At 42.6% G+C, this 60,948-nt stretch overlaps 2 protein-coding genes across 2 annotated transcripts; both read right to left on the reverse strand.

The window, feature by feature from the left end:
• Window positions 1–25,699: 25,699 nt before the first annotated feature.
• On the reverse strand, window positions 25,700–40,673 carry Polr1f (RNA polymerase I subunit F). The gene is made up of 4 exons (XM_075947254.1): window positions 40,382–40,673; window positions 33,676–33,817; window positions 31,098–31,306; window positions 25,700–30,552 (listed from the first exon to the last, which is right to left on the reverse strand). The coding sequence occupies exons 1-4, from the start codon at window positions 40,633–40,635 to the stop codon at window positions 30,183–30,185; spliced, it is 975 nt and encodes a 324-aa protein (XP_075803369.1). The 5' UTR covers window positions 40,636–40,673; the 3' UTR covers window positions 25,700–30,182.
• A 4,868-nt stretch (window positions 40,674–45,541) lies between these two features.
• Efcab10 (EF-hand calcium binding domain 10) lies at window positions 45,542–52,706 on the reverse strand. The gene is made up of 4 exons (XM_075947830.1): window positions 52,567–52,706; window positions 48,043–48,207; window positions 47,862–47,949; window positions 45,542–45,620 (listed from the first exon to the last, which is right to left on the reverse strand). Exons 1-4 carry the CDS (start codon window positions 52,673–52,675, stop codon window positions 45,584–45,586), a joined length of 399 nt encoding a protein of 132 aa, XP_075803945.1. The 5' UTR covers window positions 52,676–52,706; the 3' UTR covers window positions 45,542–45,583.
• Window positions 52,707–60,948: the final 8,242 nt, after the last annotated feature.

Here is a 60,948-nt window from a genome sequence, read left to right on the forward strand (position 1 = left end):
GTTCCCCAAAGCTGACTATCAGGTCTTCTGTCACAGCGAGTGGTAAAGGTAATAGTATAGAAAGTTCTTCCTGGGATAGTTCCTGTTCCTGAAGCAACAGACCATGTGATTCTTAGGCCATTGAAGATGGTTTGCAGGGGAGCGTGGGAGAGCTTGCTGTTAACTAAAGAAGCTGTAGTCTGTAGTAAGAAGAGTTTAATGGCCCATCTGTCTGGGGTTTGGAAGAACAGAATTCCATGAGAAATAGAACCAGTAAAGTCCGCGCTTAGGAATCTTCAGAATGAGACTGAGAACTGTCTCCTTCTGTTTTATATTCCTCTCCAGTGCTGGGATTAAGGATGTGTGTCACCACTGCCTGGTCTGTATGACTGACCACGGTGGCTCTTTTACTCTCTGACCTTCAGGCAAGCTTTATTTATTAAAATACCCTCCTCTAACTCCCCATATCCCCTCCCATCTGAATCCACACACTTCCTGTCTCTCTTTAGAAAATAAATAAGCATCTAAAGAATAATAATATGATATCACGCAAAGATTGAATCATATAATATTATTTCATACAATTGATGTTTTAGTTTTTTCTAAAATATCTGGGTGAAGTTTTTAGTTTAAATGTATCTTTCAGGGTCTCATGACCTCTCTCTCTCTCTCTGTCTCTCTTTCTCTCTCTCTCTCTCTCTCTCTCTCTCTCTCTCTCTCTCTCTCTCTCTGCTCTGTGCTCTCTTTTGAACTCTAAGAGTATTATGGGCCTATAGGTTGAAGATGGATACCCAACATTACAGAAGAACTCTGGGTGACTGTCCAAGCAGCTAGATGTTTCTGTCAATTCTAGAGTTTTGGAAGTTGCTTTCAATGCACTTCGTGTTAACTTAGGTAATATTATATCCTTCTGGGGTCTTTGATTGAGTTGAAGACTATATAGTTATAATTATAGTTTTCCTTAGTTATGATAAAAGATAAATTAGATATAAAACTTTAGACTCACAAAGATAGGAGTATTTTCCTTAATTTGCCAAATGTAAATGGATTAAATATTGTAACTATAATTTTTGCTTGATAACTGTTTTGTATATGTAATTTTACTATGTTAAAGTTAAAACCTTCATTTTTAATTAGACAAAAAAAGGGGAGGTGATGTGGGATGTCCTTCTGTATATGTGTTGCTTTTATTGGTTGATAAATAAAGCTGTTTTGGCCAGTGGCTTACCAGAGTAGAGTCAGGTGGGAAATCTGAACAGAGCTGTAGAGAAAGAGTAGGTGGAGTCAAAGAGATGCCAGCCAGTTGCTGAAGAAACAAGACATGTAGAAAATGAGGTAATACCACAGCCACATGGCTGTACATATACTAATAGAAATAGGTTAATTAAAGATGTAAGAGCTAGGTAGAAATATGCCTGAGCCATCGGCCAAACAGTGTTGTAATTGATATAGTTTCTGTGTGATTATTCAGGTCTGGTCAGTTGGGAACCAAAAGTGCATTCTCCGTTTACAAATGCTGCCTCCTTGTGTTACTTTGGGACTGAATGGTTGCACGACTAGGGGAAACAGAAGCTTCCATCTATAAGTATCTTGTCACTACTGGCTGGTTTATCGCCAAAGACGTCAGATATTATCATGGGAGACCAAACTGAAAATCCAGTTCTGGACAGAACTGTATGAATTTTTGGATTGGGTTACACTGAACTTCAACTTTAGCAGCTCAAAATCAGAGAACCTTATCAATAATGGATTGCTGACTTTCATTCTCTCTGTTGTGGCACCCCATTTTGTGGCACCCCATTTCTATGACTCTCCTCTGTGTGAGCACCGTGGTTGTTGCTTCCTTTCTCCCTATGTGTTAGAATGTGAACTCCCACCTTCGCCAGGCAGGCTTTATCAAGGAATGAACATTCATTTTATTTATGTGAATGTGTGTATATTAACACAGCTCTGAATGTTTTTAAATATTGACTAGAGACTGTCAGGCTGCTATATTTTATCTAAGACTAGAAAGACTAAAACCTGTCTCTAAGAATTGTTTCATCATTAGAAATAATTTAGTTTTATGTCAGCCAGATATAAACTGAAGAGGACACTAAGCCTCTTGTCTAGGTAGATACCTTTCATATCTTATGACTCTAAATAGAATTTCCTTCCATTAATACCACATAATTATTTCATCTAAAATATCTGCTTGAATCAACGGATTAAGAATGAACTGACTATTCTAAGACTCCATGCTTTTATTCACCAGGACTAGATACCTTCCACATCCTGGACCATGAGAGAAGAATGGGTCGGTTGCTCTGAGTTGTCTGGTACATTGCTTGTGGTGTACATGAGAGCAATCACATGCAGTAACACTGCAGTTGAGGAGAGACAGCTCTTAATTTGGAAGGACAAGGTCATGGCACCTGCTACAGACCAAATGATTTGGAGAAAGCTTCCTGGAGTTGGTGGTAGTGGAGATAAATCTGCAGGAAAAGAAGAGGAAAGTGAATCAGCCTAAACTCAAGCAAAAGCAGATGAGGGACTTTGTGGCTTTGGAGACTCGAGGGTGGCTCAGCTAGAAAGAAAGAAAAGGCTTTGTATAAGAATCAATTTGTAAAATAGTGAAAGAGCCCTGTGCTGTATTTTCAATGGACCTACAATAGCAACCTAGTGAGATGGGTTCTTTAAAAGGAGGCGTGGCAATAATATAAAGCCTAAAAGAACAGGACCAATCCCTGCAGGGACAAAATGAGAATGAAAACTTTGAAAATGGCTTGATTTTCGGTTGCTGGGAGACAGATCAAGGTCTCTCTCTGGTCCCATCAGTACGAATCAAGTCAGTCAAGATGCAAGTCACCTGAAGAAACAACCATAAGTCACTGCGTGCATTTATTTTCTCTACCACAGTCCAGAAAGGAGGGCCAAATCAATTCTGAATCCATGGCTTTGCCGCATGAATGATAGCAGGTCGTTTTCAGCGGGTCAAGTCCAGCGTTGCGTTTATTCAGACTGAAATGGAGTTATGCCACAGGGACTTGGTTGACTTCCAGAATTATGGAATCAAACACTCGGCAACAAACGTGTCTTTTGAGGTCTTCCTGTTAATTTGGTTTTGTGTGTGACCAACACTGGGTTATTTTGAGCCTCATCTCACCAGGCATGCTTTCTCCCACACCATAAAAATCATTAATATTAGGAACATATAATTGTGTATTCTGAAATTCATCAGCATCACTAGAAATTGATATCTGGATCATCAAAGGGGAGATTCGCTTTAAACACTGCCGTCCCACCAAGAAAGCCTCTAAGTTCGGTTTTAATCTCCAAATATTAAATCTTAAGGAACTCCCAGGCACTGTTCTCCACTTAAGTCAGATTCATTCATCAGTTTATCCCAAAACAGGCTTCCCCGTTAGACTTTACCGGGTTTTACTCTCTTAGCTCTGGATTTTATTATTCAGTGATGCCTGATAAAATGGAAAGGCCCATGCATTCTGCCACAGTCTCCGAACTGGAGAGGAATACATCAAGCTATTTCCATGGCTTTAGTCTTGCCATCCTGTTATAAATCCTAAAGCACACTTCTAAAATGTGATTTCTGAATAAGAACTATAAATCACCATTTTGTAATAGCAAAAGCATCCTTTAGTTTTAGTATAACAGAAAACTTGGACCAGAAGCCTGAAGTGTATTTCCCAGTTTGGAAGTAACTCCACACTTTATATTAAATCAAGCCTACCTATTCTGCAGGTCTTCCTCCTTGCAGCTTGCATAGAGCAGGTCTCTCCTGCTTCTTTCCTGTGTTTGAGGATGTTTAAGCAAATATGGTGCATTGAAGGGTACTGTGAAGAGAGTAGTTCAGAATGCACCTTCCCATGAAGTCGGGGCACACAAACCTGTGAACACGCTTTGTAAGACCCTTCATCACGGCAGCCACCACGACTGTGACAGAGTGTTTACCCCAGGTCTGTGTATTCTTGTCCCCAGGCTAGACACAGAGATCTATCAAATGAATTAAACAGACACGGTTCTGGCTGAGCTCCCGGTAGCACAATAGATAAAAAGAGAAACTGGTTTTCCCACACGGAACTGTTCCCTCCGAGGAAATATTTATCAGCTTTCCCCTTCAGCGTGATTCATGATTTGTGCTTGTGGATTAAGAAAGAATAACTAAAATAGAACGGACAAATTAAGTCAGTCGGTGCCAACTGCAGTCAGAACAATGACATGAAGCCTGACACTGCTTAATGGGAAAATCACGTAGAAACTCTAACGAAGGAAGTCAGCAAAGATAACGAACACTGTGGACGTATTAGATAGAGTTTCAGGGGAAGCGAAATGAGAATAAAAATAACCAATACCTTTATGTTTTTGTTCTCTAGATAAACGTTGTAGTTATTATTACAAATTTTAATTTCAAAAATCTATTACCGAGGCAGAGGCAGGTGGATCTCTGTGAGTTCGAGACCAGCCTGGTCTACAGAGCTAGTTCCAGGACAGGCTCCAAAGCTACAGAGAAGCCCTGTCTCGAAAAACCAAAAAAAAAAAATCTATTACCTATATTTTTGTTATTTTTTAAATTAGTGTATAAGGCAGTTTCATTATTAAAAGTTGCACACATGTATGCCATATTTGCTGATTTGACCCTTCTCATTGCTCTCCTTTCTCTCTGCCCTCTCTTCTCGCCTCAGTTTTTATTTTACACACGGAGAAACAGAACAATGAACAATGGATACGTGGGTTGGCATTAACTGAGATAATCTATGACCTGAACATAGTCACTGCTGTGATATCTCAGGGATGCCTTGAATAAAAGAAGAATTTGAAAGCAAAATTAAAGTAAGGGTTGCAAACTGATGTATTTACATTGCTTCAGAGATGGCAAAGCACATTCACACCTTGACTTCGTTTTATCTTCAAACGATGACAATAAGGATAATAGTAGGTTCATAATAATAGAAATATAAGTAAAATATTTAAACTCTTAGAGGGGAAAATAATAAGGACAGTGGATGAAAATTATAAAAATGTCACTCACCCCCTGGTCTATGAAAGCTGAGTTAGAAGGGGTTCAGTCATGCCGACTGTTATGGAGAACATGCAGCCACTGTCTCTTAAATGCTAAGTCTTTGCCCTTTTACCTTTTCAGGTAGATACATAGTAATTTCATCTCCTTGTGTATACAAACTAAGAGTTGGTTTTCAAGTGCACCTGCTGTATAATTTGTAACAGCTGAGCATTTTTCTGCCACTGCCTACAATATTTTTCTACATCCTAAGTTTACATGATAATAATTAATAGCACCAATAGATTACTTATTGATAATCGAAATAATTGAAATGATCTTTTGAGCCTTGAAATGGCCCAGTATAACAAAGTGTCCCTGGAACTCTATTTTGGAGAGAGGGCTCCGCTGTGCAGGACAGATGACAGACATCAGCCGTGAAAGGTAACGCCATCACAGGTTTGGGTGGGTCTTGCTTCGCTCAGCCGCCACCAATGTCCTATGCGCCCCACATACTGTGTTTGACAAGGACGTTTATGCTCAAGCTTAAGGCTCTATGATTAAAGTTTTGGAGCCATCTTGAATCGGCATGTTTCCGGTTGCTATGTTCAGCCAGTGTTTGGACTTTATTCATCGTTATTATCATGTCATAGATCAGATGAATTCTCAGAGTTGGTGTCTATCAGGCTTACCCTTTTGAGGGCTGTTTCCCCAGCCTCTTATTTCTTTGGTCCTTAGAAGATCTGATGTACAGTTAGGTACTTTGGTAAGATTTACTAAGTTCATATTGAAATGACCTACATGACACACACCTGTGTTCCTGTCTTTTATTTTCTTCTGTTGATCCTTAACCTAGAAACTGAGTTACGGAGAAAGTGAGAAAATTATCCACAGGAATGGCCATCTTTAATGTTCCTTCTCATTGTCCCTGTGATAAAGTTACTATTGCCTTTCTCAAAGATCCCCAAAACCACATCACTTCTCTGACTTGATATCTGCAGACTTTTTCTAATTACCAAAGCCTCGGTATGTGGGTACAACACACATCTCACACAGCCAAACCTCATTTACTTGACAAAGATTGACTCACCATCCACCCCCTTTTTAACGTATCGGAAAGATTTGCTTCAACCTCAGCTCTGCCTGCTTTCCACACATGTAATTCAGGAACCACCACAGCTGCTCTCCTGATTGGCTTATTAGTGAAAATGGGGAGAGGAATCTCTTTCTTGCTCCAGAATTTATTATGTATGTTCTTTGTACAAAATGATCAGTTTTGTTATGACATTTCTATACATATGGGTGAATATATGTATATGTGCATGTATGTATATGTATATACATATAATTAGTTTCTTTTGCTCATCACTGACAGAAGCAACTTAAGTGAGGTGGGCTTGTGACTGGCTGCCTTGCCTCCGCAGCCAGGAAGCAGAAGAGTGAACAATGAAGTCGGATGTTGGTGAAGAACGGACGGGAGCAGAAGCACAGGTCGATTAGCTCACAAGCAAGAACTGAAGGCAGGTGTGCAAGCCACACTGTTTTCTCCCAGATCTCTTTGCATCTGGGCCTCAGCCAAAATGCAGCACCCACTCTGGGTGAAAATCATCATAGTCAATCTTTCTGAAATCTTCTGCCCAGAGGTATAGTTCTCAGTGACTTCATGTCCAATCAAGTGGAAAACCAAGATTAGCCTTCATGATCCTGCCCTTCCCCACTCCCTTCATTATGATTTCTCCCCCTCCTCTTGTTCCGATCCCCTTTCCCTTCATACACAAGTCCCCTTGCTACTTTCACATGTGCGTGTGAAATGAGAGAAATATGTGACATTCGTATTTCTGTGTCTGGCTTATTTCATCATTTAGCATGACAGTCTCTAGTTCTATCAATTTTTTTTTGCAAATTCTCTAATTTTTATGTTTGAGTTAAGCATCTTCATACATGCATACCATGCTTTCCTTGTTCATTTGCCTGTTGACAGACACCTGAGCTGATTTGATATGTTGAATATGAATAGTGCTACAGGGAGCATGGATGTGGAAGCATACATGTATCGTGATGACATAGATTGCCTTGGGTGTATATCTGGATCAGGTTCTCTTCCTACTATTTAGAGGCCCGCCATCTTGATTTTCACACCAATGGCACCAGCCACATATAAGAATGTCTTTGCTCCTACAGCTCCATCACCAACATTTCCAGAAATTATTTGGGAGTTAAAATGAAATTAAACACAAAATATATTGTGTAAAATATAAGGACATATATATGTATGAATATATAATATATTATATATAAATATATTCCTTAGTTAAATTTTGCTCTCCATAGTGAAACTATGCTCAGTAAAATCTACCAGCATTTTGACACATAATTTTCCTAAGTTTCTCAAAAAGTAGTTATGAAAACAATGTCTTGAGTTCTGGTCCATTCCTCATAATTTATCTCCTTAATACATGAAAAAGACTTTGGCAGGAGAGAAACTTCCTTGGTTCAGAGTCTCTTTCTTTGAGTATCTTTTGTGAAATTTAATTTTCTTTATTATTGTATGTATGAATGCATGCTCGTACATACATAAGACATGTAGGGGTCAGGTATACAACATAGAAGGCAAAAGACACCTTAGCACAGTTAGTTCACTTCCTCTGCTTTTGTATGCTCTGAGGGGCAAAACCATGTCCCCAGGCTTGTATCATCCGATGGTAAGCACCCCCTGAACCCTTCTTACATTTGTCCTGATTAGTTTTTCTGTCAAGTTGATGTAAACTGGAGTCATTTGAGAAGATGGAACCTCAATGAGAAAATATCCCTGCCAGGCTGTCCTGTGGGTAAACCTGCGGGGCATTTTCTTGATTAATGATAGATGTGGGAGGGCTCATCCTACTGCTGGTGGTGCAAACTCTAGGCAGATAGACTTGTGTTGTGTAAGAAAGCAGGATGAGCAAGGCATAAATGAGCAAGTCATTGTAAGCAGCATCCCTCTGTGGCCTCTGCTTCAACTCTTGAGAGTGAGACACATCTGCTTCGGGTCACACCATTTACTTCAAGAGGATGATGGCTTCAAAGAGGCTTCTAATTGAGTTTGCTTTCATTGTGGCAAGGCTAGTCCTTTGGGCAAGAAACTGTTCTTGCCTGGATTGCTTGATGCTATGCTGTATGAACTGGACATGCAGGACCCACAGAGAAGGTGAGACTCCTTCAGCATTTCTGCTTCATGAAAGAGTCTGCTAGACATTCTGAAGGACACAGAAGAAAGTGACTGACAAACTGCCAATATAAGCAAAACAGTTTTTCCAATTTCCTGCCTCATGAAAAAGTCTGATGGATACTATGGACCTATAGGGTGAAGATGGATGCCCCAACGTTACAGGAGAACTTTGTTTGACAGTCCAGACAGTGAGATATCTCTGTCATTTCTAGAACTTTGGAAGCTAATTACAAAGCATTTCATGTTTATGTAGGTAATAGTAAATCCTTCTGGGGTCTTTGACAGGGTTGAAGACAGATACTTTAGACTCACAAAGAAATATTGTAACTGTGATTCTTGCTTGATACCTATTTTGTTATATGTTACTTTACTTTGTCAAAGATAAAACCTTCTTTTTATTTTGACAGAAAATGGGGGACGATGTGAGATCCCCTTCTGCATGCTGTGAATTTGTTTTATAACCATTGGTTAATAAAGAAGCTGCTTTGGCCTATGGTAGTGCAAAATATATCAAGTTGGGAATTCCAAGCAGATAGAGAAGGAGAAAAGAAGGCAGAGTCAGGGAGACACCATGTAGCTGCTGAAGGAGACAGACACTGGAACTTTACTGATAGGCCACAAACTCATGGTAAAATATAAAATAATAGAAATGGGTTAATTTAAGATATAAGAGGTAGTTAATAAAAAGCCTAAGCTATTGGCCAAGAATTGTAATTAATACAGCTTTTGTGTGATTTTTTTTTTTTAGATCAAGGCGACCAAAACAAAAGAGCAGTCTCCATCTAAAGGAGGAAAGGTAGCAGAACCAAGCAGACACCATGTAGCTACTAAAGGAGAAAGATACCAGAAACTTGCCGGTAGGTCACAGCCTCATGGCAATATACAGATTAATAAAAATGGGTTAATTTAAAATATAAGAGCTAGCTAGTAATACACCTAAGCCATTGGTCAAACAGTGTTGTAATTAATATAGTTATGTGTGATCATTTGAGTCTGGGTGGCCAGGAACCAAAGTGCCATCTGCTTGTATCCTACTTCTTTGACTCTGCCCTTTCTTCCATGGTGGACTGTCAGGTGGAAGCATACATGAAATAAACCTCTTCTTCCCGGAGTCACTTTTGGTCATGGTGTTCTGTCACAGCAATAGAAACCCTGAGGCACCAAAGCTCTGTTCATAAAAGCATTATTCTAGTTTACAGTTCTAGTATATTGCTATAAAAATATTTGATGACATTTGGAGGCCTCCACCAACTGTGATTACTAGGAGTTAAAATGTCTTTTCCCCTTTACATTCTGCATATATTTCTTTTTTAAATATGTATTTATTTTTGCAGGAGTATTTGTAGGCACACCTGTGCCATGGCATGTCCAAGGGTATCAGAGGCCTTCCAAGATTTTCTTCCCTGACACTTTGTGTGACTAGAGTTTTAATTGACAAAAGTATTTGTTAGTGATGCTAAATCAATAATATTAACCTTAACTAGGGTTTCTGTGGCTGTAGTAAACTACCATGACCAAAAGCAATTTGGGAAATAGGAGTTGATTTCATGTTACAACTCTTAGGACATATTCTACCACTGACGGAAGTCACGGCAGGGACTTAAAGCAGGAACCTATTAGAATCAGGAACTGAGGCAGAGACCATGGAGGAACGCTGCTCACTGTCTTGCTCCTCAGGGCTTTCTCAACCACCTTTTTTACACATACCAGGACCCCTGCCCAGGAATGGCACCAACCACCATAAGCTGGGCCATTCCGTATCAATAATCAGTTTCAAAACTGCCTGCAGGTTTGTCAATGGACCAACGTGAATGGTTTCCCTCTTTTCAGATAACTCTAACTTGTGCCCATTTAACAACAAAAAAAAGTTAATATCTTCCAAACAGTATCAGAGCAAAATGCGTTCACCAGTGTGAACTCTACCAAACATTCAAAAGAAAGCACACCAGTTCATTACAACCTCGTTCAGTAGACAGAAATAGAGGGGCTGCCTCCTAACTGATATACAAGGACAACATCGCTCTATCACAAAAATAAGTCAGGGATGTTGCAAGAAAAATGAATCACGTACAACAACCAGGTGCAATGTATCCTGTATGTGCAGGGCTACGTTGCCATTTCAAACTCAGTTTCCCCCAGCACGCTGATGATCTGAAGAACAAAAACCTCACAATCATCCCACTCGATGTGGAAAAGTCATTCTGTACAAATTTTCTCTCAGTTCATAATAAACACTCTTAGTAAAACAGGAATAGCGGGGAAGAGCCTCCCTTGATAATGAGCACCTACAACTATGTAGGTTGCAGCATCCATAATAGCTAAACTTGAATTGTTCCTATGGAAACAAGGTAACAGTGTTCCAACTCCCTGGTTTTTTGCAATATTGCACTAGAAATTCTAGGTAATGTAATAAGACAAGGGGAAATAAAAGGCATAAAATCTTAGATAAACTAAATTTAAAATGTCCTCTATGACATGATCAAATGATTTCAGAATACAGCAAACTGTCATATGGAATCGGATGGTGTAGTTCTACTGATTCTCTATAATGGCTTTAAAATTAGTTTCTTCTCATAAAACAATGTGATAGCACTGTATTTAAGTAACCATACATGTCAAATGCGGAATAACTGACCTGCTCTTTGGAAACAGCCACATTTGGAACAAATGAGAGATTATAGCAGGAGACAAAGTTCATTTCAAAAAGCCAACCACTTCCTCATATGTCAACAAGAAAGAAGAAAATTTGAAATTAGAAACATATACTAGTACAAGTAGCCAAATCCCAAAATTACAAAAAAATATAAATCTGTCAAGAGATATATACAACTTATAAGGGCAACTCCATAAAATACTGACGACATAAATCAAAGAACTAAATAAGGTATAGATATAATATTCTCATAAAATTGAAAGACAATATTATCAACAATCAATTACCCATATGGTAAATATTGGTCATTGCAATCAAATCCTACCATGTTGTTTATTTGCATAAACTAATTTTAAAGGTAATATAGAGAAGTGGTAGACCTAGAACATCCGATTCCATGACACAGAAAGTCTGTCTGGGTCATCAGTGAGGTCTTAGTAAATATTAGAACAGAATGGTGGACAAATCATGCACCAGAAATTGATATATATATATATATTATATATAATTTATATTATATATATATTACCGTGTAATATATATATATATTACAATGAAAGGTAAAGAAAAGATTCCTATGAGATAAGATAGGAGAAAGCTTTTGATAAAAGATTGTGATGCTTTAGATGCACCAGAGGCATGATTAATGAAAAAAAATAATTGATAATGTGGATTTCATTTATATAAAAAGCTTATGCTCCCTAAAAAGGAATGCTAAAATAACATGAATACCATTTGCAAACTGCTTACAGAGACCCTATCTGTATTAGTAAGACTTCTCATCACTGGAAATGCTTGAAAAGGTTAAAGAAGGCAAGTTGTAATTTGGCTCATGAATTCACAGGTTTCAATCCACAGCCTCCTGACTCCATTGTTGTGAGCCTGTGGTAGGGTTGAGCATTATGGCAGGGAGCATGGCAGAGCAGGGAGCGGTACGGTAGAGAAATGCAGCTCACCACATGGTTTAAAGAGAGCAGGGAGGGAGAAGGACCAGGAAAACAACATTCTATTTCTTGAAGTTGTCTCTGACTTTTTGCGTTTCTGAAAAACAAACAAAGAAAGTGCCACCAGACAGCCTTCAATGCATGAGTCTGAGGGATTATTTTATATCCAACCCAGTGTCTACCAAAGAACATTTTTCTATCATATAAGAGAAAGTGTTAAAATCAACAAGAAAACAACCAGATTAAAAAATGCTATAAACTAAAGCACCCTTTAGTAGATAGAAATTGCAATGTACCCAAACCAAAGTATAAAATTAAACAACAACAACAGAAGAGTCGAGTCACAGGGACATGGAAGGAACTCAAATGCTACTCTGACATGAGAAAAGACATGGTTGAAAATTCTACATAGGATACAATTCTAAGTACAGGTCTTTGTGGAAAATAAAAACCATAGAAACTTTAAAATAAACCTAACTATTATTGAGTAGGAAAAGATCAGTAGTGTAATGGTTAATTGTGAGAGTCAACTTGACCGCGGTGAGGAACACCTAGGAGCTCATCATAGCATGTCATGGGGTGTGTCTGGGAGGGCTCGGCCAGAGAGAGTTAACTAGTGATGGAAAGTTTTACATCCAGATCCACAGGAAACAGGAAAAGAGAGAGCCACTGGGCCTGACTTGGGCTTCTGAAACCCTAAAGCCCACCCCCAGTGACATACTTCCTCCAACAAGGCCACATCTAATGTCCCTCCCTAAGCATTCAAATATGAGTCTATGGAACCATTCTTATTCAAACCACGAGTAGAAGCAATCTAAGTAACCGGGCAGATGAATGGATAAGCAACAGATGTATATACATAGAGTGAGATATTGCTCAGCTTTAAGAAGGAATGAAATTCAGGTGCGTGCTACAACATGCAAAGGCCCTGGAAACATACTAATGAAGACTCCAGGTACAAAAGGTCCCATATTTCTTAATGTCGTAGCAAAGGAAGCATCTGTTCTAGACAAATCTCTAAGTCCAGAAGGCTCAAGAGCAGAGGGAAGAAAACAGAGGAGCGGAACATAGAGAGTTATAACCTGATGACCACCAAACATTCCTGGAGGTTGATACAAACTTTAAACTCAAAGGCAGTGGCTGCACAACACTGTGGCTGTGTTAAAGGCCACTACAGTATAGACTTTGAAAACATTATGTTTATGTGATATAAATTTTGTACTAAACACTTACATATTTAGTTTATTTTGACTCCATAATTATAGCAATGGTGGAGCTATGACTACTGGTCCGAGCTCCTGGAGCTCATAGAGAGGTTCCAGGTTTGGTTCCCAGCACCCAACAGGCAGCTCTCTTCAGACCTCCCTGGGCACTCTGGACAGGATGCTGTGGGAAATGATCAAACAACATGCTTCCCCCGGGGCTCACAGGTGGAAGGTGCTGACAGGCTGGTGTATCTAGACACATCTGAAGTAGACTGGGTCAAGTCACATACACATAGCATTTCACATGCTTCAGGGTTCTGTCCTAAAAGTATGGTGTGGATCACTGGAGGCTAAATGTGCATTCTTTCGTCTCCATGATTAGTGAGAGTTTGAGTTATACCCATATTGTTGTCCAATCATAACCCCTGCCTCTGTTCTTCTGAGCAACAAGGAGGGACAGGCAGAGATCTCATAGATATATAGAATTATGAATATCAGTCCATAAAGAATGTCTCTCAAACCCTTAGGTTCTGGGAAGATGATCTGTACCTGCTCTAAATTAGAAGCTTAACAGGGGCTACGTTTACTTCCCAGTGACAGAGTGCATGGCTTGATTTTCTGCTTGGCAGACTCTAGAACCAGCAGAGACAACCTCTGCTGTGTCTGTAAGGCAGTTGCAAACTAGGCTTCATAGAGATGCAAAGGGTTAATAGAGATGCGTCTAAGTTTGATTCCTGCACCAGCATGGTGGCTCGCAATCATCCTAAACTCCAGTTCCAGGGGAGCCAATGCCCTCTTCTGGTCTTCTTGGGCACCAAGCACACACGTGGAACACAAACATACATGCAGGCAAACACCCATATACAAAAATAAAAACAAATTTATCTAAATAATAAAACAATTCAAGGGAAAGATCATATTCTCAAAATATGAAATTCAGAATTTTTCAATGCATTGTACATTATCATAATTAAGATATGTGCAAAATACAGGTAATTAAAATCATAATTATATGGTGACTCCTGTCTTTGGAAAGAGAATATATGAAGGCACGGACCCCAGTGCTGCTTCATACGTCTGAGCCATACAGTCCTCCCATGAGCTATAGCAGTCTGATTTCCTTCTGTTGCAGGTCACTGACGAAAACGTGTGTTTACTATCCTTAGTTAGCCCAAGTAATAGTTCCGTTCAGCCCTGTAGTGATTGAAATTTCAATACTTATCCAACCATTCACCAGGACTTTGATTATTCACTTGCATAATAGAATTAATCTAGCTATTCATGCAGGGTAGAATAAAGCCCATATTTAAAGCAATACTCCACCCTGTGGTGATAAATGAGAAATGCATACAAATTCTTTGGAATAAAAGACTGTTGTTACAAATCCACTAATGCTGAAATACATTGCTTTTCTTGCTGAAGAAAAAAGCTAGAAAATGTATTTTTAAATAATGACCCCCTGAAAAACAAATGCCCATCCAATTCATAGAAAACAAACCTTCAAGAATTAGATTCCAGGTATGATGATTAATTCTGATACTCATATTTTGATACAAAGTACGCTTTAACTTTAATATAGAATGGCTGGGTTAGTTTTCTCTAAAATAGAAGCAAGGCAGACACTTCCTTAAACTTAGAAGAGTCAAAATAACAGGTAAAATACATATAAGTGGTTTCCTATGCTATCAAGTCAAACACTCTTGATAACAAAAACATTTTACAGTGAAAAGAAATCTAGGGATTTAAATTTAAAATATGATTTTAATCCTTTGAAATTTTAGTTATAGATGCATTTTTATTTTGAGTTTTCAGGAGCATTGACTTAGCTGATTTTCCTGACGCTGTGATAAATCCTGACGGAGCACCTGAAGGGTTTGTTGTGTTCACCTGACCGAGGAACAGTCGCTCTAGGTGAGGAATCCTGACTCGGGAGCTTGAGGTGACTGTGGTGGTATTTCGTTTGTGCTGTAACAAATAAAGCTTGATGAAGATCAGAGTGTGCAGAGAACCACTAGCTAGTCATAGAGGCCAGGCCGTGGTGGCGCTCACCTTTGATCCCAGCACTAGGGAGGCAGAGGCAGATGGATCTCTGTGAGTCCAAGGCCACCCTGGGGCTACACAAGATTGTTCCAGTCTCAAAGAGAAACAGAGCCAGGCAGTGGTGGCTCACACCTTTAATCCCAGCACTAGGGAGGCAGAGGCAGGTGGATCTCTGTGAGTCCAAGGCCACCCTGGGGCTACACAAGATTGTTCCAGTCTCAAAGAGAAACAGAGCCAGGCAGTGGTGGCTCACACCTTTAATCCCAGCACTAGGGAGGCAGAGGCAGGTGGGTCTCTGTGAGTCCAAGGACACCCTGGGGCTACACAAGATTGTTCCAGTCTCAAGGAGAAACAGAGCCAGGCAGTGGTGGCTCACACCTTTAATCCCAGTACTTGAGAATCACACACCTTTAATCCCAGCACTAGGGAGGTGGGGACAGGAAGGGATATGGCTGGGCAGAGAGAGGAATATAAGGCAGAAGGAGACAGGAGCTCATGGTCTTTAGTCTGAGGACTTGTCAAGACAAGATACCCCATTTGGTCTGAGGATTTCGTAGAGGTAAGAACTAGTGGCTGGCTGCTCTGCTTCTCTGACCTTTCAGTCTTCACTCCCTACTATCTGACACCAGGTTTTTGTTATTAAGACTGATTAGAATTCACACCACAGGTAACTGATGCTGCTGTATCACAAACAAAGATGAGTGCTCCAGCTCAGCCTTCTTTGTAGTCTCTCCATCTTCCAGCTCACAGAACCCACCCTAGGCAGGTCTCTCGATCTCTATAGACATGCGTAAAACTATATACATTCAACCTACTGGGTCTGTTCAGTGTTTAGTGTTGCTTGCTTGTTTCTGATTTCAGGGATAACAACTTTGTATTGTGACCACTTAGGAGAGCTCATCCTTGGGAGAGGCTAATTCTCCCTCTCAGCAATCGTTAATTGTCTGTAGTTCTTGGTCTAGGGATGGGACCCAGTAATATTTCCTCTTCTGCACTAGTGTGTCTACTGGTATCATAGATGATCGGGTCTTGTTTAGACATCTATGCCATAGAACTATTATAGCTGTGGTTTCCTCTTGACTCACACTCTCACAGTAGACGTTGTGAGCCTTTGGCTCGCACAATCCTTGTGTCCCCTTTTCTGTGATGTTCCCTGAATCTTAGGTGCAGGAATTGCTCTGCAGATGCAACTGCTGGGGCCGGGCTCTCCATGAAGAGTCAATCTCTGCATTTTGACCAGTATGGTTTCCTGCAATGGTCTGCATTTGTTGCAAAGTATTCACTGATAAGGGGTGAGAGCTGCAGTCCTCTGTGGGTATAAGGATGAGTATTTAGAATGCAGTCAGGAATTCTGCTGGACTAGTTCAGTGGCCTGCAAGAGCCATGGCTTCACTAACCCCAGTAGTTAGCGGGGTGTCTATTACCTGGCATGATTTCCCTCCATTTGAGCATGCCTTAGGTTCAATTAGACACTTGCTGGTTACTCCCTAGATATAAGTGACACTGTTGCACTTTTAGGGAACATCTTGCCATGTCAATATTGTGTTTTTACTTTTTAAGGAAACTTTTTAGTGTATGTGTATTACTCATTTTACTATCACTGTAACAAAGAAACTTATAAAAAAGATTTATTTTGCTTAGTTTTGAAGATCATAACTTAGGCATGACCAGGATTTGTATTTCTTTTGATCTGTTGTAGCCTGAGATGAAGGGTACCCAGCAAAGCAAAAACATTCATCTTATAGAAAAGTAAAAAAAAAAAGAACGGAACATAGGAGTGAGGGAAACAAAGAAAGAAAGGCCAAGGGAAGGAAATGGGCAGTCAGCTCCAGTCCATGCTCTCACTGCCTAGAACAGCCCAGTCTGCTCCAGTCCATGCTCTCACTGCCTAGAACAGCCCAGTCTGCTCCAGGCCATACTCTCACTGCCTAGAACAGCCCAGTCTGCTCCAGGCCATGCTCTCACTGCCTAGAACAGCCCAGCCTGCTCCAGTCCATGCTCTCACTACCTACAACAGCCCAGTCTGCTCCAGTCCATGCTCTCAGTACCTACAACAGCCCAGTCTGCTCCAGTCCATGCTCTCAGTACCTACAACAGCCCAGTCTGCTCCAGTCCATGCTCTCAGTACCTACAACAGCCCAGCCTGCTCCAGTCCATGCTCTCACTACCTAGAACAGCCCAGTCTGCTCCAGTCCATGCTCTCAGTACCTACAACAGCCCAGCCTGCTCCAGTCCATGCTCTCACTACCTAGAACAGCCCAGTCTGCTCCAGTCCATGCTCTCAGTACCTAGAACAGCCCAGTCTGCTCCAGTCCATGCTCTCAGTACCTAGAACAGCCCAGTCTGCTCCAGTCCATGCTCTCACTACCTAGAACAGCCCAGTCTGCTCCAGGCCATGCTATCACTACCTACAACAGCCCAGTCTGCTCCAGGCCATGCTCTCACTACCTACAACAGCCCAGCCTGCTCCAGTCCATGCTCTCACTACCTAGAACAGCCCAGTCTGCTCCAGTCCATGCTCTCACTACCTACAACAGCCCAGTCTGCTCCAGTCCATGCTCTCACTGCCTAGAACAGCCCAGCCTGCTCCAGTCCATGCTCTCACTACCTAGAACAGCCCAGTCTGCTCCAGGCCATGCTCTCACTACCTACAACAGCCCAGTCTGCTCCAGTCCATGCTCTCACTACCTACAACAGCCCAGTCTGCTCCAGTCCATGCTCTCACTACCTAGAACAGCCCAGTCTGCTCCAGTCCATGCTCTCACTACCTAGAACAGCCCAGTCTGCTCCAGGCCATGCTCTCACTGCCTAGAACAGCCCAGTCTGCTCCAGTCCATGCTCTCACTACCTAGAACAGCCCAGTCTGCTCCAGTCCATGCTCTCACTACCTACAACAGCCCAGCCTGCTCCAGTCCATGCTCTCAGTACCTAGAACAGCCCAGTCTGCTCCAGTCCATGCTCTCACTACCTAGAACAACACAGTCAGCTCTCAGATCCTAGAACAGCCCACTAACTCCACACATTAATGACCCTGCCACGACCCAAGAGTGGCATGCTACGGACTGAGACTGTAACGCATAATCACCTGGGAGGTGGCTCTGAATCAACAGTATGTACGTATGTAGATACACAAGCACCAAAAAGGGGAGAGGGGGCTCTTAGATGTTAACACAAAGCTATGTTAAAAGAAGGGTCCTCCAACCAGTCCTTGGTTCCAGGCATTCTCACCATTTGGGACATTGCCATTTGTTATTGGCTACTGACCAATTCCTTTTCTTACACTTGCTACAACTTCCTCTAAGACAAGCCATATTATCCCTCCTAAAGAGAGAAGGAAGTGGGATCAGAATTAATTGCCCCAAAGACTGAAGCTTAATCCTGTGGTATCCATACCTCTGCATTGCTTTGTATAGTTTTTCTGTTTTCATAGTGGTGGCAAATGGCTCATATAAGTAACAAAGCAAACTGTAAAGCGTGATGGTTGGTATTGCCAATGGAATCACCAAGGAGACAAGCCTCTGTGGGGTGCTGTTCTGATTACCTTACATGGTAGGGGAGGACTCATCTTAGTTGTGGGGAGGACCATGTTTGGGCATGTCCTCCTGGAATGGGTCAGATGAGAGAAACAAGCTGAGCACTGGCATGCATGACTTGACTGCTCTCCTGGTTGAGGACATGTGACCAGCTGTTCAAGGCCCTGGTGCCCTGGCCTTTCACCATGACGCATGATATTCCAAACTACGAGCTAAAATACCCCTGCCTCCCCTGAGCTGTTTTTTGCCATGATATTTAACAGAACAAAAGTAAAGGAAGCAAAGCAGGAGGGTAAACATATTTTTACACATTGTAAACAGTATTAAATTTGTGTAACGTAAGTAGCTAGTCATATTTTGTTAATTTTAAAGAATGTTTGCAAAGCTTGGGATGTGTACATACATGTACAAATATGAGGAGGGGACTGGAGAAATGGCTCAGCTGTCTTCTGAAGGAAACAAGTTTGGTTCCCTGTACCCTACATCGCATGGCTCATAGCACCTGTAACTCTGTCTCCAGGCTATCGGATGTCTTCTTCAGGTCTCAAGTTCACATGGCCACACAGAGGTACACACATAAACATAGTTAAAAGTTGTGAAGTAAATAATTTAAAAAATAAATATATGAGTCGAACATTATGAGCCTAGTGATGCCAAAGATAGAAGTTTAATCTTAATTTAAAATAAATTGGCTTTTTAAAAGACTCAGGCCTAGGCCTATGTGATAATTCAGTGGGCCAAGTTGTCTGCCACTAAGCCTGATGACTTAGGGGTTTGATATTTTATAAACACTTTAACCTGTGATCCTTTAATTCTATGCAAGAGCTTATATTATATGCTTACTACTTGTGTGTATCATTACATATTAAGAATCTGACTTGTTCAATTGTAGACAATTACTTAAGGAACTTCACTGATTTTTAACCTTAAATATGGAACTTATAAACTTGGCTGGGATGTGTAAGAATTGGCTGTTTGGTGTATGTATTTACTCACCCATGCATTTAAAGCTAACATATTCCCTAAAAACATTTTATTGTTTTGTCATTTTTGTTGATGTAGTTTACAGTGAAATAATCACTCTTGGAATCAACAGAAACTTTGAAAAGAAAAGCAAGTTTTTGCTTAAGCCAGCCAAGCCCATTAAAGAATGCTACAAATTCTAAAAACAAAAGAAAATAGACAGATTAATTTGGTGAAAATTTACATTGCAAACACTAGAGAAAATGCTATTCTTATTTTATTTTTTAAACAATATATTTTGATCATATTCTTTCCACTCTCCCTGTTTCTACAAGTTCCCTTCCCCTCTCTACCCACTTAGCTACACATTCTCTCTCTTTAAAAAAGAAATTGCATGCGCCCTAAACAAACAACCAGAAAAACAAAGCAAAATGAAGTCTGTTTTGTGTTGGCAGCTGCCCTGGAGAGTGGTTGATAAACTTGGTGTTACTCCGTTTGAGGTAACTGATTTTCCTTGTCCCAGCATCTATCAATTACAAATTGCTTCTTGGCTGCAGCTGAGACATTGTGCTCACTTCTTTTTTTCATACTAGGGTTTTGTCTGGCTAGAACTTGTGTGGGTCTCGTGTGTGCTGTCACATTCTCTGTGTGTTCATGTGTTCAGGCACCCTGTTGCCTCTGAAAAATGCTGGGTTTTTGGAGCCATTCACCACCTCTGCTCTTACAACCTTTATGCCTCCTCTTCTGCATAGATCCCTGAGCCTAGAGAAGAGGGCTTTGAGGAAGACAAGGTTTCTCATTCTTTGCATATTGTCCAGTTGTGGGTCACTATGTGAAAACACTTTGAAATTATAATTATTACAAAAATAAAAGATAAAGAGTTTTTATCTAAATGATATAATTGAAACCAGAAAAGGGGGAAATAACAAATGTAATGAGTAAATAGACCAAATGAAATACACAAATACAAGGCAGCTATTGTTAGTGTAAGACCCAACTTATGCTGTCTGCAAGAAACTCACTTTAAACATAAAAATGGAGTTAGGAGGAAGGAGATAAGGCATATCGTGTTACCATTTATGCAAAGAAAACTAAAGTAGCTACGTTAATTTAATGCAAAAAATGATTCTAAATAAGAAAGTCTTCCAGGAAAAAGAAGTGGGGAGGATGGATCACATAGTGGTAAAGGAACTGATTTTCTGAGAAATACAACAATCCCAAGCATGTACATTTCAAACAGAAGGCCCTTCAAGTCAACTAAACCTATTGCAAAGACCCATTCAGTGAGCCATTAGACAAAGCATTTCTGAATGCTTGATGTATTCCAAGAAGTGACAAAAGACACAGAAAACAATTAATTTGAATTAATGGAAGTAGAAGGCCACCTTCAAAATATGTTGGTTACCATCCACACAGTTTTAGAGAAAATTTATAATGTAGAATACTACATTAAACAGAAATATCAAAAATCAGTAACAAAATTTTCCACCTTGGAAAACTAAAGTAAAATTAAGCCTAATATAAAAATAATAAAAAAATTAGAGCTGAAACCAGTGTCATTTATAAATAATATAAAACAAAGTAAAAGTAAACTTTTTATTTTGAAAACGGTAATAAAATCCATAGACCACTAAGAAGAGAAGTCACAGATAACCAACTTCAGAAGTCAGAGACACCCCATCACCACAGATTGCAGCATCACAAGAATAAATTCAAGTTGGGAAGAATCATAATCCACAGCTTAGAACTAAGAAACTAAAAAACTCACTCAAGAGGTACAGATAATTGAAAAATCTTGATGTACCTAAGAATATAACTAATGATGGTCTAAAAGATAACACCAGGTGTGCGCGTTTTCCTGGTGGAATTCAGCAAATATTGAAGTAAGGGACGGTGATAATGTTCTAAAGGAGCCAGAATCAACTCTCCGTAGTTTCTTGTGAAGTCAATACTACTCTAATTTTACAATCAGGTAAAATGCATTTTGTTTATAATACAAAATCTATAAAAAACATCTCTCATGAACATGGCCACATAACTCTACAGTTAAATATGTGTAGCCCTTGCATCTCTGTCTGCCCACAGTGCACAGTCCTAATGGGCTCAGTCTCATTATAGGTCTTAATCAGAAATGGGAAACTACTTACTCCTACCATATTCACTTCTAGTGTCCTTTCTCTATGCATTTGCTGACAAAAATCAGAATCACTAATACACCTACATTTTTAAAATACTTTTTATGCATGAAAATGTTTTTACTTTTACATGATTATCTGTAAACCAATCCTGCCATGGTAACAAGTTATTGAATTTTATTATCTAGTATTTTTGGTTATGGTAAAATGACCAAAATTAACAGCATCTCACTGGGTGGCGGTGGCACATGCCTTTAATCCCAGCACTCAGGAAGCAGAGGCAGGTGAATCTCTGTGAGTTTGAGGCCAGCCTGGTCTACAAGAGCTAGTTCCAGGACAGACTCTGGTGTAGGGGGTCCTTCTGTCTATGTATTGCTTTCATTAGTTAATGAATAAAGAAACTGCCTTGGCCTTTTGATAGGGCAGAATTTAGGTAGGCGGGGAATACAGAACTGAATGGTGGGAAGAAGAAAGGTGGAGTAGGAGAAAGATACTATGGATCTGCTGCCAAAGACAGACATGATAGACTTTATGCAGCTATAAGGTGTTTCTCAGACTCCGCCTACTTTCTCTATAGCTCTGTTAGGATTTCCCGCCTGGCTTTACTCTACTAAACCATTGGGTGAAACAGGTTCATCAATAACCAATAGTAATAAAACATATTCCTAGCATACAGAGGGAAGTCCCACATCAATAAAAGAAATTCAGAGATACCTTGTATGTTAATTTCCAAATAAAATACAGAGCAGGGAAATCTCATCAAATGTGTTAACACTAGTGGTTATGGGTTTTTTTAGTTACATCTATTATTTTTACTTCTCATAATTTAAGTAGTTTTAGGAGAAATGTTAAACTAATGGACAGAATATTGGGAAATAAGGAACTTAGGATATGTAAAAGAATTATCTAGTATAAGTGTTATAATTGGGGTCTTAAATGTCCCTCAAAGGAGGTATTAAGAAATGCTAGAATATTAGCAGTTAGGGCATTGGGCCTTGAAGAAATTATTGAGATCTGTTCATCCCCACCAGAAAAGGTAAGGAGATCTCTTGGTCTTCTCTCTACAGGTACAGTCTTCCCACGATGGAGTCCTCTTACCCACAGACTGAAACCCATGAATCTATAAACCTAGTGAGATTTTTCTTGGGTGTTTTGTCACAGTGACAGAAAGCTATCGATAATTGATAATGAGAAATTAATTACTTTCTGTAGTTATATCTGATAATATGGTTCATAAGCCTTTGGAAGTTGGCTGGGAAATTTTGAAACATTTGGAGAAGTAGGCAGAATGCCTAACCTGCGAGTCTACTGGAGGACAGTACCAGAATGTTGGCAGGAATGTGGACAGGAGAGACTGAATGTTCAATTTTCTATGAAGGCAAATTGGAATTTAAAAAAAAAAACAAGAGAATGCATTTTCTTGTTGATGTTTTCTTGTCTGTACTCATTTAGTGCTGTTAAGTCCTAATATATTTCTTCTTTCCATGGCTATAGTCAAATCACAGAAAACCTTTTAGGATTTGTCTCCTGGATTCTTTCAGAAAAATCATTAAGCTTATTCACTTTTAGAAAGGATTGAGATGCACTTGCCTTCAAAATCATTTGTTATGGGAGATAAGTTCAATCCAATTAAGTCATCATCATGTCTTACTGCTATTCCATCTCAATTTCTCCAATTTCAAATGATTATAATTTGTTTTACTTCTGCCTTCATTTTTACATGTTCAAGCAGTGATTGCTTTTTCATCTCCTTAACAGTGATTAACCACTATTATTGAGTCATTAAATTATTTTTATCTTGCTTAAAATCCTTAAGTATTTCTCTTCTTCTCAAAATAACTTACAACCCAGCAGCTGAATCTGAATCTTTGATAGGTGTATGTTTGGCATGATCCATGTTACCACAATAGTATGGCTTTCTCTGTTACTTATAAAAGATTTTTTTAATACTTTTCAAGTATGTGTGTGCATTCTAGCATAAGTGTGCAAGTGTTTGTGTATGCATGTGTGAGAGTGTGTGTGTGCATTCCTGCATGAGTGTACACGTTTGTGTATGCATGTGAATGTGTTAGTGTGTGTGTATGTCTGTGTGTGTGCGTGCATGTTTGCGTGTGTGCATGAGTATGTGCATGTGTGTATGTATGTGCGTGCATGTGTGCATTAGTGCGTGTGCGTGTCTGTGTGTATGCGTGTCTGTGCGTATGTAAACGCTGGTGTGGTGTTCTATTTGGCAAGTATGGAAGTCAAAGACTGACAAGGAGATGCTTTCTTCAATCACTTCTTATGTGACAGGGCCTCTCCACCTAGCTATTCTGGCTACTCTGTGCTGTACTCACAGATGTCCCTGTGTCCCCAGTAAGCACTCAGCTCACTGTCATCTGTCACCTTAGCCCTAGATCTTTTTTCTTTTCAAGTTTCAGAGTTGGCCAGGGTTTACATTATAAAATACACACAGAGCAAAACAAAATGTTAACCAATACGTATGTCATAAATTTAGATACTGGATGTTAGTGCTTATCTCTGTTAGGGTTTCAATTGCTGGGAGAAGACACTATAACCATTACTACTCTTATAAAAAGAAACATTTCATTGGGGTAGCTTATAGTTCCCACCATTATCATGGTGGGAAGCATGGTGGCATGCAGGCAGGTATGGCGCTGGAGACGTAGCTGAGCATTCTACATCTGGATTGGCAGGCATCTGAGAAACACACTGAGACTGCCTTGAGCCACCATCAGTGACACACCTACTCCATCAAGGCCACACCTCCTCATAGTGCTGCTCCCTGAGTCTGAGGTGACCATTTTCACTCAAACCACCACAGTACTGAAATATAATCAGTATTGGGATAGACTTTTCACCATCCTGCTACAATTTAAGACACTAACGTATGCTAATGTCTTAATGTACAAGGTGATGAATAGAAGTATAGCTTCACTGACTCTTCAGATAATATAGCATATATCATTTCTTTAATACTATTTACTAACACTGTTGTTGATTACATTTAAGCCACTGTTCTCCCCCATCCATGTAAACAGGGGCCCATCGATTAGGTCAGAAGTCTCATCATTCAGTCACTCTTTCAACACAAGAGGTTTAGGAGAGAAAATTCAACTTACAAAATACATCACTCAGGATGTTTGAAGTCCGCTATAAATAGTGTTTCCTGTGGTTTGGGACCACCAAGGCCTGCCCACCAGTTCAAGGTAGTACTGGATAAAGTCTGTAAGAAGTGGTCTCTAAGGAGAGACAGTCAAGTCACTGGGGTGTGCCCTTGAGAGGATGTTGGGAGTCCCCCTCCCTCTCACTTCCCAGGCAGTGGGACAAGTAGCCACGGCTGGAAATTCCCAAACTGGGTCAAATCAACTTTTCCTTTTTTTAAGTTGATTTTCTTCATTAACTAGCTATAAGAACAGAAAGTTGGCAAGCATGAAGTTCATGAGTCACATGTTTCTCAACTGTGACAAAATAGGCGTCATGTGCAGTACACTTTGCTCCTGTGAGACTCAGAGCAAGGAGTCTACAAAAAAGCAAAGACCATGCTGTGGGATGGTCAGTAATAATCAAATTCTTTGTCTTTGACCTGAACATTTAATCTCTCATTTAACACATCTACAAAACTTGTTAATTTCACAGTTCTCAGCGGACATGAAATTAGGTGAAATAAGATTCCAAGAACATAATAAACTCCATATCATAGTCAACAGTACCCACAACTTCCAGGATTTTGCAACTGAAAGTAACATTTATATTACCTAGTTCCCAAAGAAAGCTTCTCGTTGTACAGGCAAAGAAAAAACACTAACTAGGCAAATAATAGTAACTCTACCTGTGGGGCTTCTCCTACCACAACTTGATATGCCATGTTTTGTGGATAATCATGGGAGACCTGCTCCTTTCTGAACAGTGGATGAGAAAGAGAAGGGAGGGGGCAATGGGAGAGAAGGAAAACTTTGGTTGGGACACTAAATACATACATACATACATACATACATACATACATACATACATACATAAATAAAGCACTAGCATTGAAACCGTTTACACTTTGAAATTCAAATTCTTTATTTAAGATGTCCTTGTTCATAAGCACAAATTTCTTTACACAAAATATGGTGAGGTTTTTAAATTATTGCTTTAAGATCCTCTTCAACTAGTGATCTTGCTTACGGACAAGAACTTCTTTTCTGTATTAGACCCATCTATTTATCTTCACTTTCTTGCTCCTACCATTAGTACATTCCAACTTTATTTTCTAGACTATGCTCTTCTTTGATAGCTCACTTGCCTTCTATTTCATCCACAAAGATAAAACCTGGCAAGGAATTTAACTTGTGCTAATCATTCTTCAAGTCAGTGGATACTGAGCATTTTCTAATTACATCCAATCAATGCGGGACTAATTATAACTATGCAGACTAAAACTTATTTGATACTGAAATTCTCGTGTCAATTTTGTTGTTGTTGATTCTGTTTCCATTCTTTGACTTGGTAACATTACGTTTTTTTTATTTTCTAAGTTCTCACATAAATATATTCAAAGACAATTATTCAATGAGTATACTAAGAACAGGGTTGGCATTCTAGTGTCTGAGAAAAGAGGGCTGGGTTAAGATGATCCACTGTGTCAAATATTAATTTGAAAGTACAAAAGTACACAGTTTTATGAAATAAATTATTGGTGCAGAGGCAAATGTTTGGGAAACAGTGTAGATCAAACATTTCACCACCTTTGCTTTTCATAAAGGGAACCAATGATATATTAAAGTGAGCTGTAGTTAACTGTGCATCAAAGTTTCAAAGAAATGCCAAGAAAACAATGCCAAACTCAGAATTCCTTATGTTTTAAATTTTGTTCTTACTTTATGGTTTATAGACTATTTTAAGATTCATTTTTACTTCGTAAGATTTGTCTCAGTTTACTATCTGTGAAACAGAAAAATAATGAGCACTCACTTGGGATGAATGCAAAGACAGCTCAAACAAGGACCATACTTAGGGCCAAAGCCACTGCATCTCTGGCCTCCATAACTTTCTTTTTACTTAAAAAAATATTTTAGCTATTTGAGAATTTTGCACTCTGTGTTTTGATTAAATTTAACACCCTTAAATCCATCCTCCTTCCCTACCCAACTGTTAAAGAACAGTTAAAGAACGAACCAAAACAACAAAAATCCAAGTTTAACTTATACTGACCATATAAATTAGACTGTGGAAGACCTACAAGAGGCCACACCCTTAAAGCAAACTGAGTCTGTTTCCTGGAAGCCATCAAGTCCCAACATCTCATCAGTTATAGGTGCGATTTTGAGCACATTTTCCCTCTATATGCTGAGAATCTGTCCGCCTTGTGCTTGCGCAGATCTGTGGCTACTGCCTGAGTTCTATATACAGTGTCCTTGCTTTATCTAGAAAGTATTTCATTGTAGCCATCCACTCCTCCGCTCTTACCCGCGTTCTACCTGCTCTTTCTCAATGATCCCTGGGACTTGGGGGAAGGAGCGTGAAACAGAAGTCCATTTGGGACTCAGCCGTGGCTTCTTGTTCTCTTCATCACGGCCATGAGTCTCTCTGGTAATCAACATCTGTTGCAAAATGTGTCTTTGGTGGGTGATGATAGGTGCATGGATATGTGGGTATAATGATAAATTTTTAGTAGTCAGCTTTATCCATTTACCAGAATAACAGTGGTAAGTTCTCTCCTATGTCTACTGATGATCTTTCTAGCTATAGGTTCTTGGCCCCAATAACAGTGCTAAATACGGGTTTAGTCCTGTGGAGATGACCTTAAACCCAATCAGAAAGGGGTTGATTTCTCTCTTGACATTTATAGCACTATTGTACCAATGAACATGTCTTGCCATATCTGTTGCTGAGTAAGACTGATGATTGCATTTCTCCTCTGGTAATCACATAGCGCCCTCCAGCACTGTGAAAGGAATAAAGCCTCCACGTCAGTGCCAGAATCACTCCTCCATGTTCTACGACTCTAGAATGTGACATCTGTACCAATGTAACAAAGAACATTAGCAATATTCCATAATGTTAAGGAGTCTATGGGACCTCAGTGATAAAAATATGTATTATTTATATTCATATTTATTAATTGGCCTGTGGTACCCATTGTAGGGTAACCCAATTCAAAGTCTCTCCCTCTCCCTCTCTCTCTCTGTGTATTCTATGTGTGTATTCTATGTGTTTATATAATTAAGTATTTATTAGTTGAATCTAAGGGAGCTGAAGCTCAATTATTCTCCACGTAGTTTACACATAGGTAGAACTATGATACCAACGTCCCTTGTGAAAGTGAAGTTTAGGAGGGTGGAAGTTGTACTAGATTATTTAATCACAAAATAAAGGTGTTATCTCAAAAGAAATGCAATTATGAAAGACACTAATAAAAATGTGTACATGAGGTTTGTATGGAAAATTCTAGGTAAGATGATGTCAGCCTACGGTGTCTTGGAGAGCCTAGGGCAGCTATTTCAACTGTTTTATTAAATATATGTGTGTATATATGTTAAGAAGTTTCTACAGTAATTTTCCATATAATTTTTCCAAAAGGCATTAGCGTTAGCTATCCCTCTCCATGTCTTCCCTCTCATCTGGCCTGTCATCTGCCACCACATTATCCCTTCCCATTCCTTACTCCCCTTTAGCCTTCTATCCCACTGGGTTTTACCCAGGGCTGTGATAGCACAGGCAACTGAAAAACAAGACCTTATGAAGCTAAAAAGCCTCTGTGTAGGAGACAATTCCATCTGTCAGGTGAATAGGAAACCACCTTTATTAGCATACATCTGTCAGAGGGATAGGAACTAGAATATACAAGGGGGGAAGAAAATTAAACATTAAGAAACAACCCAAATTTTAAAAATGAGGCATGGAACTAAATAGTGAATTCTCAAAATATGAGATACAAATGTCTAAGAGACATTTTGTTTTCATGTTCAACATCCCAAACATCAGGGAAATGCATGTTAAAACTACTTTGAGATTCCATCTGATATGTTGAGAAAGCCCTTTCCTGAGCCTACAGGTTGAAGCATTTCCCCTGTACTCTATCAGATGCAGTGTATTGGGTTTTATGTTGTATGCCTTGATCCATTCTGAGTGTTACGAAGGGTGAGAGAAAAGGTTTTAGTTTCATTTTTCTATGTGTAGCTACACAATTCTTCTCCCATGTTGCTTAATGGAAGAGCTACATTGCATTTGCATTTTAATAAATAAAGCTTGCCTGACGCTGCAGCATTGATTGAGAAGATTGATTGATAGAGAACAGGTAGCGGTGACACACACCTTTAATCCAAGTAGCCACACTAGTTTGCCATAGAAACCTGGTGGTAGTGGTGCTCGCCTTTAATCCCAGCCCTGGAGAGGAATTTAAAACAGGAGGAGACAGCAGCCACAGTGTCATTCTGAGATTCCTTAAGGCAGGATCACCATTTCGAGCTGAGCTAGAGATGAGAGCCAGTGGCTGGCTGTTTTGCTTTTCTGACTTTCAGGTAATCGTGCTACATTTGACTAACTCTATATACCCTTGCCCCTTAATAAAAACATTACAGATATTAAATGTCTGTAAATGCATGGTTATGGATTGATTATGAGCCTCAGTTTATCCTCTCATGACCATCTTCTGGATAGTCGCAATATATTCCACATTTTTATCAATAAAAGCAATTCTAGTAGCCTAACTCTAATCATTATAAAGTTACTACAAATTTTCAATTAGTAAGAATCGCATTTTTTCTATCTCCATCTTGTTCATGATCCATACACAACAAAATGAAGACCACAGAGACATGAGGTAAAAGTTAACAGCCCTTCCCAGCACAGTCTCAGGGTTAGAGAAGCGTACGCACACCCCTCTCCTGGGAGGAGAGAACGAGTTTCTAATCCACCACACAGTCAACACTGACAGTCACAGGGAGGTAAGAGGTCTAGGTATTCTTTAGCTATACATACTCAGTAAAAGAGAAATACTGAGCTGGGCGGTGGCGGCGCAAACCTTTAATCCCAGCACTTGGGAGGCAGAGGCAGGCGGATCTCTGTGAGTTCGAGGCCAGCCTGGTCTACAAGAGCTAGTTCCAAGACAGGCTCCAAAACCACAGAGAAACCCTGTCTCAAAAAACCAAACAAACAAACAAACAAAAAAATAGAAATATTGTTTAAAGGAAATTTAGAACTAGTAAATGTATTGAGCTTTTAAAAATTTAAAAAAAAAATCATGTTCTGACTAAAGGCAAAATTTATTATCAGAAAAAAACTGAAAGTACTTATAAAGTTCTTTGGCAAATATTGAGAACGTATAATTTATCACAGGAGTGGAAGCAGGTGTTAACATTTTACACTGTACGTAATAAATCATACTTTAACAATACTGCTATTATCTAAAGTTTACAGTCACTCATCGTGTGTCTGTGAACGTCCCGCATATTTCGGCATTTCCGACCTTCCACAGAATCTGTCCATCAGCACTATTGTAAGTCTGTCAACACTGGAGAAGGCAGTCACGGTCTCCTCTTAGGTGACAGAGTCGATTTCTGTGCTCTGCTTCCTTTTCTTCTTCTTTTTCTTATGGTCACTCTGATAGCCACTGGAGTCACTGGCTTGAAGAGCAGAGTCCTGCTCTTCCTGGTGTCTTTTCTTCTTCTTTTTCTTCTTCCTTGGCTCTTCCTCACAGAGGTCATTCACAGAATCTCCACACAGTAGGTCTGTTTCTTCCCTTGGTGTGACATCTGTACAATCTGCTAGCTCCAGGACACCGTTGGCTGCTGCATCTGCTTCTGTGTCTTTCTTCTTCTTCTTTTTCTTCTTTGAAATTTTTTCAGCAACCTCTTCAATGCCAGTTTCTGCTACGTCTTCAGAAACTACAGAGCTCTTAAGCTGCAAACTGTAAATGATCAGATTTTAAAAATATTAACAGCGATAATCAAAAAGACAGGAAAAATGAGGCCAAGATAATTTCAAGAGCCTGTTTTTTGGCATAACAAAGGAACATAAGGTAGTTGGTGTGGCTCTAATTCCAAAAGTCCTGTCTTGATATTACTCAGGCCACTGAGATATCTACGAGTTGTCAATGTCGAGCTCAATGGTAAAATCACCCAGCTCCTTTGTGATCTTTGCTTTCTCCCTAGGGCAGGCTGGCCTCCAACTGAGGATCCTCTGTCCAAGCCTTCAGAACGCTGGGATTACTGGCACATGCTACTACACCTGACCCAAATTTAACAAAAACAAAAATGTTATTTTTTTTTCTTTTACTGAACTTCTACAGAAGCTCAAACACAGCTTCAGATTTTGGGGATGGTTAAGAAAATCCTGGCTATTAAATCCAGGTGAATTAACTAACCCAGGGACATTTGATAAGGAAGTGTGTACTTCTGGTATACACCAAAACAACAGAGTCTGCTGTTTATTGTTTCAATGTCATACACTAACCTTGTGGCATTTAGTTTTCCTCGAATGCAGAAGACTCCAGCAGAATCTGAGTCTAAGCGAAATACATCAAATTCCAGCTCATCGCCTACATTTATCTCCAAGGTCTGCCACTCCTCATAGGACATCTGCTCAGGTTTAGGGATAGAGGCATTAAAACACCCATGCACTAGACAGCCAATGTGACTAGAGGAGACTTTATTAACTGTGCCCTGTAGAGGAGAGAAAAGAAAGAAACAACATCAAGAAGAGAGCAAAGAAGTCAATTGTGTAATTCTGAAACTCACCTTCAGAAGAGAAAATACCAGATTAATGGTATGCTTTCATATCATAAATTTTATTAAAAAATCTAACAACTTATTAAGTCATAGCAGAGCATAATATTAGAAAACTTAGAACTTTAAACTTTATTAAATATAAGCAACGACTAAGCCAGTTCCGCCTTAATCTAAGGCGTGGTGGGGATGGCGATGGACAGAGGAGCCTGAGTTCCCACTGCAGGGTCTCGGAGCAGACGACTCTATGACCACACTGAAGTCAGGAGACTGCACCGTGATGTGCATATGTAATATGTGAAAAGCACAAGGCAAGAAGTTTGCAAGTGGGTACAGATTAGCATTTCTCTACACAGACTGAACTTCAAAGCACTCAATTCCACAGTTTACTAATTCAAACTAACATGATACAAACAGTTTTATTACGTTTATTCTTTATCAACCCGGAACACAGATTCTTGACTAAATCAAAAAAACGTAAGGTACTATATGACTTTAAGACTTAAAAAAGGCAGCTTTCCATGAAATTTAGTATATGAATGAAAACCCTACAATATTTTTTAAAGACGCATTTTCTGAAACACGGAACATAAAATAAGGTGAACGTGCATGCTCGCGTATCTGTCCTGACCAGGTATCTGACAGTCTCTAAACAGAACAAACCACGGCACAGTGACAGAATGGAGTATTTATTTCTCAACATTTAGAGGGAGAGACAAAGGGAGAGGGAGGGGGAGAGAGAACAAGGTATCAAGTTTTAGACACAAAGAAAGGAATCTTATATGCACACAGCTAAATGAGGACGCCAATCTGAAAAGAACACTTGCTTCAGGGGTACATATCTCCTATGGCTGCTAAGACAGTTTAGTCAGCACAGGTTGATGACCTGAATTGGATCCCCATGACCCAAGTGGTGAAAGGAGACAACTGACTCTGCATACGGTGGCAGGTGCACGCATGAACAACAAATAGATATAATTTTAAGTTTCTAGCATCTTCGAAAAAGGAAAACTGGGATAGTAAAAAGATCAATGGCTACCAGGAACTGTTGTGAACAGTGAGGATTAGGAAGGAGGTAGTGAGGAAACTCCAGGCAGGCCAAGTATTCTGTACGGTGTTGAACAGACAGGACAGTAAATCTGTGAAAACCTAGGGGATGTAAGCTTGAAGACTGGACTCTAATATAAGCTGGTAGCCGATTAAGGTTCTCTGGCAATCCTCCCTACAGATGGCTGTCCATCTGTAGGGACCACCAAATGAGAATAAAGGATCAGCGAACTGACTAGTGGGTGAGCTTACTTTAAACCTTGTGCTATGCCTGTCACAGTGAAACTCAGTGCTAGTACCCCCAGAAGTGAGCTGCTGAAACTATGCCCAACAGGCAGCCAAGAGAAAGCTTCAGTACTTCTAATCCAACCACAGCCGGCAAATGAAGAGCAAGACATGAACGCCAGCAGAGCCCTCAGAACCCAGTGACAGGCCTGGGTGTGTCTATGAGATGGTTTCCAAAAAGACTAACAAACCTATGAAAACAGCCCCAAATAGGAGCAGAACCAGGGCCAGGGCCCAGAGAGAACAAAAGGAGAAAAACAGAATCTAGTTAGGTACCAGTGTTCCCTTCTCTGCTTCTTACTTAGCCCAGCAGGATAAAAACTGCCCAGACATCCATGCCAGGAAAAGCAGGAGCCGAACAAAATCTCTCCTCCCTCAAGCTGTTTCTGTCAACTACTTTGTCACAGCAACAAGAAAACAACTCAAAACCCCACCTACAACAGTGAAAAGAGCAAAAATTACATCCTGGAAAGATGTGAGAGAAAGAACCATACAAGGTCCTGGTGTGAATGTAAACGGACAGACACTATGGATGCAGGATGTGCGTTCTTAACAACAAAAGGTAGTGTACCGCCACATGATCACAACAATCCGAGAGAAATAAAATCAACCCAGAGCAGGAAGGCCTGGGCACCTGCGTTTACAAGGCACTGTTCACAACAGCTAAGACACAGATCGAGCTACACGCCTGTCAAGGATGAATGTATAGTTACGGTCTGCCGGCACAGCACAGCACTGTGAAACAAATATCCACACAGAAGGAGGAATTCCTGCAGCGTGAATCACGTTAGAGAAATAAACCAGGCACCCAAAGACCAGTGCAGGTTTTCTTCCCTGGGGACACTAAATTCCATTTTTAAAAGTAACCTGCAAGTAGACTAGTGATTACTAGGGAGTTGGAAGGGCTTAAGGTCAGGGTAGCGGCACAGAGAGAGAAGATCATATCAACAAAGTGAGAACGATGATGTACGTACCATTAACTTCTGCCCTGGCTCAGGGCAGAAAATAACAAAATCTGCTTCAATATTAAGGTGAATGTGTCCTTGGTCATCATAAATATCTCCCAGTTCACCCACAACTCTGATGTTATCATATGCAATAGGGACACCTAAAAGGCTGTTAAAAAAAAAAAAAGATAATGTTAATCCTTCTTAAAGATAATCTTAGCAATGGTGGCACAAAGCTGAGAGGCAGGGGTATCTCTGAGTTCAAGGTCAGCCTGGTTTATAAAGTGAGTTCCAGGACAGCCAGAGCTACACAGAAAAACCCTGTCTCAAAAAAAGAAATTAAGGGCTGGAGAAATGGCTCAGTGGTTAAGAGCATTGCCTGCTCTTCCAAAGGTCCTGAGTTCAATTCCCGGCAACCACATGATGGCTCACAACTATATTCAATGAGGTCTGGTGCCCTCTTCTGGCCTGCAGACATACACACAGACAGAATATTGTATACATAATAAATAAATAGTTAAAAAAAGAAATTAAAAAAAAAGAAAGAAAATGCAACCCAAAACAAAAAATATAATCACACTGATCTGCTATACCTCCCTGATATACCGGCCATTGCCAGAACATAACGGCAATGGCATCACTAATCTTGTAGGGTATAGGCTAACAATAGCAGATCTTTTTTTTTTAAATGGTTCTTCCTCCTGAGGATTTTTTTTTATTTTATTGATTTTTATTGAGCTCTACCTTTTTCTCTGCTCCCCTCCCTGTCTCTCCCCTCCCCTTTTAGTCCTCCCCCAAAGTCCCCATGCTCCCAATTTACTCAGGAGATCTTGTCTTTTTCTACTTCCCATGTAGATTAGATCTATGTAAGTCTCTCTTAGGGTCCTCATTGTTGTCGAAATTCTCTGGGATTGTGGTTTGTAGGCTGGTTTTCTTTGCTTTATGTTTAAAAACCACCTATGAGTGAGTACATGTCTTTCTGGGTCTGGATTACCTCACTCAAAATAATGTTTTCTAACTCCATCCATTTTCCTGCAAAATTCAAGATATTGTTATTTTTTTCTGCTGTGTAGTACTCCATTATATAAATGTACCACATTTTTCTTATCCATTCTTTGGTCGAGAGGCATTTAGGTTGTTTCCAGGTTCTGGTTATGACAAACAAAGCTGCTATGAACATAGTTGAACACATGTCCTTGTGGCACAATCGAGCATCCTTTGGATATATACCCAAAAGTGATGTTGCTGGGTCTTGAGGAAAGTGGTTTCCTAATTTTCTGAGAAATCATCATACTGATATCGAAAGGGGCTGTACCAGCTTGCATTCCCACCAGCAATGCAGAAGTGTTCCCTTTTCCCCACAACCTCTCCAGCATAAGTTGTCATCAATGTTTTTGATCTTGGCCATTCTTACAAGTGTAAGATGAAATCTCAGAGTTGTCTTGATCTGCATTTCTCTGATGACTAAGGATGTTGAACATTTCCTTAAGTATCTTTCAGTCATTTTAGATTCCTCTGTTGAGAGTTCTCTGTTTAGGTCTGTACTCCATATTTTTATTGGATTATGTGATCTTTTGGTGTCCAATTTCTTGAGCTCTTTGTACATTTTGGAGATCAGACCTCTGTCTGATGTGGGGTTAATGACGATCTTTTCCCATTCTGTAGGCTGTCGTTTTGTCTTGTTGACTGTGTCCTTTGCTCTACAGAAGCTTTTCAGTTTCAGAAGGTCCCATTTATTAATTGTTTCTCTCAGTGTCTGTGCTGCTGGAGTTATATTTATGAAGTGGTTCCCTGTGCCAATACGTTCAAGTGTACTTCCCACTTTCTCTTCTATAAGGTTCAGTGTGGCTGGTTTTATGTTGAGGTCTTTGATCCATTTGGACTTGAGTTTTGTGCATGGAGATAGATATGGATCTATTTTCATTCTTCTACATGTTGATATCCAATTATGCCAGTACCACTTGTTAAATATGCTTTCCTTTTTTCCATTTGATATTTTTTACTTCTTTACCAAAGATCAGGTGTTCAAAGATGTGTGATTGATATGTGGATCTTCTATTCGGTTCCATTGGTCCTCCTGTCTGTTCTAATGCCAATACCAGGCTGTTTTCAGTACTGTATCTCTGTAGCAGAGTTTGAAGTCAGGGATTGTGATACCTCCAGAAATTCTTTTATTGCACAGGATTGTTTTGGCTATCCTGGGTTTTTTGCTTTTCCAAATGAAGTTGAGTACCGTTCTTTTGAGGTCTTTGAACAATTTTGATGGGCAACAATAGCAGATCTTACCAATTACACTTTACCAAAAAAATCCCAATGTGTTTGTTAAGTCAAAGCAACTATCAACACGGGTCTTCAGAACTATGCCCTGCAATAAACTGGCACTTTATATGCTATGTGACTCAGTCACACTAGGAGAAACAGGGGGACGAGGTGAAGGAACACCCAGGTACATGTATGAGTGATTATGGGAAATTCTGACATTATCTGCCATTACTGAGTTACTACGCCTCACAGAATATAATAAGGGAAGCATTACTGTTTAGTGTTACACCCTGTCATCACTGGAGTCAATGACTTAGTACAGAAAAATACAAAACTAAAGCCTTCTCTAGCAAAAAGAAACATTAGCGTGCACAACCGTATCACTTGGTAACAGGCCACACTTCACTACTGACCATTTATTATTTACCTCCCACAGCAAACACTTCCTGAAGAAAAGTTCCTGACTCCCAAAGAAACCAACCACTCCTTTGCCATGTGAAAATGAATTACTATTCAAAACCTAGTTTTACTGAATCCATCTCCATTTTTGTTTGGATTTTGTATACGACTTTAGGGTCACAGATGTCGGAAAATGTTTTTTGGCCTCAATTAAGTTTCCAGTACAATCCATCCAGAGTAAGAGAACGGATTCTAACAGATTTCATGTTAGCAAAGCAGCACAACTCATAGGGAAGAAACTGTAATAGATACCTAATTAGGAACCCATAAACTCAGAGATCTTCTCAGGAGAGCACTCTCCAAATTTATAGCTTCTACACGCAGCTTACGTAGGCAGGAGTCATAACATCATTACGGTAATATTAGAGACACTGAAAACGGAACAGAAAGGAAAAGCAAGAAGCAACACCACAAGTGACAGAAAAAGGTTTCTGTGGTTTCCACGAGAAGCCTTCCCTCTACATAACACTCAGAAGTGATTCTCCGTGAAGGGAGCATCACTGTCCCCTAGAAGGCACTTGGGGAAATGTAGCATGTTCGTGTTTATCACAGCCAGGAAAGAACAGTTCTGTTCATGTGCAAGCAGCCTCTATGCATGATTCTTGATTATAATGATGGAGATAGAATTTACATTTAAAAATAAGTATATCAAATGTCATCTGTCAACTTTGCATGCTCTTAACATACTAAAAAATGCTGGGAATGGGTTAATACTTAAATCCAAGAAGACTGCTTTGTGGTACTTTACCAAGAGTAACTATTTCATAAAAGCACTGATAATGTAGATGCAGCATGTGTTACCTGAGCTCTAACTGCAAATGCCTGAGTCAATGCTCACTGTGACTGCATCTCTTACCCAGAAATTCCTATGTGCGCGTGCAGAAGCATCCAACGTCTTCAGTCTGCCCAGGCATTTGCACTTGATGTCATGGATTAAAAGTATATGTGGCTAGAACACCATGTAAAAATTTTAATTATGTAGGTTTTGTTAACTTTTAAATTTCATTTCAGCATAGTGGACAATGTTTTCATAACAGTAAAGAGAAACAGTGGAAATTATTGCTTCTAAGGGGACACTAGGTCCCAAAGGATTCACCATCACTGAGGACAAGGCTAAAACAACTTGTGCAAACCATAAAACCTCTGAGAAACTACTTAGAGTACCTTACCAAAAGTCACACACTCGAAGAAAGACACTCTAACACTATATGACTTTTTCTCTTTTATCTTATTAAAAAAAAAAAAACTCTCAAGTAGCTATCAGGTTCACATGGGAACTTCACATAGGCTATGTGGGGACATCTAAATCACACTGACGGGATATGCAGCTGGAGCACTTCAGACTTCTTTGGAACTACTAGGAGAAAATGCATTTGGTGTCTTTAAATAACACAAGGATGCCAAACGGAAAACAATGGGCTTTGTTTAGTTTTCTTTTTCCCACAACAGGCTTCTTACAAATTCAACTTAGAAGTTATAATCTGATTTAAGAAAACCACTTACTTTCTCTAAGACAACAGTCCAAAGCTGAAATGGGATTACCACTTTAGAAAGACTGTGCCACTGAGAAAGAAAGGAAGTCTGTCAAATAGGAATATTGGAGAGATGACTTAAGCAAACATGGGAGTCTGGACATCTCAATTCCTCTCTATGTATGTATGTGTGTGTATGTATGTATGTGTACATATATATATGTACACATATACACACACATATGTGTGTGTGTGTGTGTGTATATATATATATATATATATATATATATATATGAGGATCCAGACCTACTGATGCTATGGAATTGCCCACTTGCCCCCAAGTCTGAAAACATAAACTATACAGAATAAATGGTTAATTAATATTATAATACAGTTCCCAACACTTTCAATGTTTTGTCTCTTCCTTACTTTATTAATACTCTTAATACTCAGATAACACTGGAATCTAATCTGCACTGAAAAAACTAGGTTTCTTTTAGCATAACTCATGAGTAATAAGGAAGGGAGGTATCCAGATGGATTTAAGAGCATATTCCATTCTATATGGCTGCATTATCCAATTCTGCTACAGAAATTATCTGTTTCTCATCGGGAATAATAGCTTCTATTATACATCTCTAGACAATTTGCCCTAATGATGAAGGAAGTAATTGGTTAGAATACTAAGTAACATAACCACCTGTGTTTTCATATTTAATGATCACCTTGTATGTTCTTAAATCTTTCGAACCTTCTAATCATTTTACTTAGCTAATTACAAAAAAATGATCTCTCTCTATTGCCTCATCCTATTTAAAATATCATCTAATTCAAAATTGCTTCTTAAATTGCAGATTTGGCCATGTCCCAGGGAATGCAGATATTTACTGCTCCTCTAGAAAATATGCCAAGTCTCGGCTGGAGGCTAGTAAGTGGATAAAGCAACAGGTGTGCTTTAAAAACCAACATCACCAGGCCGGAGAGATAGGTCAGTGGTAAAGAGCACGTGGTGCTCCTGCAAAGGACCCAGGTTCCAGTCCCACCCACTTAGAGGTTCACAACCATCCATAATTCCAATTTCTGAAGATACGATGCCTTCTGACGACTCCAGGCTTGCATTTACAGACATGTAAGCAAAACACTCATGCACACACAAGTAAATCTAATACAACGAAAACAGAAGTAAAACAGAAAGTAAAATATGAGAGAGAGAGAGAGAGAGAGAGAGAGAGAGAGAGAGAGAGAGAGAGAGAGAGAGAGAATATAACAGATGAAGGCAGAAGGGGAAAGAATAAAGGCCATTTTCTAAGTCACCCAACCCCCAACTCACCCCTCCCCCACCCCAGTCTTTGACACTCCACTTAGGTTTCCAGCGGCACTCAATGCGTTTCCCCTGCCGTAAGCTTCCCCACAGTTACACACTACGTACAGCCCTCTGGTCCGAGCACACGGCCGGCGTTTACTACCCATCTGTTTATGCCACTCACTGGCTGTAACGTACCCTCTAACTGCGTCCTATTGTGTTGTTCTCAAAAGCTACAAGATAACTTCACTTCTATGTAACTGAATTTAGGTCTGTCAAATTTTAACAGTTCTCTGAATTTGTCTTACATTTATGTCCCCACAATAGCTCTAAGCTCCCTGAAAGTAGGATCCTACTTTTGTCTTTCTATGCAACTCCCCAAGATGTGCAGACATCCAAGTATGCACTGGCGCTTCGAGGAAGCTGGATTTATTATCCTAGGCAAGCTTGATAGAAATGGGGTGCCCAGAGAACTGGTAACAGCTTTAGATAATTTCCCTAAGAACAGTCACCACAAGAATCCCCGAAACTCCGAAGTTCCATGGAATCCCTGAAGAACGATGACGTCTCTCGGGGAACCAATGCCTCGGTCTTGGAACCTCGTCCCCTTTCGCACCAAATTAATTGTGGAGTACTAGGGTATTATCACTTCTCTTTGAAACTCTGAGATTTAATTCTCAGGCTTTTTTTCAAGTTACTCTTGAGTACCTTAATATAAATACACTAGTTTTATTTTGTTTATTCGTGTCTAGAGAGCTGAATAAACTTTCTGTTCCTACAAACAAAACTTGGCAAAAGGCGATATTCATCGTGCACTTCCAACTGGGCCGTAGAGAAGAAAACCTCGGAAAATCACCCCAAGCTAACAACAAACCCGCCTATGCCCATGTTTATACGCTGTCTTCCAAGGGAAGAGAATCTCGTACTGACAGCAAAATTTCACTACTAACGGGAACTCACCCGGAAGTGGCTAAGTGAAACTTTTATAAAGCTCTGCCTACCGCGTCTCTAGACGCCGGGCAGTCCCGGACTCCGCACTGGGACGCTCTTCGCCCGCGCTCGCACTTGCTGTCAGCTTCCTCCCCAGGGGCTGGGTCCCCCGTTCTCCCCCACACCCTGCGGTCCCGGGACGCGCGCGGGTGTGTGCTGCGGATGCAGGGTCCGCGGCGCCGTGGGGTCACCGGGCCGGAGCCCACCCCCACGCCGCGAAGGGCGGAGGGCCCGCCGGAAACCGTACCTCTCGGAGTAACGCAGCAGCTCGGCGTCCAGCTGCTCGCGGATGCCCGTGCGCTTCCGGCTCAGGTAGCGCGGCGACAGCGCGATGTGCCTGCGGTGCGGGCCGGCCACCAGGCACGAGTAGCGGCTGCTCACCAGCGCGCACGCCGCGGCGTAGCTCGGCAGCTCCAGGCAGGGCAGGACCCCGGCCTGAGCAGCAGCGGGCCTCGCCGGGGCCACCCTGGGCCGCGGAGAATCCGCGCAGCCCGCAGCCATGCGGCTCGACCCGGGCTTCGGCGCGCGCGGCGACGTCACGCGCCCGCCCCGCCTCCGACGCCCGGTGACGTCATCAACCAGAGACCGACCCGTCTCCTTCGGGCTGCGTTATGCAGATGTGGCCAGCAGAGGGCAGCTGCTCTTTCCCAAATTTAGGTAAAAATGCAGAGGCGTTGGTACCCATGAAGCATGCATCAAACCCGGAGACAGATGGAGATTGTTCCCCTCCAGGAAAGTATGCTGTGATGGGGAGAAGTTTGGTTTTATTGATCTGGACCTAAAAAGGCAGAGGGCCAATATAGCCTGATTTTTTTAAGCTGTTTCAATGCTGGGCCAAGGTCTAGTAAATTAGTATTCTCTTTTTGTGTGTGTTTGGCTTTTTTGCTTTTAGACATTGTCTTTCCGTGGAGCTTTGACGGAATTGAAATTCACTGTGTTTAAAGCCACTTGAAACTCATGAGCTGTTTCATTCTAACTCTTAGAGATCCGCCAGCCTCTGCCTCAGGGGAGCTGGGATAAAAGGCATGTGCCACTTTGCCCTGTTAAGTATTTTCTTTATTGGATTTAGAGTGCCCCTTTCCAGTTGCAACGTTGCCTGAAGCTGTTCAATATGGAATAAGAAACATCAGTGGAGTGTATTTCCTCTGGTGAACCCAGTCCTACGCAGCAGGCCACAAATCTCAAAAGTAACATCTGAACCTGAACCACCACATCTCCCCAGTCTGGTTTCTCTCCTTCTACTGAACCACTGAGGGTATCCTGCCATGCTTTTCAACGTGACTGAGCCCAGCTTACCAGCCCCGAGCCTTTTGTTGAACACCCAGACATCAATCAGTTCAGCAGGAGGCTTGTATTGCAAGCCTTGTATTCAAAGCAGAAAACCAAGCTCCATTGGGGAAGCACTGACCCAACAGCCCAAACTAAACTCTTCCTCTGATTCTTACACCACCACCCCTTCTTCAGTGATGATCCCTAAGCCTTGGGTGCGGGATTGTGCTGTAGACATAACAGTTTAGACTGGGATCCACAACTCTACCTTTTGGCTGACTGTTTTCTGAAATGGTCTTCATCAGTTGCAGCGTGAAGGTTCCTTGTTGAGGGGTGAGGACTGCACTTAGGTGTGTAAAGACAATACTAAGAGTGTAGTTAGGGGGTTGCCTGTTTAGCAAAGTGGTAATTGTAGGTTCTCCTCCAAGATCCATGGTATCACAAGCCATGATATTGTCTAGGTTTCTGTCATAAGCATGATTTCTGTCATTCTGGTCATGGTTATGGTTCATAGGCATTTTGGTTGTGTAGAACTTGTATGGTGAGTTATTTTGGGGCCAAAATTGTCTCAGGGTCTCTATCATCTTCATAAAGTTATTTTTAAGGTCATTTCCTTCTACCTCACCTGTATTGGGATGTTCAGGTCTTGGTGTGGTATAACCGCTAGTTTCTGGTGCTGCCATATTGCTCTTGAGTGTATTTTTACACTGCTGTTTACCCATCTGGGTTTGGGATAATTATAAGTATGGGTGTTGATTCTTATGATGTCTTTGTTGGCTGGGTCTTTTGTTCCTTTATTGTCTTTTGGCCTGAATAACCAAGGCTATGGTAACTGGCTGGTTGTCAGGACAAGGGGGGTTTTCTCAGCTGAGATTTGTGGGGGTTTGGGTGCCTAGAGCCAGCATATCATCCATTTCTTCTGGCTGGTGTGCACTTTACTCCTGCCTGTGGGATCTGTTCCTCCAGCTGGTGAGGTTGTGCCTGTTCCTCCAGCTGGTGTGGGCTGTGCCTGTTCCTGCAGCTGGTGTGGGTTGTGCCTGTTCCTGCAGCTGGTGCACACTTTACTCCTGCCTGTGGGACCTGTTCCTCCAGCCGGTGTGGGTTGTGCCTGCACCTCTTTTTCCAGCTGGTGTGAGTGGCACTTGTGCCTACAGAGCCTGCTGATGTTGCTGGAGAGAGCTCTTCTAATTGGTAGAGGTGGTGCTTGTGCCTCTAGGGGTGGCTGATCTTGCAGGGGATGGTTGGTGAGGGTGGAGGTTGATGGGTTCGGTGGCAGTGGCAGCGGAGTGGCCTGCCTGCAGGACTCTTACCTGTTGGCTGACTGTCCTTCACTGTGGCTTTTAACCAAACTGCTTTCCCTCAGAACATCCACACAGCTGTTCTGCTGCAGCCAACTTTAAAGTTGGAGGAGCAAAACTATACACTTCATTGTAAACAGGATTTTGCTTTCACTTTAGTAGAAATACGATGCTTTTTCTTTCCAAACTAGCCACTGCATGGTGTTTTCTTCGCTCGTGCGACTGTAATCTAAAGATGATGCTGAGTGCTTGCTAAAGTTCCACAGTCTCGTGCTCTGCGCTCTTTCCTTCTCTCCTTTATAACCCTAACCCTAACCAACCCCGGAGCCTGAGCCTAATGTCCTTATGCAGAGCTACAGTCATGCCGTGCTGTGCTCCGCTCTCCTGGGAATGCTCACCACCTCTCCCACAGCGCTTGGCTGTGCGGTGTATTGGTGTACACCATTCTCGCTCTTGTCCCTGTTTGCAGTGTGTTCTTCACACATCTGTTTTACCTAGGAACGTACACACAGCTGTTCTGATTAAAGCAGCTTCAGAGCTGTAGGAGTAGAACCAGCCACTTCATGGTAAACAGGATTCACTTCCCTACAGTAAATGCACACAGCAGATTTTGCAAATATGCCACTGTGCAGAGCTTTGATTTTGTTTTTCTACATGGGCACGTGTTTTCTAAAGATGACACTGGGACTGTCAAATGTACAGATATTTGTGCTTGGCTCTCCCATTCCTTTCTTACCTAACAGTAACCCTGGCCCTAACCCTGTGCAGTGCTAAAATTAAGAACACGTGTTCTACATTATTGGGAATTACCATTTCTCTCACAGTGCTTGGCTGTGAGGTACACTGGTATAACACAGTTCTTGATCTTGTGAAAGTGCTGCGTTTTCACTGTGATTTCAATGTGGGACATTGCAGTTCTCCTAGGTAATAGGATTCGCTTTCCACTGCAGTGGAAATACAATGATATTTGCTAAGACACCAGCCACTAGGTGGTGTTGCAGTCACTTGTGCCTGTGTTTTATAGACATGGCAGTGAGTGGTTCTAAAATGGTAGTCTTAGGCTCTGTTTTATTTTCCTTCCTTGTTCTTAACTCTAGCCCTAAGTATAATCCTAAGACTAACACCAACAAGATATCCTTGTGAAATAAATTCATTTATAAAATAAATTTATGGGCTCTGCTTTCATGCAAAACAAGTTCCTGCTGCTTCTGCAGTTCTTTGTCTGGGAGGTGCACTGGTGTAACAGAGTTCTTGCTATTGAGTAAGTGTTGCTGTTTTCATTGTGTTTGTAACAACCTGCTTTACCAAGTAATGTATGTGCAGCTATTCTGGTCAAAGAAACTTCAGAGCTCTATGAGCAAACCCATCACTGGTACATTGTTAACAGGACTCACTTTTTCTGCAGTACAAGTACAAAGACTTTTACAAATACCCCTCTGTGCAGTGTTTTGTTTTGTTTTGTTTTGTTTTCACTAAGGTGTGTGTTTTCTAAGGTTGATTCTGTGTGCTGTTAAACTTGCAGATTTTTATGCTGGAATCTAATGTTCCTTTCTTGTTCTTAATCCTAAACCTAACCCAAACTCTGTCCTTAAACCTAACCCTAACCCTAAATCTAACCCAAACTTTGTCCTTAAACCTAACCCTGACCCTGACACACCACAGTTACATTGAAAAGCAGTAACTTCTCATATTGGAAAGCATATTTTAAACTAAGTTTAACTTTCATCAGTGGCACACATCTGTAACCACAGCACTCAAGGGGCTGAGGCAGGGGGATGTCATGAGCTCTAGGCCATCCTGCATTATCACAGCAAACAAAAGCAACAATCTAAACATACACACTTGGGTTTAGAAAGCACTATAACCTTTTTTTTTCTCTTCTAGAATTCTACTTACCCTTCTCCTCTCCTTGAAGACTATGGTAGTTTAGATGTCACTGGCCCCCATAATCTCATTGGGAGTGGCACTATTAGGAGCTGTGGCTTTGTTGAAGTTCATATGGCCTTGTTGGAGGAAGTGTGTCACTTGGAGGCAAGTTTTGAGGTATCCTATGCTCAGGTTACCAACCAGTGTCTCAGTTCAAGTTCCTCTTGCTGGGAAGATGTAGGTCTCTCAGCTATAGACCCTAGTATGTAGTAAGAGTAAGAGGCACGCTCCTATCATAAGGCTTCCTATGTGGCAGCAGGGTCCTATATCAAAACTTCTAGTACAAATCTTAGTTACCATACAGACAGCAGGGGAAAAGTAGCAGAAACTGCCAATGGTCTCACTAAAGATAAATCAGGCATCCAGGCTTAGAGACAGCTTGGGCTGTCCTCTGGGCTCAAGGACACTCTTCTGGTGACAGCAGGTAGAGATCTGGGGGGGGGGGGGGAGCTGCCAGGCTATGATAGGCTGTGACTTCTGACCAGCAAGGCCTGGGTTCCAACAGGGTTTGGTTCTCAGCACCCATGGTGACTACCAACCATCCATAACTCCAGTTCTGAATATCTGACACCCTCTTCTGGCCTCCACAGGCACCAGGCACACACGTGGTGCACACACACATACATGCAAGCAAAACATACACATAAAATAAAACCTAAAATATTAAAAAAAACATTAAAGCCTTAACACATTCATCTGAATGCATTATATTTTTAAAGCACAATAGGGAAAACAAAACAATGGGTGTGGTCCACATCCTCAGGAAGTTGACCAGAACCAGGCGTAGAACACACATTGGACTTGCTACCTAGCATCAAGTTCAGTGTTCTTTGCTGATCACTGGGAGCACAATTCTGCTGCAATTGGGTTGAAAGCATCTGATAAAGTTCTGAGTTAATGAAAGGAGACGAATAAAAACTTGGTAGAATCATTTATTAGCTGGAGTTACGATGTCACTAAAATGACGACCATATTTCCTCCGTTCTCCTGTTCCTAAGAAAACACAGAACAGAAACTCAGCTGTGGGAAGCAGAGGAATTACAAACAGGAATGCAGAATCTGAAGACAGTGGAGGGAGGGCAAAGGTCAGCCACAGCTGACCTCCACCTTGCTAATCAAGGCGAGCTGCTCGGGTGGTGGTGGCCCATGCTGTAACCCCAGCTCTTGGGAGGCAGAGGCAGGTGGATCTCAGTGAGTTCGAGCCAACCTGGGATACAGAGCGAGTTCCAAGACAGCCAGGACTGTTACACAGAGAAATCCTGTTTTGTAAAACAAAACAAAAATAGAAAAAAACAAAACAAAAAAAACACCAACAACACAAAGATACACTTATTTATGGATGTATGTTGGTAACTGAGGTTCCTGTATCCAGTTTGGGAATTCAGTATGTTTATCTGGGAATGGTGGAAGACACCCATAATTCCAGCACTATGCCTGAAGCAGAAGGCCACTGTGGGTTCAAGACTCACTTGGGCAACACAGTGAGATGCTGTCTCACCAGAAAAACAAACAAACAAACAGCACAATAGTTTTATGAGATGTGGTTAAGCTATTGTTGTTCCTAATTTTCAATTTTCGTGTCCTTCCATTTAAAGTATTTCTTAGTTGTATTTGTCCGTGCGTTCATGTGCAGGTATGTGTGTGTATTTATGTATGTATTTATGGGATGTGCATGTGTGTGCCTGTGGAGGTCAGAGGTCAACCTTGGGTATTGTTTTGGAGACAGAGTCTCTCACTGGACTCTGGGCAAGCCTCAGGGTTCCTTCTGTGTCTGTAAACCATCATGCCAGGGTTTACATGGGTCCTAGGGAGTGAACTCTTTATGCCTGCTTGTCAATGGCGAGTACTTTACCCTCCATGGGATACATTGCTCTCGTCTGTCCTCCATGGGCACTGCGGTGCGCAGACACACTTAGGCAAACCCTCAGACACGTAAAATATAAATAAAATCCCCCCCAAAATTTAATTTTCAGGCTTGCACACAGCCTAGATTGTTGATCTTTACTTTGACAAAGGTAATTTTGACAAAATTCTTTAAGATACATGCTACTCTACTTTCTCAGACAAAAAGATTGAAATTGACTTGCTTTATAGCTCAGGCTGGCATTGAACTCATGATTCCCCTGCCACTCTTCCCCAACATGCTGGGATTCCGAGCATGCACCACCGCGCCGGCTCTGTATAGTTATGATTGCGCGTATATGCACCGTGTGTGTCGTCATGCACGGGGACATCAGAGGACAACTTAGTGTCATCGAGTCTCCCTTTCCACATTACGTGGGTCCCGAGGATTTCACACACACAGTCTTCTCACTGGCCTGACGCTACAGTTTATACAGAGATTTTCTAACTGATGGGTGGAGCTGAGAGCTTTGATAATTCTAGCAGACTGGGTCTCCTCGCCTCGTATTTGAGAATTGGTGAGGTTTCCTCTTCTCTCTGTATTGCCCTGCCTGCCCTGAAACTCGCTTAGTAGATCAGGTTGTCCTTGAATCCACAGAGATCAGCCTGCTTCTGTCTTCTGGTTGCTGGGATTAAAGGTGTGCTCCAACAAGCCCCACAGTGGTGAGGTTTCCAACTGAGGAAAGACCAAGGCTGCCTCTAGATCCTCTTCCCCAGCTCTCTCTTAGCCCTCTCCTTCCCCAGGATGGTTTCCCTGCTTTCGCTAGTGATGACTGAAAGCCCAAGGGTAGCGTGTGGGGGTGGGGAGACAGCTTGGGAGGTAAAAGTGCAAGCATGTGGACCAGAGTTCGAGTCCTCAGAACCCATGTAAAGCTGGCACAGTAGGGTGAACTCTGCTTCTACAGCAAGATGCGAGGTGGAGATGGAGAATCCTGTAAGGTGGTGGGCTAGCCTGGGGTACGCAGAGCAGCAGCAAACAACAGAGACAAGGTGAGAACTGACACCTGAGATTGCTCTGATCTTCACATGTGTGCCTGGCTGCTCTGATCTTCACATGTGTGCCTGGCTGCTCTGATCTTCACATGTGTGCCTGGCTGCTCTGATCTTCACATGTGTGCCTGGCTGCTCTGATCTTCACATGTGTGCCTGGCTGCTCTGATCTTCACATGTGTGCCTGGCTGCTCTGATTTTCACATGTGTGCCTGGCACATGCATGCACATGTATCACACACACACGCGCGCAGACAAGAAAGGGTAGTGGCACTCTGTATGCAATGGTATTAATAACTTCAAGATCATAACACGTTATTAAAATATTTTTAAAAAACTTACACTTCATCTCTGAATTTATCCAGAGTTATTGTATGTCCGTCATCATGCAAAACTTCTTCTGCAGTGCACAGACCCAGGTTCTTTAGGGCTGCAAACGTGAGAAGAAGAAAATGTAGAGCAGGGAAAGACTTTGAGCTGGAGAAAGTTACCGAGTGGCCTACTGGGTGTAGGTCCCACTGACCTTCTTTGTATTGCACAAAGGATATGCAGCCTCTGCCAGAAGAGTCCATCATCTCAAACATCGACACAATATTAGAGTTTTCCATGAAGAAAGGAAACGCCACGCCCGTTACCTTGGCAATCTTCAGCCGTTCCAGAAGAGTGATTAAGTACTCCCTTGGTTTCTCTGCAAATACACAGTTGAGACTCTTTCGTACATGAAATTGACGTGTGTCGCAAGTAGAAAGAGTCCAGGCACTCAGGGTGCAGGTCTCGCTTCCATGGAACTCACACCACAGCAGAGAACACATGTGCAGGGTGCGTGCTACCTCAGACGACTGAGTGTCAGGGCGTGGTGTGTGAAGAAGCTGGGAAACCAGGAAGACAGGGAGGGCGTGGAGCGTGAAGAAGCTGGCCAGCTTTGTGTGCTCTGGGTGAACAGGCTCTTCTACTGAGCCAATTTTAAAAACAGAAAATCCAATCGATTGTCCAGAAATGGTGTGACAATCACGGCAGAAGTAGAACATGAGGTGGAGTGATGGACAGTGTACCTCCTGGCAGGAGCTGGCCATGTGTACCCACCAGCAGGAGCTGGTCACAGTGTGTCCACTGGCTGGAGGCAGAGGTGAGTGCTTCTGCTCACCTCTCTCTCTCCCTTCTGTGTGTCCCAGGAAATGGAGTCACCTGCCAGACAGACTTTCCCATCCCTGTTAACCTCATCAAGACAGCCACGCACAGACATGCTGGAGGCCCGTCTCCCGCATGATTCTAGACTCCTCAAGCTGACAACCGGAAGTAACCACCATAAGGACTCTTTGTGCTTTTCATATTACAACAGTACTGTGGTCACAATACATTTCACACCTCCAAAAAATGTTTTTAATATATTGACGTAGGTCAGAAGTATTTAAGTTTCCAGTTATCTACAAATGGGGTTCTGAATAGCATTTAAGGCTAGGTGTGATGGTGTTTATCTACAAAGCCAGCACTGGGGAAGTGGAGGCAGAAGGATCAGGAGTTCAAGGCCAGTCTCAGCTACCTAGGAAGTTCTAGCACAGCCTGAGACATGAAACCTTGTCTTTAAAAACAAACCAGCCAAAGATGTGTGCTGGCTAATTTATGTCAACCTGACACAAGCTAGAGTCTCCTGAGGGGAAGACCTCAACTGACAGGTCCTGGGATCTATAAGAAATCAGGCCGAGCAAGTGGTGAGGAGCAAGCCGGTAAGCAGCACCCCTCCACGCATAGCCGTTATATCAGCCGCTGCCTCCAGGTTTCCGCTCTGCTGGAGTTCCTGTCCTGACTTCACTCAGTGATGAAGTTTTCCCTCCCTAAGTTGCTTTGGTGTTTCAGCCCAGTAACAGTAACGTTGACTAGGATAGACGCTTCAAGAACCACAACTATGTTTATTTTCTTATTTTAGAACTCTTAGTCCTCCTGCCTCTGTGTGGGTGTGGGGATACAGATGTTACTGTGGGTGTGTTCCGTGTGGGTGTGTGGGGATACAGATGTTACTGGGCGTGTTCTCCATGTGGGTGTGGGGATACAGATGTTACTGTGCGTGTGCTCCATGTGGGTGTGGATGTAGGGAAACAGATGTTACTGTGCATGTGCTTTTATCTCTACTACAGATAATTCGGTCATTATGTCATTATCTGTATACACACACACACATACACACACACACACACTTATACAAACAAACAATACACTTAGCAACCTGGGAACCCCCACCTGGATTGAGCTGCATCTACGCCCTCTCTCCAGACAAAGGTAGTTGGATCACTCTGACCTTTCAGTTCCATTGCAATCCTTGGTAACCCTTTTGTGGCCAGCTATGTCCTGAAACTAGGTGCAGTGGGCTTACCATCGAGACTTGGGTGTATAAACAGCCGGGCAAATGTGTCCTCAAAGTGAACTTGCAAAAAAACCCATATTTTCCATCTTACAAATACTCATGATTACAAGTATGTATGGTTAAAATTAGATGCACCATATAGGGAACACACAGTAAACAAAGGCTTACATAACAAGGTCTATCCTTCAAAACAGGCAGTGCAGGCAGCTGGCTCGTCACCTGCCACTGAGATGGACTCCATAGTGGAAGAGAGAACATACTCCTCATATTGTTCTCCAGCCCTCACACACATGCACACATGCACGCACCGAATAAATGAATGAACACATATCACTTTAAATAAAGGAAGAGAAAATCAGAAAACCATGTCCGCTCTCGTTTATCCTTAGCAAACAACTTCCCCTCTTTTTGAAATGAAAAAGAAATCTTAGGAACTAACCAGTGGCTCTTGAGAGACTCTCACTCAGAGCCCAAGGCTCTCTTGTGGTCTAACTGGTCGGTTTGCTGCTGGATAAAATCCTTAGCTTCTTTCTGTTCTGTGTGATTCTTCAGTATTTTGAACAAGATGAACAATCTGGATACAGCAGTGTAAACTGAGACCCCGAGCAACATATGAGTCAGTAATGGGACACATTAGACCAGGAAGAATGAGAGCTAGGGCCACAGTTATCAGAGATAAAAGTTACCTGCTGAGAGGGGATGCACATGGAGATATCCATATATATACAGACAGGGACAGACGTGGGAACTGTACATGGAGATATCCATACATATACAGACAGGGACAGACGTGGGAACTGTACATGGAGATATCCATACATATACAGACAGGGACAGACGTGGGAACTGTACATGGAGATATCCATACATATACAGACAGGGACAGACGTGGGAACTGTACATGGAGATATCCATACATACACAGACAGGGACAGACGTGGGAACTGTACATGGAGATATCCATACATATACAGACAGGGACAGACGTGGGAACTGTACATGGAGATATCCATACATACACAGACAGGGACAGACGTGGGAACTGTACATGGAGATATCCATACATATACAGACAGGGACAGACGTGGGAACTGTACATGGAGATATCCATACATATACAGACAGGGACAGACGTGGGAACTGTACATGGGGATATTTATACATACACAGACAGGGGCAGACGTGGGAACTGTACACGGAGATATCCATACATATACAGACAGGGGCAGACGTGGAGGAACTGTACATGGGGATATCCATACATACACAGACAGGGACAGACGTGGAGGAACTGTACATGGGGGGATATCTGTGTATATGCAGACAGAGATATATGTGGAAGAATTAGCAACACACAGAAAACTGAACAAAATTAAAATTGTAAGCCGGGTAGTGGTGGTGGTGGTGCACATCTTTAATCCCAGCACTTGGGAGGCAGAGGCAGGCAGATCTCTGTGAGTTCAAGACCAGCCTGGTCTACAAGAGCTAGTTCCAGGACAGGCTCCAAAGCCACAGAGATACCCTGTCTCAAAAAACCAAAAATAAAATAAAATAAAATTGTAGTATTGTTAACTTCAGAGAAAAAAAAAGGAAATGTAATCCAAGCATGGCACACACACACACACACACACACACACACACACACACACACACATCTTAGCTGTTCACATTTGTCTGAAAATTGCATTGACAGTTTGGAACATTGGCTGTACTAAGTTTGTGTTTTACATTTAATGGCAAGGATAGTTAGGTTAGTGGTTAAGGGCACTTGTCCCCGAAGAGGACCTGGTTCAGGCACTAGCACCCATATGGTGGATCGTGTCTACAGGTAACTCCAGAATCTAACTTCCGACCTCCTCGGGCACCAGGCTCGCTGGCGATGCACAAAACCCCTATACATGTTTAAAATAAATACATTTTTTACAATAAAATATTTCGAAAGACTTTTCTCAGTCCCCTAGGGGGTCATGCTAGTTTTCTTCTTTTCCAATTTAGGATGGTATTTCTGTTTCTTGGCACAGAATTAAATGGACATTTTGGAATTTTAGAGACTCGTTGTCAATGCCGGCGGGCTCCAAGCACTGTGGGAGGAGGCAATGCCATTTTCAGCTCAACATAACTTTTTACAGTACACCACCAAAGCTTCTGAAATAACCCAAATTTTGAAAGGATCTAATTTATAAAAATGCCAGGAAAACCTGGCTCCCAGGGAGGATCCTGGCAGCTCAGGCGATCAATTGTTTAGCCCCTTACTAAATTAAAGATGCCTTAGAAATGAAAAGATCTGTTACTTGCCCTGCCAAGCTTAGTTGAACTGGAATTCATTTAATACCCTACCCCACCCACTCCCATTCTCCTGAGATGGGTACTATTCTCTCCATTTTCCAATGGTGGAGACTGGCTCCCCGTCCTTTCCCAAGCGCTCATAACTTAGAGGTGGACTTGGGGCTAGGCGGTCCCGACTCTGCCACCCTCCCCGCAGCACTGAGCAGGCACCGAGAGCCATTTATCACGTTTGACTGGGGAGTGGGGTGGGATCACGAGTCAGTGAACAACTGCAGGGCTCCACTCGTCCCGAGGCAAGGGGGTGGAGTGAGAGGGGAGGACAGGGTGTGGGGAGCAAAGCGGCGGACCCTTTGCCTGGGCAGAGGAAGACAGAAAGCCTGTGGAGGCAAGACCCTTCCTTACTTGGTCGGTCAAAGAGGAGGAAGCTGGTGAGTTGGCTCAGCAGCTCCATTATCCGATGTTTTTCTAAATATTCCTTAGCCTGAAGCTCCCGGTCAACCGCATAGTTCATGTTTCCGTCCTCAGCTGTTGCTAGGCAACCAGGCAGCGTCCTGGCGCTTCGACTCCGCCCCTATTCGAGTTCAGTCACGTGACGCGCCTAGCGGTCACCACAACGACCACCACCACCTCCTCCTCCTTTTCCTCCTCCTCCCCCTTCTCTTCCTCCTCCTCTTCCTCCTCTTCCTCCTCCTCCAGCCCTCTCTCCGGGTACCTCGCGCACACCCTCCCACCCTAGAACAACGTCCTTCCAGGGTCTTCCGTGGTGCAGAAGCGCAGGTGTGGCGGGCAGTCATCCAGGGCACATGCTCTTGTGGGACGAGTGTCAACCCTTTCATCGACCGAGGCTGGACATAGTTGGTACCTGTCGCTGCACCCGGCTCTGTGCGTGTTGGTCGGAGGATGAGGCTTTAAATGATAAGAAGACCGGATTCACCGATAAAAGAACGTCTGCAGTTCTGAGAGCCCTAAAAAGCATTTTCCTGAGGAGCGCCCTGCAGGGATGCTCTGGCTCCCGGCAGGAGGCCTCAGCTTAAGGATTCTGAACTTTTCCCACCTTTAACGCTTTTCAAGTGGGACTTTAATATATAGGTATATAAATCCAACTACAGTTCTTTGAAGTCAGGTGTGGTGGTGCAGGCGTGTATACCCAAGCAGCTGGGGGTGGGGGTCGAATCTGGCCTGGGATACACGACCCTGCCTCAGAAAACCAAAGCAAACTAACCAAAAACAAAATGAAACACTTTACTGTGCATTAACAATGAAAGCAAATTTGTGTACTGATGCACATATGTGTGCTTGCTTATTTTTACTTGAAGAATTAAATGTCAGCTGAATGCTCACTACCGCAAGACATGGAGCATCTTCACCGTTTTTCAGAGTTGATGGTATTTCGATTTTATGATTGTCAAACCCGAGAATGCTGCTTCACAGAAATACATAATACAAAACAGCTGACTTATGTTTAGGGCCATTCCAGAGATGCTGGAAATTATTTTCCCCCCAAGTCAAAACCTCAATTAATGATTTTATTTTATTCTATAAAATTCAAGGCAGCAAATTTCGGACTAGGATATAGCTCAGTGGTACAGCATGTCAAGACGCAAGGTTAGATCCTCAGCACTGCAAAACCAACAGCAGCAACCAGAAACTAAACAAAACCAAAAGGCCCCATTTAAGAGGGCTGGGGGTGTGGACCAGTGACTGTACACTGGTCTAGCGTGAGCTGAGCTAGTGGGAGCTCTGGACTGACAGCTGGAGAACCTACATGGCACTAAACTAGACCCTCTGCATGTGGGTGATAGTTGTGTGGCTGGGGCAGTCTGTGTGGCCACTGGCAGTAGGGGCAGGATTTATCCCGAGTGATTGAACTGGCTTTTTGGAGCCTATTCTCTTTGGAGGGATACCTTGCTCAGCCTAGATATAAGGGAGGGCCTTGGTCCTGCCTCAAAGTGATGTGTCAGATTTGTTGACACCCCATGGGAAGCCTTATCCTCTCTGAGGAGTGGATGGGACTGGGATGGGGGAGGTGGGGAGAGCAGGAGGAGGAAAGGGAGTGGGAATTGGGACTGGAAAGTGTTTAAAAAAAACACAATGAATTAAATTAATAACGACAAAAAAAGCTCCGTTTTCTGTCCTCTGAAACCTAGATTATTGCAACATGGCCTTGCTGACTTCCTTCCTGGTTGTTATTTTCGGTTCCAACAAGTCTCTTCGGCTTTCTGCACAATGTCGTGAATCTAGACCAGGTATGAGTCTTCTTTCTCAAGCCTGTCTGGAAACCATGTTCCAGGGAAGTGTCCAGGCGCCACCTAGTGGACAGAGCTGTCACTGCTGTCTGCCGGGCCGGACCTGGCTTCCAGGCTTCTGTAGTTAACCTCAGAGCACCTGGTAAAACTTTATATAAATGGGACCATAGAGTGTGTGGCGGTGTCTCTTTCCACTCGCCATGCCCAGATATATTCAAAACTCATTACAGGTATCACCGGTTCCTTCTCTTTATGGCTGAGTAGGACCCGGCCGTACAGATAAGTTCCATTCATCTGCTGATGGGAATGTGGGTTGTCTCACTTTGGGGGGTATTACAAATAAAGCTGCTTACAGATCTTTGTGTGGGTATATCGCTTAGTATTTGAGGAGCAAACACTTAGGGATGAGACAAGAGGCAGCCTGCGGGGGGGGGCGGAGAGATGGCAGGAGAGTGGTTAAGAATCCAAGTTTGACTCCCAACACTCTGCCCTTTAACCCCATCTCCAGGGGATCTGATACCCCTGGGCTCCCCAGGTCTCTGAACTCACTGGCACACACATGCACATACTTTAAAATAAAAAAATAACAATAAAGAAAACAAGGAGAGAGAGAGAGAGAGAGAGAGAGAGAGAGAGAGAGAGAGAGAGAGAGAGAGAGAGAGAGAGAGAGAGAGAGACTTAATCTGACATTAGTAATTGCTTTCGCGGGTTATTGAAGTGGATAGCCAGGACGGATCTGCACTTGTGAGCTGTGTGTGGGTGAGGTGGGAAGCGTACCGCCACTCCTGGGTGTGGACCTGCAGGGTCTCCACCTGAACACACCCTGGGTCTCGTTGGGAGGCTTCTGCAAACGTCGAGAAATCTGATGAAATGACCTTGGGGTCATGGATACAGAACTGCTCTAGGGAGCTCAGTTTGTTAACTGCTCTCTAGATGGTTCTAGAGCTAAGAGACCAACCATCCTGATTCTATCAAGAGCCTCTCAGTCCTGAACTGCAGAAATCGTCAGGCAAGCCGGAGCCTTGCTCCGCCTATTTGCGCTCCACTGGGCTGTGACGTCAGGCTGACTGACAGGAGATCCTAGAGCGGCCAGTTACTGCTGTGTGTGGAGAGAGGAGCCCTGTGAAACAGGAGTCAGGACAGAGTCGGTCAGAGTGGGCTGTGGCCGCTTCTTCTGGTTTTGTTTTAACCAGTAGCAAATCAGCGATGCCCCAGCTTGGAGTTTTGGTTATTAAAAGGGAACAGGTGTGGGCTGGAGAGTACTTGCTACTTTTGCTGATGGTCTAGGTCTGTTTCCCAAGACCATGGAGGCTCACGACCTTTTTAACTCCAGTTTCAGAAGATCCAGCGCCCTCTTCTGGCCTCTGTCGTTAATTGGCACACCCAAAAGTGCACTTAAATGCGTGCAGGCAAATTGCTCATACACATAAAAAATAAATCCATCTTTTTAAACGTAGAAAGGGGTATTGGGGATGTGTCTCAGTGGCAGAGCACTTGCCTAGACGCCTGGGATAGATTTCCACCATAGAAGAAAAGGAGAGAAAAAGAGCTCACAGCCGCCCTCCTATGCTCTCTCTGCCTCCCAGGTTCTGGGGTGATGAGGATGTGATCCCAAACCTGACACATTCAGTCAGTACCAGCTAAGGCAGAGCATTCACTATTAATATTACGTCTCCATGTTTTTATCTGGGAGCTGGTTGGCGCCCCAAAGGAAACACCAACTCCACCCAAGCCTCACCTTTTCAGAATTTTAAAGTTACCCCGAAAGGCAAATTAGGAGTTCCGTTACAATGGATTGCTCACGGTTTCTGGAAAAAGTCTCACAGTGTCAGTGATAATCTCTGCAATTTCACAATGCCACTGGAAAGCGTCCAAGAAAGATCACGTTTAAATCAATCTGACACACTGGTGTGTGTGTGTGTTCATGTGGTTGCAATTGCTAATGTGGTGGCTATCCCCCTTTTAAGTTATTACATTTATTTGTGAGCATGTATGTAGGTGCATGCCTCTAGACACAGGTGGAGGTCAGCTTCTACTGGTAGCCTAGGTGCTGAACTCGGGTTTGGGCTGGGTAGTACAGGCCTTTATCTCATGCACCACCTAATTAGGCCCCCTCTTAAATAATTTTTTGGACTGCTGTTAATTAAACCAAGGACCTTGTGTATGCTAAGCAAACATTCTTCTCTTCCACTCAGCCCCTATGCAGGCCTTCAAAGCTGAATCAGGCACTGTACCCTGATAATCAGAGAGGTGAGATTAGCACCCCTCCCTCTCTGTGCTGGAGACGGAACCATGGCCTTGGATGTGCCACACAGACATTCTATTGCTAAGCCACACGGCCAGTTCTAATGCCTTTAAATGTCATTACGATGCAGGCATATGTATCTTATCCAAATTAGAGAGAATCCAAACAATACGGATTAGCTGTAATACACTCATGTTTGTTTATTTATTTCGGAGTTTGAAGACAGGGTCTCCGGTAGCTCAGGCTTGTATCAAATTTCTACGCAGCCAAAGGTGATCTTGATCTGATCTGCCTGCTTCTGCTTCCCAAGTGTTGGGAGTCCAGGTTTGCGTCTGCAGAATTCTACAGAAGAACTTCCGATGAGAAGAGACAGTCCTGTATCGCCCCACATTTTACCTCCAGCCCAAGGTTTCTGAGCCAGGTAGTAAAACCCTCAGGGTCCCACTTCCCTTGTCCGGAATGGAACCCTCTAGTGTGCTGAGGGCCCTGGAAGGGGAAAGTGGGCAACCATTGGCAGCAAGTGGGGGGCGAGCTGTGCTGGTGTTGGTGGGGCCACTGCAGGTCTAACCATCTCATAGGCGACCTTCAACCCTCCGTTCGAGTTTCAAAACAAGTGTTTCACAACCTCCTCTGTTGCACGTCCCAGCTCAGGGAAACCACAGGAGAACACAGGCATCTGGTCAGTGTTCCCCTCCAACCACACTATAACTTTGTACTTTCTGTTGAGACAACAATCACTCCAAAGCTGCCCTCTCTCTCTCTCTCTCTCTCTCTCTCTCTCTCTCTCTCTCTCTCTCTCTCTCTCTGTGTGTGTGTGTGTGTGTGTGTGTGTGTGTAAAATTTTAAATTTAAGAGTGCCCAGGAAAATGAAGATGCCTTCAGTCTATAACCTGATAAATATTTCACAGATGAATAGATCCATTTAACGAGCATTCAGGTCAAGCAAGCTCCGGAGCATCCCCCCCCCCCCCCCCCCCCCCCCCCCCGCTCTCCAGACATCTCCCCTGTGTGCCCCCAAAGGTAACAGCTATCATATAAATCAGTGTGTTTGTATTCACGGCCTTAATTCACCAAGGTTACTTTGAATGCCAATTCATTAATTAAAATGTTAAACAATACTGGGCTCAGCGTGGGCCTGCAGGTGAGCTGGGGCTGGAGGCACCGCTGTGGGTACGTCCTGCAGCAGCCAGCCAGTCTTCTGCTCAATGCTGTATTCCTGGGCTATACACAGTGGTCTCAGGGTATCAAGCTGGACCGAACCGAAAGCCTTGTAAAATTGGAAAAACACACGTCTCATCCTTTCCAGTAGAGAAGCCTGAGGGTTGGGCTGGAGATGGAGCTCAGAGGCAGAACACTTGCCGAGCGTGCACAGGTCCCTGCGTTCCATTCCCAGCTCCACAAATAAATGAAGATCCCAAGTCTCCATTGATTTCTTTCCCCTGAGAGAGACTCTGCTTTGTCCTAGCCCAAGGATGTTCCAGAATTGTTATCCCCTTTCCCCACTCCCTGGGGCAGCATCTGGATTATTCAGGAACCTAGAAGATATGGGGAGGGCATGAATCTTTTAACGAAAAGATTGCTGGAAATCAGCCAGGAAGTAGATGAGAGAAAATGAAATCTTATTCAAATGTGTGCACTCCACAGCAGCCTCCTCCACAGTGCTTCCTCGGGCTGCAGAGGAAGCAGGCGCTTTTGCGATGATAGTGTTGAACTTAAAACACAGTAAAATATTTGAAGGAGAAACGAGAAACTCAGAGAGCTCCATAATTGTTTTACATTAAGAGCACCTTCCCAATGCTAATGACCTCAGTTCAGATTTGCCTTTTGAGTTGTCTTGGTAACCTCGACACCTCCAAGCTTCTGGCAAATGTCCCAAGGTGATTTTGGAAAGATTCACACTTGTATGGGACTAATTTGGTTTGGGGGCCTTCATTTCTTTCACATCTTCTCATTGACTCTTCTAGTTCAATGGAGGACAGTGATGCAATGAACAGAAATTAAACTTGAACGTTCTTCCCTGTGCGATTAGTTCAGGTCACGATTAATAAAAACTCAGACACAGGAACTGGAGTTCAGCCTGAAAGTCAGCAAAGCAAAATAGCCAGCCACAGGTTCTCACCTCGACCTCAGTCTGAAATGGCGATCCTGGAGTCTCAGAACGAACTGTGAGTGAGAGCTGTCTCCTCCTGTCATATCCCTCTCTAGGGTTGGGATTCAGGGTGTGCACCACTACCACCCGGTTTCTATGGCAACCTAGTGTGTGATCACTGCCTGGTCTGTAAAACTCATCAGCTGTTTTACTCCCTGAACTTTGGGCACGCTTTATTTATTAAAATATAAATGAAACATCAGCACACTGATCCCAGCAAAGCTGCTGCTGCCCTAGACTAAGCCCAACCAGAGCGAGAACACAAGAAACAACTCGTTAAGCAAGCAGCTATTGCCTCATGTGGAGTGTCAGGAGAGAGGAAAATATTTGAGCCAAGTGAACTGCAAAAGCCCAAGTAAAGCGGCCACACGACACATCAAACTTCAACAAAAACACTGGTAGGAGCAGAAAGGCTTAGGAGAACTGTGGGGGTAGAGGTGATTTCTCCAGGAAGTGCAATGTTAAGAACACAGAAGTTGAAGGGAACATACGTGTGGCTGTCAGCAGTGAGCTGCAGGCTGGTGGGGCCTCACCCAACCTCCTCTGCTGCTCACTGGGACCATTCTGAATCAACCAATCAGCTGGGCTTGTGAGATGGGGCAAGGGTTTTCACCAAGCCTGAGGGCCTGAATCCAACCTTCAGAACTCACGTGGGGATGGGAGAAAACTAACGTCCGCAAGCTATCCTCTGATCTATAAATATAGCAAATAAATAAATGCTATAAATAAGGAAAAAGTGGAAATGGTAAGTCGTGATCTGGAGGTGCCTGCTTCTAGAGTGCTTGCCTATCACGAACAAAGCCCTGGATTCCATCCCCAGCATTGTGTAAACCTGGAGGAGCAGCCAGGGCTCTCAAGTGCTGAGCCATCTCCCCAGACCCTGGAAGTTTTGATTCTACTTCCCTAGTTGTCACTGTTTGGGACACACTCCACCACTGATGTGGCAGCCCTCAGTTCCCTAGTCACTGTACTTTTCTGCCTAGGCCACGGTTGAGAACCCGCATGCCATGTCCAACGCCAAAGTCTGCCTGTCATCAGCTGAACGCAAACTTCCTTCTAGCAAACGAAAAAGTTGGGCTGTTCCAAAAGGCTCTGTCTCCATGGCAATCATGTTCACCTTACAAGGATGACACAGTCTAGGTGTCCTCTTTCCCCACTGACTTTTCTCTGTGCTCATCTAACCCTGGCCTGTTGTGTGCCTGGCACCGTATCTCCTCCAGCTGCGCGACCGTGGAGGCCGTGGGTGGGGGGTGGCGGAGCCATCTTCTCTGCCTCAGCAACATCTCTCTCTCTCTCTCCCATTCCCCACTGCCTCGGCAACATCTCTCTCTCCCGTTCCCACTCCCTCGCCTGCTTAAGATTCTAGTGGCATCTCCTTCCCTGAAAAACAAAACACTCCCATCTTTTCTGCCCCAGCCTCAAACTCCCTTTGTGCCTTCTAACCTCGCTAGGATATTTGTGCTCCTATAGAACACCCTTGCTTGGAGCTGGGCGCAGTGGCGTACGCCTTTAATCCCAGCACTAGGGAAGCAGAGACAGGTGGATCTCTAAGCTTTAGGCCAGCCTGGTCAACAGAGCTAGATCCAGGACAGCCAGGGCTACACAGAGAAACCCTGTCTCAAAAGCAAAACATAACAAAAACAGACAGTGTTGGGAGCAGTGAGACCCCAGATCCTGAATTTCTTGTAATCCCCTGATCTGAGTGCCTACAGCTGTTCTGAGCACGAGACCTTCAGGAGTTCCTGATGGCAGGAGAGTGGTTTCTGTTGGGTTTGGTTGGGGCGTGGCTATCTATATAATCTGCCCCTGAACACAATAAAGGGGGCATTCTTGGGGAATTCAAGGATGACCCCTGTTGCTGTCTCTCTGTCTGTGTGTGTCTGTGTATTTTAACCTCCAGCCCCCTTGCTCGTGAATTGGGTGCCAGCACACAGAGCAGAACATGGGGGCGCTGTGCGCGACAGACAAAACCGAACCACGGTCCAGCATCCAGGCTTTCCTCTTCTCCGCTTCTACTGAGTTTGCTTCTTCTCTGCTTTGTCTTCACGTTCTTTCCGGGTTTGAGATTCTCAGTCTCCAGTGTCTGCTTTCTCTCCTTATATTCTGTCAACTCTTTCAAGTAACCACAACCACACCTGTAGCTC

This window comes from Microtus pennsylvanicus, chromosome 14 (assembly GCF_037038515.1).
Source record: "Microtus pennsylvanicus isolate mMicPen1 chromosome 14, mMicPen1.hap1, whole genome shotgun sequence".
NCBI classification, from domain to species: domain Eukaryota; kingdom Metazoa; phylum Chordata; class Mammalia; order Rodentia; family Cricetidae; genus Microtus; species Microtus pennsylvanicus.

Coding starts and splice junctions, on each gene's coding strand:
- Polr1f (XM_075947254.1), bottom strand. CDS start 40,635: ATGGCTGCGGGCTGCGCGGATTCTCCGCGGCCCAGGGTGGCCCCGGCG. Junction 33,818..40,381: donor CTGCTGCGTTACTCCGAGAG/GTACGGTTTCCG, acceptor TTTTTTTAACAG/CCTTTTAGGTGTCCCTATTG. Junction 30,553..31,097: donor GGAAAACTAAATGCCACAAG/GTTAGTGTATGA, acceptor GATCATTTACAG/TTTGCAGCTTAAGAGCTCTG.
- Efcab10 (XM_075947830.1), bottom strand. CDS start 52,675: ATGAACTATGCGGTTGACCGGGAGCTTCAGGCTAAGGAATATTTAGAA. Junction 48,208..52,566: donor CCTCCTCTTTGACCGACCAA/GTAAGGAAGGGT, acceptor GTGTATTTGCAG/AGAAACCAAGGGAGTACTTA. Junction 45,621..47,861: donor GATAAATTCAGAGATGAAGT/GTAAGTTTTTTA, acceptor GTGTTTTCTTAG/GAACAGGAGAACGGAGGAAA.